This window comes from Herpailurus yagouaroundi, unplaced genomic scaffold (genome assembly GCF_014898765.1).
Source record: "Herpailurus yagouaroundi ecotype Mexico unplaced genomic scaffold, PumYag 29, whole genome shotgun sequence".
Taxonomy (NCBI): Eukaryota; Metazoa; Chordata; class Mammalia; order Carnivora; family Felidae; genus Herpailurus; species Herpailurus yagouaroundi.
Window position 1 is genome coordinate 110,640,634 of NW_024412377.1, and position 72,089 is coordinate 110,712,722.

General features: G+C 43.8%; 2 long non-coding RNA genes and 1 pseudogene across 2 annotated transcripts; 2 read left to right on the forward strand and 1 right to left on the reverse strand.

Moving 5' to 3' along the window:
* Positions 1-9,698: 9,698 nt before the first annotated feature.
* On the reverse strand, positions 9,699-40,359 carry LOC121015440 (uncharacterized). The gene is made up of 3 exons (XR_005783832.1): positions 40,221-40,359; positions 38,184-38,309; positions 9,699-10,248 (listed from the first exon to the last, which is right to left on the reverse strand). It is a non-coding gene; the product is annotated as an uncharacterized LOC121015440 (long non-coding RNA).
* A 118-nt stretch (positions 40,360-40,477) lies between these two features.
* Positions 40,478-48,164, forward strand: LOC121015433 (uncharacterized). Its single transcript, XR_005783831.1, has 3 exons — positions 40,478-40,641; positions 41,093-41,210; positions 46,894-48,164. It is a non-coding gene; the product is annotated as an uncharacterized LOC121015433 (long non-coding RNA).
* Positions 48,165-63,783: 15,619 nt separating this feature from the next.
* LOC121016897 (uncharacterized) lies at positions 63,784-63,878 on the forward strand (annotated as a pseudogene).
* The last annotated feature ends 8,211 nt before the right edge of the window (positions 63,879-72,089 follow it).

The following is a 72,089-nucleotide window of genomic DNA, read 5'->3' on the forward strand; positions in this document are numbered from 1 at the left end:
CATCACTATTGGATTGTTGCTGTTGCCAGGTGATCACAGCAGACAGAGCTAATGACTATATATATATTTCTGTATCTCTTTATATATACTGAAAACCATGCATCACACTGATAGGTCCAGTTCCAAACCAAGACCACAAAGTTTGTTCTAATTTTCTCCCTTTCCATGTTTATAACTCTCTTCTCCAACAAAGAATAATTTGGCTCTCATTACCCTTAATATACTTATACTTATCTGATCAATACTCCCGGATATAACCAAGCAGAATTTCTTTCCATTACCTTTCTCTCCTCAGGTGGACTCTGTCACATACCTAGTCCACTCTCTGCACAGACAGCCTGCAACCCTAACACTGGGCCAGTTCCCTGCATGAGCACACGTTACCTTGCTCAGGCTCCGATACCCTATGCCAAGCTAGTCTTCTACTCTCTACCAGCCTTAGTCCACTCAGGCTCTGCCACCCACTCTGGACTACTGTGGCTTCCCTCCTTCTTTTGGAGTAGATGCCAACTTTGCTCTGTATCGACTGAGTTTAGGACTGAATTATTCAGGGGGCGCCTGCATGGCTCAGTTGGGTAAGCACCCAACCTTGATTTCCGCTCAGGTCATGATCTCACAGTTCATGAGATCTAGCCCCTCATCAGGCTCTGTGCTGACAGTGCAGAGCCTGCTTGGGATTCTCTCTTTCCCTCTCTCTCTGTCCCTTCTCACCTTGTTCTTGCTCTCTCTCTCTCTTTCAAAATAAGTAAACATTAAAAAAAAAAAGACTGATTTGTTTAGAAATAATAGGGGAAGAGGCAGAGGAAGAGCCCCTTTTTTGTTTTTAATACCTTCTGTGACACAGTGAAGACTGTCAATAGGGTAAAGAAACAGAAGGCACTGTTTGAATTCAACAAGACAGTTTGGAGCTTCACATCTTGACCTGTAGTGTGTAGGGAAATTTATTCCCAGATTTATTTATCCCCCAAAGTGTGTTGTCACCAAAAGATACTGATTGCTTCTTTGCTGACAGGGCTATTAGCATTCAAATATTTGATTGCTGTTATTATCAAGATCATTTATTCATATTTTTTCCTTTTTCACACTTCATTCTTTCATCAACAGAGAGGCATTACCTGCTCCATGTCATGGCACTTAGTTCCTTATGTATTTCTGATAGACACTTGAAAGCCTGGTATACATTGATGGATATAATTAGTGCAGCCTTAGGAGTCAGACTTGTGTCCAAATCACTCTAATTTACTGATAGTTTGAATTTTATAACAAGTAAAGATACATACATCTTTAAAATAAGGTGTATATATGCACACACACACACACACACACACACACACACATATACTCATTCACTCATTCACATCTGCCACATGGCAAAGCATTCTCTAAATGCCCATTCCTATCATGCGTACCTTCTTGACAAAGTCTCATGTTTGTGCATGTGTCTGTCTGTCTCTTTGTTCATTGGGTTTCCTTTGAGACCTGAGACCATGAGAAGAACTTCAGGCATGTAAAAACTGATCAGTAACAACAGTTCTGAAAACCAGAAGACCGAACTAATGTCTCAGTGAACTTTAAATAAATGCATCCCCTGTTTTTCTCAGAAGTTTTGGACTCACAATGGTATTATCCCAATGGCATTCTCATCATAGCCAATGTGCTATCCTAGGAGAGGGAAGGGAGAAGCAGCATTCTGTAAATCTGCTTCTTTCTGTGCTCAATTTACCACAAATATATCCTGCCACCTACTCACGTCCTTCCAGGTCCAGGCTCACATGCCTCATTCTCGCTCAACCACTCATTGTTGAGCTGTGTGAATGCTCCGTTCCCTTCATGTTTCAAAGGCCATTCTGAGGGAAAGAGAACTGGAAAACCTGTAAAAAAAAACTTATTGGTCCAGTCTGCCCCAGTTAGCTGGGAAAAAAATCTCTATTTGTTGCTATATAAAAATATTCTGTGGTATCTTGCATTACGCTGTTGTCTTTGGTCCACTTCGGTTGAAACCATGCTTTTTCCTCAGCTATTTTATTGTAATTTTATAGTGTAAAATTCTTCCCCTGATTTCACTGAAGTCTTGGGCAGAGTAAAGTATAGTCTCTCTCTCCTGTGATGAGATGGAAATTGTTATCCTTGCCCCCATGACACCAGAGTAAAATGGGAAAGTGCACGCGTGTAATCATCAGAGTACAGCCCATATAAGAGGTACAGAATTGTTTCCTTTTTAGAGGGTTTAATTAAAATCATTACTTAAAAAATAAGCGTTATGACAACATCATGATTGGGCCATTTTCAAACCGTAAAACACCTATGAGAATTCAGAGTTCCATGAGAAAAGTGTCTCTTCCTAGTTCATACATGTACGTTTGCAGGATTCAAAAGTGTAAAGAAATCTGTTAATCTTCTGGTATTGGCTGCACTGATTATTTTACGGTTGTCTAAAAATGAGAGGCATACCGAAATAATTTAATATTTTGTAATATTTTAGAGGGTCATTATAAGACATTCTCTTTTACTCAGTAAGGATTAAATAACCAAGTCTATGTTTTTTATTGCTGATTTCTACGATTAAAGCAAGTACATATAAACTGAGCTGATTGCAATATAAAGAATTATTCTCTTGGGTCCTACTTGTATTCATTCTCTTTCTACATTTTAAAAACCCATTCATCAATTACTCTGCAGTAGCACCAGGACTTAGCATGCACATATTATCTTCTATTCCATTGCAGTCTTCCAAAATCACGCGTGTGCATGTGGGTATGTATACACCACCCACACTCACAAACACATATACACACATGCAGGCACTCATAATGGCATCCAAACATATTTACCCGTAATTACATTCTAGGCACTTTATCGAACAGATATTTTTGCATTCATTTGTGGAAGCTGAAAAGAATCCATGCTAATGTTTGGAGTCTTAAAGCAAACTGTAATCTTATAAACAGTGAGGTGAACCTCAGAGGCAGTAGTCTTTTGATATGCAGCATAAGTGAAATGCTGCATAATATAAAATGATGGCGCTATTAATCCTACGGCACTGGTGGTGCCCCGCCCCCCCCCCCCCTCGCTATTGATACCAACGCCATTGTCTCTGGCTTTAAACTTCATCAGTATGCAAACGGAGTGTCACTATGATGGGTGGTAACTTGGTTGGATGCACTTTCTACATTTCTGGCAAATGAGTATAATTATTTTCAGAGCTGCGGGCAACTCATGCATGTTTTATCCTCCATCTGGACCAGCACGGTACACAATAGTGATAAAAGATGATTTTCCCCCTTGGATGTTCACAGGCCATCATCGACACAGTCCTGATGAAATGGCCATGTATCCCCTAGCAGTTCTATATCTGCCACAGCTTGACAACAAAATTATTTCCCCATAGTACTAAAACACTTCAAATATTCAAGCCCTCTGTGCATATATTTGTGTTTTGAAGCATTCAGCGTTAACATAATGTGGTAATTTATAAACTGACAAATTAACTATGCAGAAATCACAGAGAGGCCTTATGAGGTCTGCAAAGCAGCAGAAAAGAAAGCAGAAGCTTTTTGCGCTCTGTAATAATAATAATCCTATCAACTGTCGCAGATCGCCCGGCCTCCCATTGTTAGAGCCGCTCACTCTACAGCTTGCTTACTGTAGGTGATTCTGCCTGAGACGCCTCGCCTCCAACCTCGCCAGCCAGAAGGCTGGGCTGGGCCTGGATGTGCCATCCTTCCCTGGGTCTGGGGCTCATGGGGAAAGGGCACCAATAAAAAAAAAAAAATTCAAGTTGCCCATTACTGATCACTTGGAGCCAGAAATGGTTGTGTGGGATGGAATTTGGGGAGGGTGAGATTTGCCTTCAAGACAGGAAGGGAATTTAGGGCTGGCAGAATCAATAACAGCAAAAAAAACTGAGATTATGCATGGGAGAGGGCCGTCAGCCTTCTTTGTTTCATGCTTATAAAATCATTTTAATGATTAAAATCCATCATCTCGCTAGCCCGCTTAGCAAGCGCTGGCGATCCTCACAAACCTACTATTGATCCTCAGACAGACAGCTGAATGGAGGCAGCATTCATCAAAGGACGCAAAAGAGCGCATTTTCACTTTTATTGTATTAGCTCAATTCTCTTTCAGAGGAATTAAAGACTAATTTTGCTAGACCAAGGGGAAAGTCTGTGGATCTTCTGCTGCCCCCATCTGTTTAACGTGTAGATTCTTAGAAGGCAGAATTAATTTTTTAGAGGCAAGAAAGTATTTACAAATTCTTTGTAAAAACACAGAACATTCCTTCATGATATGCCAAACCAGCCTCTCCTTCCTTCCTTCCCCACTACACCCTGCTTTCCACCCCACCTCCCCCAGTCACTGCACACACACACACACACACACACACACACACACACCATCCTTTAAATGGTATGTACCATGCTACGAGGCCTACCAAACATCAGACACTCTTTATCAGCAGTTGTGCCAGGGTCTCCATGGCAACAGTATAATAGATTTGCCCTTATTCAATCCCAGAGGCCACATTGAAGCGCAATGCAAAATTTGCTGGGGCCTGAATTCCTTTCAAGCCATGGCTCATGTGTCAGGAAACAAGTCAATGCACAGACAGCACTGCACATAAAGACGGAAAGGAACCTTTTCTCTCCACTGCTGTTTGCTCACAGTGACATTCAGAAGCTCAGGCCCTTCTAGATCTCATTTCTGTCTTGTTTTCTAGTTATTAATTCACTTCTTTGGGTGGAGAAGAGAGTGGGGGGAGGGGAGCATCATGCTTTGCAATAATAAACCACCAATGAAAGTGCAAAGCAAGCTGCATAAAGACGAAGCTTGCAACCCAGCCTCCAAGGTTATATAGGATTCAATATGGCTGAAGCCCACCACAGCTGCAGACTAAATTCGGGGGCTTGAGGCACCCCGGTACCGAGCAGGGCTGAACAGCCCAGACAACCTCCTCCACCCACGCTGCAGTGGTATTTTGTGATACTCAAGCAACCTTCCCCAGGGAAGGAGAGGCAGGAGAATGGACACATGCCCTTGTCCCAAAGCCAATCTCGGCAGGCAGGAAGAATTCCCGGGAGCTCACACCTGAAGTACACTGTGGCTAAAACAAGCACAGCTTAAAAGTTAAACAATCATTTGTTTCAGGTTTATTTTAATCATTAGCTTTGGGACTTACAAGATGATTACTTTGTGGGTTAATTATTTTCTGTGCTTGGCTTTCCAAACCTAATTGCTCAACTCCATTATTGTACATAGCGATCCATAGCTGGCTCCTAAAATTACCTGTCCAAATATTTTCCCTTTTGATTATCACAGGGAATTTGCTATTTTTCTCCCTGACTTGGAACTTTGCAGAAGTGACTTGCTAAACCAAGATACTGGTTTGATTTTGAACATGGAACTAGAGATTATCATGGGCTTGTGAAAGAATGCAATGGGTGATAGAATTTGAAAGAAGACTCTTAAGGGGCTTTGCCCAGAAGAGACCTGATTAACTTCAGGGCAGTGGTTCTCACACTTTAACGTGCATAAAAAGCACCCGGAATATTGCTGAAACAATTTCTTGAACCCCATTGCCAGACATGACTCAGCAGGTCAGAGGCAGAGCCCAGGAGTGAGCTTTCCTAGAGAAGTCACAGATACCAGTGCTGCTGGTCCAAGGACTGTGCTTCAGAAGACATAGCTCTTGGCCAATCTCCATGAGTAAAAGTTCCTCAACCTCAGGCTTAAAGTTTATTTTGACTGTTTACTGTAACTTTGACTTCAATTCTCTTCTTGAAGGGCATTACTTGTCATCCTAATACGATTACCCCCTTTTCCAGAGCATCAGACACACAGTTGCACCCAGTACATGGGACACAGCGAGAATGGAAGCCATGGGGAAGAAAAAAGCATCAAGAGATCAGGATCCAGTCTCAGGATTAACACAATGCCTGCCACGCATTAGGGCTTGAACAGTATGTTTTTGAATGAGTAAATATGATGGAATTTCAAGGCTTCCATACTTCAGGAAAGGGATTTTAGGTCAAGAATCTGGTGCTCTGTGTTTTATTTATGTTGAAATAAAGTCAAATGTCATACATCTGTTTTTAAAAGTGGCATATGAATTTTTGTGGGGGAGATTAAATAGTACTTTAAATTCTTCTAGGAAGCTGGGGCCATAGGATGAATCACTGTAGAAAGCAAAATCCTTTTATAATTAAAAACATTACTCTCTAACTTATCTAGTTGTATAAGTTTGGTTTTTCTTCAAGTGGGAAACACTGTATTTTTACCTTAAGAATCACCAACTTCACTTTTTACTGAACAAAATAAAAGGGTATATTTCTGCCTGGTGTTTTCAACTTGGAATCATTGTTTCTTTCTTTTCATGTCCTTTTCCTGCTGATTTAACTCTAAAATCTGGCTAATTTTAATGAATAATCAGTTTCAACAACAACAAAACATTGACCAATAATATATGACACTGACTTAAGATGGTCCTGCTCAGTTTGACCAGAGTTTGGTTCCCCCTGCTAAGTGAGCTCTGTTCTAGAAAATGACACCTGGGCAGGAGGAGGGAGGAAGAGGGGAAGTAGACTATGAATTACAGTGACCTGCTTTGTGAATTACCTCATCTATGGCGAATTCATAAGACAGTGGCAGTGTTTTTCACCCTACCTTACAGTATGTCTTCAGTTCTGAGTGTTTTCTTCCCAGAACAAGGCCAAGGGCACTGAAGTGAGCAGCCTCTCAGGCAGGGAGCCTACAGGGCCCTTCCAGCAAGGGAGGTACAGTGGATACAACAAGAGCAGATTTCTCTCCCTCACCCTGCACCTTGCTTCAGTCCTTGCATAGTATCATCCCTCACGGACTGGTGAGAAAGAATAGTCTCTTAACATAAATCCAAATATGCAGAATCGTAGAATTATTAAACTACACCTTCGAGAGAGTGGGTCTCGATGCTTCCTTTTTCCAGAGAAGGGAGATCTCAAGATTGTGCAACTAGTCAGTGGCAGAGATGGGGCATGAGCCCAGTGTCTACACTCTGACAGAAGGCTGAGGACACCTATTCCATGCTGTTCCAGTCTGCTTTGCCCTCCCTGGAAGGGCAGCCCATCACACTGCTTGGAAACAGACGTCCCCTCCCACACTCACCCCCTGTCACAGGCTACCTAGAGGGGAGCATGAATGCGGACTGCTATCAACAACTTTCAATTCAGCAAATATTTATTAAGCACCTGCTGTGTGCCTGGTGCTGCCCTGAGCTCTGACAACACCAGAATGAAAGAACACAGCATTTTATTACAAGGTGGTTACAACCAGGTAAGTCTGTGTTTCATCACTTTACAATAGCCGTCCCCACTGTAATGCTCTGCAAACTGGTGTGTGCCCCAGTACGTCTGGAGCCACAGGCCAAACTGCTTGTTACCTCCTGACATTTCCATTTTCCTTGATTATAATTACACATTTCCTTGATCTTATGACATAGATTTTTTCAAATTCACGTTTTAAGCCTTGGAAATCTGGAAGGACGCTTCTGACACTCTAAGTATGTGTTCCGTGGGTGTTGTCCTCTCTTTTTTTCCCCTCAGGTATGGATTGAGTTTCATCTTAGAATGATACATTAGAATTGAGGAAAGAAAGGAATTTAAATGGTCATTTCGAATGTTCGCTATTTTAGGCTACTTCACAATATATCAGGTTTTGAAAGATACACAAATACCAGACTTCAGCCCAGTCTCTTCTTCGTGGAGGGCACTTTCAGGCTCTCCCCGCGGAGTCCCCGAGTGTGGACTTTGAGCTCCTCTGCCACTGGGGCAGGGGGGGGGCACTTTAGGGGGAGCTGAGAAGCACTGGTTTAGAGGAGGCAGTGTTTGTAAGGGCCAAAGTGAGGGTGGGAAAACATCTGCAGGACAAACACGATGCCGAGCATTCCAACCAGACCCTGGACCCGAAAGCAATGAGACAAACACTTCCAGATGAACTCATCCGTTTTCATGTTACAAACATTCCTCCCCCCAAGGAGAGCTGGTCTATAGCTTCCTACTATATTGTTGTTTTTCTACCTTTGCCCCTCGCCTCACTTCTTTGTGACCAGCACAGACTTTGGACCCTGCCCCTTCTCACTGTCCTGCTCGGCCACCTGTCCAGCCCTGTGTTCGGCAGTAATGACCAGCAGACCGTGCCTTTCTTGCCAAGTGGAGCCGACGCTCTGTGGACCATTGTCTGTGGGGCCACACTGCTGTCCCCATCGCTGCCCCTATAGGACACTCATCAACAGCTGTGAGAGGCTTCCCATCCTGGCCCATAGAAAAGGAAGGCCTGGAAAGGCTTCTTAGAGCATCAGTTCAGAGGTCCCGCAACCAGCCAAACAATACACGATTATTCAACGGCTCCAATTCATTTTCCTCTGCTCCTCCCCCACCGTTACCCTTGAGAGAAAACTAATTTGCAGAAAAATAGCCCCTGCCAGCTAACTTCTCCTCCTAAATGTATGATGACCCCGAACTCTGGTCTCTGTGGGTACTTGTTCTCACAGTAAATGCACAGAGTTCTGAAAAGCCGTCTTCTCCTTTAAAAACCTCCTTCCCCCATCTGAGTCAGGGAGATGCTTTCTTTTCCTTTTATTCTTTGCTTCTCTTTTTAACATGTGTGCTGAAATTGGCACTTTCTCTTTTCAGTTCACTCCCTTCCTAGGATTAATGCAGGCAGCAATGGAGAAATGTGCACAATTTTTCCAGTCTCTGCACTAGGCGAACCCACGGGTGATGGATTAAATGTAACAGGCTTTACCTTACATATCACTATTTAAGTGAAGTTCTGTGCGGCCGGTGATGCATGGTGTCATCCAGGGTGCCCTACACAAGCGGGGGACTGCGGCTGCCTCCACTGTTGTCTGAGTAAATAATGGGGCTAATGGCATTTGGTGCAAATGAGACTCCTATAGAACTCATAGTGCTTGTTGATCTCCTTCGTATTTTTCTTTGTCAAGAGCCTGCTTCAGCAGTGTGGCCTGCCTTGGCTATCTGGGGGAGGAGGGAAGGTCTCGGGGAGTTCAGGATTTTGTAACTAATATTGAACACCAGCAAGAATGGATGCCAAGGTCGGGTTAAGAATAAAGAAAATTGATTTGGAGGTCAGGGTCACGATGTGAAAGGCCCTGAATGCTGCCAAAATATTTTCATTATCGCCGTTTTTGTTATGGAAAAGACCAGGCCTGTGTTAGGAGGCGAAGAGGTGGGAGGTGAGGATGGAGAGAGGGAGCCTGAGAGATACTAGGAGAATCAGAGCTCTAGGATTTACGGGCTGTGGGTCCCCAAGTCTAATTTAACTGGTGCTTGCCTCCCTTGTAGAAGTGCGTGGATGGACAAACACTGATAATGACACTTTTGCCCCACAGAACAGGGCAGTTCTGGACTCTCTCAGTCTCTCTCTCTCTCTCTCTCCTGCGGCAGAGAAGCTGGAGACAAATTCTTGCTGTTGTATTTGCAGGGGTAAGCTATTTCATGCATCACTGTGATTCTACTTTTCGCCCATGCCTCCAACATACCTGCACCACAGGGCTGTATATTTTAACAAAATCCTGTTATTATTGGAGCTCTGACCCGATTTTGTTTCTATATTCTGAAGTAGAAAAGACTCCAGTGGCATGAAATTAGCAACACATTCTGCTAGTGTGTTAATTGTGTGAGAGTTTTTGGCAGGAGAATCTCTTAGCACTACATCGAATTTATTTTTTATTTAAATTTGGTAGTGATTTCATATTGTGTTTAAAGAGAGGTACCATGGCTTAAAACACTTGGGATTTACTGTATGTTCAGAAAGAGAAAAAAAATCTGCCTAATGCAGTGGTGCAGAAGGAATTATGTAATTTTTTCACTTAGCAGGGAAGCTGCTAGCATTGATTTCTAACTCGTTATGAGAAACTGGCATTCCCAGGCAGTGGTTTGGGTAGTCCTTGGACCCCCCTACAGTATCCAAATGCAGTTGTGTATCTGGCCAGTAGCAGATTACCTACTTTGATAAAAGCAAAAACGCATGAAAAAGAGAAAGTCAAAATCTCCCAGGACCGAGTGGCTGTTTGCCTCTAACAGATACCCCTTCCAAATCCCCCCAAAACCAAAGGGACATTGCATGACCACGGCTGTCCTCATAAACATGTAGCCGGGCGAGCAAATCCCAGAGAGGGGAAGCGTGGGCAGACAAGCCAACAGATGTGTCCCACTGAAGATGGACTCCTGCTCTTCGGGGCAGAAGGCAGCTCTGAAAGAGGAAAAAAGCAACTAATGATTACTAAATACTTACTGTCTACCAGCTACTGTATTGGCTGACTTGTCATCTCATTACCCTGGCCATATACCAGATACGTGATTCTCTGCTCCTGGTTTCTTGCCCACCTCCTCTCCCCACACTTCCCTCCTTGCTTATCACCCACCACGCCACTGTTGTCTGAGAGGCTCTGAGCTGCCCCGGCTAGCTATGGGTTCCTCCCTGTCCTTCATTCACTGTGTGGCTCAGTCTAGCAGTTCAAACCAGGATAGGCAAGGGCGCTTCTCCCTGGTACTGTTCTGTAACAAGTCCTTCTCCAGAATAACAAGCATGGCTTGAATTTCATTTGTGGGGTAGAGCAGAAAGACATAGAACAGGACTCCAATCCCAGCTCTTCCTCTTGGCGCCCTTGGGAAGATGACCTACTCCGTGGGCCTAGGTTTCTGCATCTGTGAGAGACAGCCACACTTTGGGCCAAGATTGAACAAGGTGATGGATGTAAAGCTCTCGGCTCCGGGGCTGGTCCATGGTGTCTTTGGGTCCTTTTGCTTCCTGACCCCACAGTCATGGCAGTCACATGTGTTGAACCTACATTAGGAGCCAGGCACCATGCTAAGGTAGGCATCAACAGAGATGTCCCCAGAGGTACCATGGAGTATGTACCACCCCTCATTTAATCGTCACATAACCCGGAAGAGGCTGTATGCCATTCTTCTCGAAACCATACCTTGAAGACCAGAGCCAGGATTTCACCTGATTTGTCTGATTCCAAAGACTCATAACTCAGTGGTTCTCACCCCTGGCAATCTGGAGAGCCTATAAAACACTGACACACAGACGTCCTACCCCAGACCAACCTTTAAAAGTTACACAACGAATCTAATCTGATGGTCAGTGAGCAGTGAAACCACTGTCTTCTTATGTTCCACCACCTATCTGACCTACCACTGGCCATGCCCACAAGCTAAGACTTCTTGAGTAAGAGAGGAATTTTAAATGCTGTCTGCTCCCTAATAATTAGACTAATATTTACCACTTCCAAAGGGTCTACTATAGCATGAGCACTTTAGGTTATCTTTGGTCCTCAGAGCAAACATGCAGGAATGAAATGTCTTCAATTTTCCTGGTTCACAGAATTTATGTAGTAAGTAAGTTCATACCTGGCACAAACAAGCCCTCAATAAATAGAACTGTTAACACCATCATCATCACTATCACCATCATCACCATTACAATCATCATCATCATCATCATCATCATCATCATCATCATCATCTCTTGAATCCTCACAGCAGCCTCCAGACCTGTCCACTCTGTCCCCTAAACATCCTGGGAATCTGTCTGCATCTCACCACCCTACCACCACCCCTTATCCTGAATGCCCATCATCTTTCACCTGGAAAGCTACAGCAGGTTCAAATAGCTACTTGCATCCAAGCTCGTCCTCCTCCAATCCATTTTCTACAAAACATCAGGGTGATCTTTTTAAAAGACAAATATTTAACCTTTCCTGGCTGTAAAATGGTGATAACTGTCAGGCCACTGTGTAAGGATTGGTAGACTGAGCCCTTTATAAAAGTGCCCAGGGGAGGGGAAGCTGAGTGCTGAATCTTCTCCCTGTTCTCCTTGCCAACCCCCTCCCCGCCAACTGGAAACTGCATTGGCCCTGATACCAGGGTGCTTTTTGTGATGCATGCACCCAGAGGTATGTGTGAGAGACAGAATGGTTCGGCTTAGGGAGAGGGGCATGTGATTTTCTAATGCACACCAAGGTTTTGTAGTAACAGCCACTGCCCTCAAGTTGAACCTACTTCACTGAGTTATTATGCTAGACAAATGTGAAAATTTAAATAAAATGGAGGTTCCCTACGGGAGTTGAAATTTGAACCCTGGCTGTCACTCTAAAGCTACTATCCTAACCTCTGTTGTTCCCTGGAATACAGAGAAGGGATGCTCTCACAGGGAGTCTACAGATAGAAAATTCTTTGGGTGGCAGGCTTTTTGGGAGAAGCTTCACAGAGGTGGGAGGTGCAGTCTCTCCTATTAACGCCAAAAGTAGGTCAACCAGAGCCAACCACCTTGTTCTCCTTGCCCATCTCACTTAGTTAAGTCTTCACTTCCTTTGACCTTCAAAAAAAAGTTGTAAAACTTTGGATGAAAACATTTTTCTTAGGAGAAGGGAATTTAGGGGACAAGAGAAGTAGTTATGCTTGGCATCTGACCTCTGTTTCAAGTAGACTCATTCCAGGCTACCTACTTGATAGGTGAGGTGTAGAGATAAAGAAAATGAGATTTTAATGCGATAATCTGTCACTATTCTTCCTTATCAGATCATTGCCTTTGCTGGACCTTGGATTAAATTCTTGGCACAGCATTTTGGAACCAGAACATCCCTTAAAAATAATCTACTCCAATGGTTGGCACCCAAGAGCCCCTTAAGAACGGGGGTCTTCACATGACCTTTCAATATTTCTGAGCTTATATGTGTGGTAAGTTAACACGGACTCACTAAAACATTTTATTTCTTTGCCTTTGGCTAGAACTTTAGTAACTTAATATTTAAAACTGTGGACATCTCATGCTAAGTTCTGGCTAGCAGCTATGACTTCCATTGATAAAAATGAAAATGAAATCACTCTGATCCAAAATCCTACTTGGAGTTCATGGTAGAGTCCTGCTTCCCAGACCAGGGTTTAGTTCCACCATACCAAACTGACATTTTCTTGACATTTAGGTCAGTGATGAATTTTTGTTTGATAATTAGTTTCAAATCATGCAGTTTGAATTTTAATACAATACTTTTTTTGTCAAATTTCATTTTAAAGGAAACTTAAGCTACTGTAAATTGAAAACCAGATCATTTACCATCAATAGAAATAAATACTGCGGAAACAAAGCACTGTGACTGAATTCCAGCTAACTAGAGTTGCTTACCAGGGCTCTTAACATGATGTCTACTCACTCATTATCAAGGAGGGGGCGGGAAAGATGAGGCAATATTGGAGCAGTTAAGGAAAAAGTGGCTCTAACTGTGGCTTTCTCTAGACTTCTTCAGAACACACAAACAGAATTAAAAAGGGACTATTTTTCTCACAAAACCTATTTCATGTTCCAGAGTGCCTGAGTGGCTCAATCAGTAAAGCATATGATTTTGGCTTAGGTCATGATCTCACAGTTGGTGAGTTCGAGCCCCATGTTGGGCTTTGTGGTGACAGCACGTGCTTTGGATTCTCTGTCTCCCTCTCTTTCTGCCCCTCCCTGCTTACACACACACTCGTTCTCTTTCAAAAATAAATAAACATTAAAAAAAAACTATTTTATGTTCCTATTGTTTTCACTCTATGGGAGAAATACCATATTAGAGGTAAAAGAAATCAGAAATGGAGCCCCTGCCCCCATCCACTGTCTTCCCCTTTCCAGTATGATCAGATTCACCCCTTTTTTCTCTCGAATGAACCATCTCTATATTTTCTTCTCCAGGGCTCATTTGCTCCCCTCTTCCAGGGTCCTATGTCTACTCTGCTAGGTCTCAAAGCCATGGAGTTCCCAGCTGGCTGGTGAGGGGGCTATGTGTTTTGGAGACAGAAAAAGAGAGAGTGGTAGAGGCAGAGAACTGCTGGTAGTGGTGGATAGAGCCACTGTTCTTAACCAGATTTGATATTCCTGCTCAATATTCCAGGCTTGTTTAGTTTGCGTCCACATTTCCATTGTGCCACATAAGCGCAACTGAGCCTCAATGCTAACTCTGACACCCTGATGAATCCCTTCTGCCCCTTTCTCCCTTTGGCCCCCTTCCCTGTGACCCTGCTCTTCCATAGCAAACAGGATGCTCTCATCTTATTCTTTATAGCCTTCACTCTGTCCTTCATTCCTAAAGCATTCATAAATGGCAATACTATTTTGGCATTCAATGACGTGGACTAGAGAGATTATTTAATTGCCCAATATTTTCTATCCTGTGCATTACCCTACCTTAGCAAATTTTGGTAATTTAACTATCAGAAGCCAAAGAGAATGTGGTTATATACCATCTTCCTTGTTTCATGAATTTTCTCAATTATTTCCCCCTGCTCTGTGTCCCTTGTGTTTGTTTATGCTCTGAAGTCCCTGACTATCTAGAACTCTTTTATCCAGAAACTCTGTTATCTGAAATGAGGGTATGCTACTGGATGTGTTTTATCTACTTTGAAAACTGTCTAGCTCACATGAACCCTTGCTTGTCCAAATTCATTCAGTACTTGTCTAGATTCTTCAGATCATCAGGGCCTTGGGGAGCCCCACTCCATTTTCTTATTGTTTAACCTCCGCTGCCAGCAACTCCAATTGCTACTTTCTATGGTAGAGACACGTGCAATGTTATCTGAATCCCACAGTTGTTCCAGTAGCTTTGCTTCTGCCTACTTTTTAAGACCCACATTATAAACATAAGAATTAGACTTTTCGAACCTCCTTTGGTATTCTGAGGCAACATAGCCAAAGGGAAAGAATACTTTTCTGCATTTAGGCACCTGTGTTCTTGAATTGGTTTTATAGCTGACTGTGTAACTTAAAACAAGTCCCAAATCACCCAATGTATTACCATTTCTCAATCAGCTATTTGTGGATAATAGTATCTAAACTTCCTTATTAGCTGATGTTCTGTCAATAATAGAGAGCACAGCTTTAGAAAAGTTTAGAGGGCACTATCATTTTTATAATTAATCTAGAGAAAGGGTCCTTAATAATTATTTTCATATCTCATATTTGGCAAAAAAATAATAATAATAAGGTTGAGAAGCGTTAATGGAAAACTGGCATCAGACTGAGGCTTTCTCTGGACAATACAGAAGTGCGTACTGCCAGCAAATGAACACCCTCACTCTGCTTGAATACTTCTCATAATAGAGATCATTACTACTTCTAAAAGTTTCCGTTATTGAACTCTAAGTTAGATATTTCTTTCTTGCATAAGGCAAAAAATACCACTTTGGGAGATTTTCATTGTTTGTCCAAATGTAGTTCAACTTACCAACCATTTACCAAGCACTTCCTATATGCAAAGTCCTGTGTTAGTCATCTAGGATTATAAAGATTAAGTCAGCTTGGTTCCTGCACTCAAAATCTTTGCAAATGCTCTACAAATGAAAGGTTGAATGTAGTATCCAATGCAGTTGGATACTTTAAAGAGAGATACTCCACTACTAGCTAAGATGGAATAATAGAGACTTACTGTTCTATCTGGAACAACCAAAATGATGAACAGAATTTGTGCAACAATAGTTTTTAAAACACTGGATATTAGGCAACAAAATCCAGTGATTCCCAAGAAATGGGAAACAAACAATTGCCCCTACAAAAGTTTGCTGCCTTGAGAGTGTTTTCAGGCCCTTGTGCAGGACTGGGGAATCTAAGCACAGAAGTCCAGTGGACTCACTGGAGAACATGGAAATGATTCCTAGAGACCAAGGCAACTAGAGTTTGCAGAACAGACTACTGAAGAAGGGAGAGCTGTACAGAACAAGAAAGGGCCTTCTATATACAGAGGGCCCCCTTATCTATAGAGGGCCCCTTGAATATTCAGCAGAGTATTGATCAAAGAAAGCACATGAAGAAGCTACCCAATGATGAAGTTATCACCCAGAAAAATTAGAGGAAGCAGAACCATGAATATTGCCTGTTTCCACCAGCCAGACTGAAAAGTCCCATAATTCATGGAGCATTGGGTAGAGTACTCAGAAGGTTCTTTTCTCAGGATTGAAAAATAATCCACCTTAGAATAAACACGGTTCTGGTTCTACCTAACAAATCTTAAAAACAAGACCCAAAAGGAGCAAACTGTTTACAAGCAATTTAACTGTATCCCAGAACAAAGCTCAAGAATATTTATAGGAATACAAAAATAGCCAGTACCGAGCAAAGTAAAATTCACAAAGTATGGCATCCAGTAAAAAAAACTGCCAGTAGATGACATGATATTATACATGGAAAACCCGACAGACTCCACCAAAAGTCTGCTAGAACTGATACATGAATTCAGCAAAGTTGCAGGATACAAAATCAATGTACTGAAATCAGTTGCATTCTTATACACTAACAATGAAGCAACAGAAAGACAAGTAAAGAAACTGATCCCATTCACAATTGCACCAAGAAGCATAAAATACCTAGGAATAAATCTAACCAAAGATGTAAAAGATCTGTATGCTGAAAACTATAGAAAGCTTATGAAGGAAATTGAAGAAGATATAAAGAAATGGAAAGACATTCCCTGCTCATGGATTGGAAAAATAAATATTGTCAAAATGTCAATACTACCCAAAGCTATCTACACATTCAATGCAATCCCAATCAAAATTGTACCAGCATTCTTCTCGAAACTAGAACAAGCAATCCTAAAATTCATATGGAACCACAAAAGGCCCCGAATAGCCAAAGAATTTTGAAGAAGAAGACCAAAGCAGGAGGCATCACAATCCCAGACTTTAGCCTCTACTACAAAGCTATCATCATCAAGACAGCATGGTATTGGCACAAAAACAGACACATAGACCAATGGAATAGAATAGAAACCCCAGAACTAGACCCAAAAACGTATGGCCAACTCATCTTTGACAAAGCAGGAAAGGACATCCAATGGAAAAAAGACAGCCTCTTTATGAAATGGTGCTGGGAGAACTGGACAGCAACATGCAGAAGGTTGAAACTAGACCACTTTCTCACACCATTCACAAAAATAAACTCAAAATGGATAAAGGACCTGAATGTGAGACAGGAAACCATCAAAACCCTAGAGGAGAAAGCAGGAAAAGACCTCTCTGACCTCAGCCGTAGCAATCTCTTACTCGACACATCCCCAAAGGCAAGGGAATTAAAAGCAAAAATGAACTACTGGGACCTTATGAAGATAAAAAGCTTCTGCACAGCAAAGGAAACAACCAACAAAACTAAAAGGCAACCAACGGAATGGGAAAAGATATTTGCAAATGACATATCGGACAGAGGGCTAGTATCCAAAATCTATAAAGAGCTCACCAAACTCCACACCCGAAAAACAAATAACCCAGTGAAGAAATGGGCAGAAAACATGAATAGACACTTCTCTAAAGAAGACATCCGGATGGCCAACAGGCACATGAAAAGATGCTCAACGTCGCTCCTCATCAGGGAAATACAAATCAAAACCATACTCAGATATCACCTCACGCCAGTCAGAGTGGCCAAAATGAACAAATCAGGAGACTATAGATGCTGGAGAGGATGTGGAGAAACGGGAACCCTCTTGCACTGTTGGTGGGAATGCAAATTGGTGCAGCCACTCTGGAAACCAGTGTGGAGATTCCTCAGAAAATTAAAAATAGACCTACCCTATGACCCAGCAATAGCACTGCTAGGAATTTACCCAAGGGATACAGGAGAACTGATGCATAGGGGCACTTGTACCCCAATGTTTACAGCAGCACTCTCAACAATAGCCAAATTATGGAAACAGCCTAAATGTCCATCAACTGATGAATGGATAAAGAAATTGTGGTTTATATACACAATGGAGTACTACATGGCAATGAGAAAGAACGAAATATGGCCCTTTGTAGCAACGTGGATGGAACTGGAGAGTGTGATGCTAAGTGAAATAAGCCATCAGAGAAAGACAGATACCATATGTTTTCACTCTTAGGTGGATCCTGAGAAACTTAACAGAAACCCATGGAGGAGGGGAAGGAAAAAAAAAAAAGAGGTTAGAGTGGGAGAGAGCCAAATCATAAGAGACTCTTGGAAACTGAGAACAAACTGAGGGTTTATGGGGGTGGGAGGGAGGGGAGGGTGGGTGATGGGTGTTGAGGAGGGCACCTTTTGGGATGAGCACTGGGTGTTGTATGGAAACCAATTTGACAATAAATATCATAAAAAAAACTGTCAGTAATGCAAGGAGGCAGGAAAATATGACCAATAATTAGGACAAATAATAACCAATCAAAACCAAACCAGGACTGACACAGATGTTAGAATGAGCAGACAAGGACATTCAAACAACTATTAAAACTGTTTTATAGGTAGTCAACTAGTGAAGTACAAACATGGAAGATATTTAAAAGACCCAAGTTGAACTGCTACTGAGGAAAACTATAATTTCTTTCTTTAATTTTTTTTATTTTTATTTAAAAAATTTTTTCCAATGTTTATTTATTTATTTTAAGAGAGAAAGAAAGCAGGGGAGGGGCAGAGAGAGAAGGAGACAGAATCCCAAGCAGGCTCCACACCATCAGCAGAGTCTGATGTGGGATTCAAACTCACAAACCACGAGATCATGACGTTAGCTGAAATCAAGAATCAGACACTTAACCAACCGAGACAGCCAGGCACCCTGAAAACTATAATTTCTGAAATAAAAATTACACTGAATGGATTTAATGACAGATTGGCTATTGTGAGAAAAAAGAAACCTTTAAGGAACTTTAATAAATAGCAGCAAACCCTCTGTCTAATTACACACAGGGAGAAAAAAAAGAATGAATAAAAGGAGACTCACTGATCTTTGGAACCATTCAAGTAGTCCAATGTTCATGTCATTGGGGACTACAAGGAGAGTTGGTGGGGAATGGAAAAAGAATTGAAGCCCAAGCATCTGGAAACATATAGCAAACTAAACCAGCAAACATCAGAAAGAAATTCTTCAAACCAATGATAAAGAGAAGATCTCAAAAGCAGTCATAGGGGGGCGCCTGGGTGGCACAGTCGGTTAAGCGTCCGACTTCAGCCAGGTCACGATCTCGCGGTCTGTGAGTTCGAGCCCCGCGTCGGGCTCTGGGCTGATGGCTCAGAGCCTGGAGCCTGTTTCAAATTCTGTGTCTCCCTCTCTCTCTGCCCCTGCCCCGTTCATGCTCTGTCTCTCTCTGTCCCAAAAATAAAAATAAATGTTGAAAAAAAAAAATTAAAAAAAAAAAAAAAGCAGTCATAGGAAAACGACATATTATGCACAGAGGAACAACAACAAAAGAATGACAGCCGTTTCTCATCAGAATCAATGCAAGTGAGGTAACAGTGAACAATATCTTTAAAGATGAAAAACTGTCAACCTAGAATTGTGTACCCAGTGAAAATACATTTTAGAAATGAAGACAAAACAAAGACTTTTAAACACACAGAAGAAGAAAGACTTTGTCACCAGTAGATCCACACTACAAGAAATTTAAAGGGAAGTCCTTTAGATAGAAAGACAAATACTGGATCTACACAAAGGAATGAAGAGTTCTGGAAGGGTAAGTATGTAAGACTTTATAAAATTAGCTAAAGCTGTCTAAAAGATAATTGGCTGTTTAAACAAACCAAAAAGTAATATAAAGTTGATTATATACATAAAGGAAATGTATGACAAAATTAGCATGAAGCCTTAGAGGGGAGAAATAGATGTATTCTATTATAATGTTCTTAAGCTATGTGTGAAGTACAATATAACAGAACAACGAGTTTTAACTAAGGTGACAATGAAGGAGATCAAATAGTAGCATAAAAAATACTCAACCTAAAAGAAGGCGGAAATAGAGGAAATAGGAAACAAATAAAGGATGGGAAAAAACAGATCTTGCCATTTACTCCGGACTCAAAGAAAAAAACTATATCCCCTTTCCAGAGTAAAATAGATCCCCTTTATGTGGAAATGCTGCCAAGGCCATATCTGAAACAGGTGCTTCATAAGACAATGCTTGTCCTCCTCAAGGTCTGACCTTGCCCTCCTCTCATTACCAATAACTGGAGTCAAGTCAAGTCAAGTCAAGAAATAGAATGTCTGCTCATTCTACACCAAAAAAGTTGCAAGATCTGACAAATAGGCACTGGCAGAAACCAGCAAGAGACCCATGGAAGTGAATCTTGAGAGGACTGGATAATGGAGACCTGGACATAAAGATGAATGGGAAGAATTCATTGACATGGGAGCATTCTTCCTTGACTCAGGATTTTACAGCCTGGCAAAAACATCAGGACCCAGTCATAACACACTGCTGGCATGACTCTTTGAAGCTTGGATATAACAATGGATTATATTAAATAAGATAGAGTTGTTAGAATGAATTTGGCAGACTATCGAGGAAGAGCCAAGGGGGATTAGAAATGTTAAAATGGATTTATTAGTGAGATCAGAGAAGTCTCCATCTGTCTATATTCCCCAGAAAGTCCCAAAGTACATTACTCTGGCTAAAGCAATAAGAGATGCAGTGATGAAAAAAGCCCTGGTAACTCCAATAGTGGCTGTCCCTGCACACTGGGCTTGGCAGAAGGAAATGGTGCCATAATCTAAACTCCTTAGCATCAATAAGGATGATAGAACGCTGGAATGTTAGACGTCAGGTGGCAATTCTTAAGTGACGTAGAAGGTATATGTGATTACCATATGGGCACAAAGGCTGGAAGATGCTTTGGCCCTCTGACATCTGTGGCAGTGGCTAAAAGGCCAGTGTGTTCCTAGCGAGGAAACAGATTAACAGCCAACTAAGATAGTGCCTGACTTGCAGAACTGCAAAAAGAAAATTGTGAGCTGTCATAAGCACACCACAAAGGAGATCCAATAGGCCCACACACACACCTTGTAGTTATTTCCCCATTCCCCAAGTGCATGATTTGGATAGATAAACAAAGTAGCTGTCAGTATCCTCCTGCTGGTTCCCCGACCTACAAAGTAAGAGCTATTAGGTAGGAAGGGCAAAGTGGAAGCCTCTGAAATTGTCCTTCCCCAACCCCACCAGCCAAGAGAACAAACCCAAGTCAACACTACATCCTAAAGGAGAATTAATACCACCATCAAAGACAAACTACACAGGTATGATATTCTCCATCATGTCCATGTATAATGTACCTGTACGGCCCTTGAAAACATAAACTAACAGATCATGATGACTGATGACTGATGATGGTAGTAGACCACCATAAACTTAACCAACTGGTAGCCCCAATCTAAACTGCTTAGCTATAAATGATATATTTACTAAAACAGATCAACACAGCCTCTGGCACTCCGTATGTTGCTATTGATCTGGTGAACATATTCTTTTCAACCCATCATCAATAACCAGGATCAAAAGCAGTTCTCAATTAAGTGAGAAGGACATCAGTACACATTCGTAGTCTTGCTTAAGGCTATGTAAAGCCTCTTGTGCAATGACAAAGTAGTCTGAAGGGATCTTAATTGCTTTAATATGTGGAATGCTATACTGATGACATCATGCAAATTTAACCTGGTAAATAGAAATAGCAAGTTGTGTGTCAGGAAATTAAACCCCACAAAGATTCCCCAACCTGGCTCATCAGTGACATTTTTAGGAGTCCAGTGATGTGAGGTATGCTGCTACATCATCTTCCATCTTTGAGGTAAAGAACAGGATGTTAGATTTTGTACCTTATCAATTTTCTATTGCAGCACAACAAACCACAACAAAACTTAGTGATGTAAAATAACAACCATGTTATTATGTTCATGGATTCTGAGGGTCAGGAATTTGGACAAGACACCAGGAATGTTTTGTTTCAACTTCTGGATTTCTGCCAGCTTTTCTAAACTGGGGTTCCATGGTAGAATGAAGCCCTGGTGCCCTAAGGCATCCATTTGTATGTCGTGAACTAATTTCTCTCCTGTGCATTTAGAATGATACCAGTTATGTACTGTACTTGGGAGAATGGCAGAAAATAGTCACTCAAATCACTTTCTGTCTTCTCTAGCTCACATGAGGAACCTCAGTTGAGAAAGGCTGGCTGGAGCTTTAGGTGGGGAACTCAAATGGTTGGGAGGGGTGACTCAAACTGGATCAGAATCTTACAAGGTCGTCTTCACCTATAGTTCTACTGCCTGGGCTGGGAGACTTGAAGGCTAAGCTCAGTAAGGACTGTCAACTGGACCACCAACATATGGCCTCACCATGTGGGTTGGATTTCTTCACAGAATGGCAGCTTCAGGGTAGTTGGAAGAGCAAGTGTCCCAATGGACAAGGGAGAAGCTACATAGCCTTTTATGACCCAGCCTCAGAAGTCACAGAGAATACCTTCTGTCGTCCTCTGCTAGTTGAAGCAGTAAAAACCCTTCCCACATTCCAGAAGAAGGGACATGGTCCTTGTCTCTTGATGGCAGGAATGTCAAAGAATTTTGAGGTGTTTAAAAACCACTAAAAATATTCAGAAATTAGAGGCAGCATATACTCCTCCTGGGAATACCACTTGGATTCCTTTATTGGGTGACATGGAAGGCTGCCAGTTTTGAGTGTCAGAGCAAAATCTATAGCAGATCTTGCCATAATACAAATGGCCCTGCCACTCAGGCCACACAACCAGTGGATCTAGTGGTGCCATTTACTGTGAATAAAGATGTTGTATGAGTGTAGTCTCCATCAAGCCCAATAAAAAGAGTTGCAGCACAGATCCTAGAGTTCTAGAGCTAGAATTTCCTTCTGCAGCAGAAAATGAAAAACCATTTGAAAAGCATCTCCTGGACCCTGATAGAGATGGATCTCCTGACCACAGGACATCAAGTGACTGTGCAGCCAGAACTGCCCATTATAAGCTAGGTAGTATTAGACAAAGTTGGACAGGCACAGCAGTAATACGTCATACAATGGAAATGGTTCATTTGAGATTGGCCAGAAGGGATCGGGAGGACAGAAGGAACTTCCATCTGCCTCATATTCCTGTGTTATCCACCTCTCTTTCTCAGTTCACACCCAAGGCCTTATGATTCCCTAAAACCAACAAGTGAGAAAGAACTTGGACCTAGTTCTTAGATGGGTTGTCTTAACAAGTTAGTGCTAGCAATAATTGGACCACCACAAAACTATAGCCCTGTTCAGGGTGGCCCTGAAGGATACTGAAGGTCACTCCTTCCAATGAGCAGAGCTGTGAACAATCCACTTGCTCCTTTCAGTTTATGGGTAGGGAAAAGTAGTCTGAGTTACAGGTATATCTGGACCCATGGGCGGTGGTGAATGGCTTCCTGATTGGGTCAGAAACCTCAAAGGCTTGAAGTTTGAAGACAAAAAAGAAAGCATGGAGAAAATCTTATAGATGGACCTATGCTACTGAGCACACAACACTCGGATCTCTGTCTCAAATCCAGGTGCACCAGAGCACCTCCCCTACAAGTGTGGCACCAAACCACTAGGTGGACAGGATGTCTTGAGGATGCCAGCTAGCCTCTTTCCCTAGCCCCTCCTGGACTTGCATGACAGAGGGGACATGGAGGAGAGATGGAGGGTCTGCATGGTCCCAACAGTATGTGTGCCATCTCACAAAGACTGGTCTAGCAACTGTACTGAATCACTGAAACTGCTGTACCAGTCACCAGAGAGACTGACAAGGAACCCTCCATATGGCACACACTCCTTAAGGAAACCAGCAGTCACTTGGAGGTAGATCTTTTCCATCAGATACCCTCCATCCTGGAGGGAGCATTGGCTCAGCCTTACGGAAATGGATGTGGGTTTGCCTTCCCTGACCCAGCATCTCTGCCAACACCGCCATCCATTTAACCATTCTGATGTATGTGCACACCTAGATGTTTGAGGAGTTATTACCCCAGAGGCAACCCTTGACCACTTGGCACCAGGAGCCAGAAAATGATCCATCCTCACTTCCTCTCCTTAAGAGGATGGTCCTCAAAGGTCCAAGGAGAACAGAGCCAATTTGACCACACTAGGAACCAGATCAATAAAGCACCTTGGGTTCCTTTCTCTCCATCTTGTTTGACATCTCTTACTTCCTCATTCCTGGTGCCAGTGTTTCCCAAATAAACCACCTCCATCATGCTCCTTTCTCAGGTTTTGCTATCTGAGAGAACCTAGGCTAAGAGGCTATCTCAGACCTTTTCACAAAACATGATTTTTCTGTGAAGTGAGGGGTCCATGTGCTGTAATTCAAGCAATCTCTACTCACATGGGCACCAAGGTGCTTTTTTGTTTGTTTTCTTGCTTGCTTGTTTGCTTGCCTGCTTATTTTTAGGCAAGAAAAAAAATCAGAGAACACAAAATATCAGGTTCCTGCTTAGGTTATTATAGATAGCCTATTATAGATAACCTCTATTTGTGGATGCAACGCCCATCACATTGGCCTTCAGGTAGGCTGTGCAGGTGATGCACTGCACAGGGGCCTTGTCTAGGGGGTGGGTGGGTCTTCACTCAGTAGGCAGAGTCCTGGCACAGGCTGCATCTGCCCAGAGGAAGGGTGGCCTGCTCCTAATTCCCAAAAGGAACTGGTGGCTCATTAAGTCATGTACCTGAGAGGAACCTCCACACAAGGAGGCCACATTTCCTACACACCAGATGATCATCCTATAGACCAGTAAAGTGCAGCATCCACCCCATTCCCACCTGTGCTGTTTAGCTCTTGAGAGCCTCACATTTGGTTCAAAGCTAAGAGCATTATTTTTCTTAATTAAGTAAAAACTCAGAACAAAGCTCAGCAGTCCAGAAGTAGTGAGAAAAACATGTTTTTGAAAATAAAACAAAATTATCTAAGGCTAGGCCAGCCCCTCCTATGGACAGATGAGGAAACCGAGTCCAGAACCACTTCTGCATGGCCGGCTACTCTCGCCAGGCCGGGTGTCAGGCTCCAGCCAGGGCATGGCTCGGTAGTGTCTGTGAGCCAGCTCATGTTCTGGTAAAGAACTTCTGCCATTGACTAAACGACCCCTTTCCTGAAAGCAACGTGATGAGGAGGAGTAAAGGAAGAAAACGAAACACCAGTCAACACGGCACAAACTTAAAATTATACATTTTTCACTTGTGCGTGTGGTTTTGAAGGAGCTTCTGCATTTTATGAACACTAAACAATCTCTTGTGACTCTGGTTACTACACGTCTGGAAAACTGTGTACATGTGGTGCATTCTCATTATTTCAATGTATATTGAATGCCAGGCCAAAAACAGGATAAAAGAGATTCATTGAATGGCCATTTGACTGTTGTGCTTCCAACAAGCCAGGGACAATACATTGGGGCCTTTTCACTCGCTGGTGGCACAGCTGTGAGAGTGTTCTGTTGTAAGTGGTAACTGATCATATTTCACTGTAAAATGAAAGATGAAATTAATGAAAGATCTAGTTATAGATCCTCTAAGAAGAAGCCAAGAAAGAGACACAGTAAGATGGTTTCCGAGAAATGAACTAAAGAGCAGGAAGGAAGGTACTGTGGCCCAGGTTTAAAGAATTGGTAAATTCCAGCTAGAGCTCTTTCATTTACCTCCACATTTGGTGCTGGCTCTTCCTCATTACCTTTCCCCAGGGGTTATTCCTTATCCTTCTCAAGTGAACAGATCAGTGATAATGGCAATGCACTTGACATCTTCCATGCAAGGAGGGAGTCTGCCCACATCCTCTCCTTCACCCCAGAGCAGGCAGCTGAACTGGAACACATATTTGCCATGGCTCTCCAGGGTGCACATTTTGGAAACTTAAGACTCACCTGGTGGATCTGGGCCCCCATATTCTCACCACCCTGCTTTCTTTTCTGTCTTAGCTCAAGGAATAGGAAACTGAGAAGCAGCCACTCACTTGCCCCTGTCTGCTGGTTGCATAATGCTTGGGATCTACACACCTGCAGGAAGTGACCCAGGAGGAAGTGACGTTTGAAGGGTGAATGAGATTTCTGCAGACTGTCACCTGCACAGTGGGAAGAGTGTCCCAAAATGTGAGGAACTTGTTTTGCATCTCAGGCAGGCACAGAGTGTGGATCCACTTCAAACCCGAGGAGGTGATTCTACTCCCTCTGCTTCAAAGTAGCAGGGAGGGAAAGAGTGGCCCTTTTGTATAATACTGGAACCCCACTTCTTGGTCAGAGTCCCAACTCTGTTGCTCATCAGCTCTGTGACTCGAAGCAACTACGTTAACATCTCTATCCCTTATCTTCAGTGGGAGCTGAGGACAATAGCAACTAACATTTATTGACTGTTTGCTATGTGCCAAGCCCCAGTTCGGAACTCTTTACTCAGAGTTCATTCATTTATTCCTCATAATGATCCTCTGAACTAGACAGGATTACTGTCCCCATTTTGCAGATGAGAAAACAGAGTGACACAGCTGGGGAATGACAGAGGCAGCATTCAAACCCAATGATCTGGCTCCATTATCCATGCCCTTAGCCACTCAGTAAAGTGGCAAACAACATCACCTCCTTCACAGGGTATGTTGAGAGATGGAAGTGAGTTAATCATGAGGAGTGCTTAGAGCACATAGTGCCAGCCATCTGCTCAATAAATGTATGCTCCCTCTACTCTCATGTTCTGCTCTCATTTGGGGCTAATGGTGAGGATGCTGGAGTCGAAGAGGGAATGGGCATAGAGATGGGACAGCAGAAACCAGCCTGGGAGAGCCAGGGCGATGTGAGTCTACCTTTCCCTAGCAGTTCCCCCTTCCACCCAGGCAAGAGGAGGAATGTACAACTCTCTCTGTGTAACAGCCCACAAAGAATCTCTGTGCTCACTTTGGGCCAGGTGACCTGTGATCCCATCCCCATGCTTCTGAAGCTCTCAGCACAAGCAGGAAAACCAGATCCCTCACCTCGTATGGCCCCAACAGGCTCGTCCTTTCTGTTTTAGTTTTTCTGACTAGGAGACACCCTTTTCTCCAGGGGACTGACATCAGGGTTCTGCTCCCTGTGTTTGCTGTGTGTCCCCCATCGTCAGACCTATTTCCTGCCTTCTCTGCTCTGTTCTGTGCACTAGCAGGCTAAGTGCTGTGAACTGTTCTTGATTTCCTTGCCGGTGGGCTTCCTGTTGGGCTTGGTCAGCAATGGGAGTTGCCAGCAGGAAAGAAAAAGGCAGGAGGAAAGGGATCAGAGTATTTCCTCCCTGCTTCACTGGTGTCTGACAAGACCTGTGACCCTTCTCCACTCCAGCTTCCGCTGAGGGTATCCCTCCTGCACAGCACCAGCCCCTGGGCTCTGGTGACTGTTTCCTCCTCTTGTCCCTTTGCCCTGGGGCGCCTGTGGCTTCCCACTGTTTCTGGTATCTGGGTGCTCCCACCTCTGTTTACACCCCTTACCCATTTCACACCACTGTAAACTGTGCCTTAATTCATGCTCTGCATTTCCCCGTCTGGTTGAACTCAGGGCCCTGCTAAGACCATGGCTGATACACTTACAAGTCAAGGGATCATTTTACCCATGAAGCTCAGAGGCTGTACCTGTTCCATTAATTATTATTCTAAAAGTTAATCTGATTGTAAATGTTGACTAGTGCAACATTAATGTTGACTAACGTTAAAATTTAGAAATGATAGATGAGCATAAGAAAGAAAACAAATACCACATGTATTCTCAGCCCCCAAAGATAATCACTGTTTTACCATGTGCATTTCTCCTAATTGCAAACGGATCATCTTGCATTGGTTACTGGCTTAAATATACGATGAATAATTTTCTTCATCAATAAATATACCTCAACATTAATGAATTTACTTCTAAAACCTCTAATGCAAAATCCCTAATGGCTGTACTGTATCCCGTGTAGGCCACTACTATAGTTTAATCAGCCCTCTGCTAACAAAGATTCAAGTAGGTTCCAATTTTTCCTGATTATAAACACTGCTGCAATAAACATCCTTATACAATATAAAATACTTGAAAATACAACCGATAAACAGTCTTCCTACAGCAAAAGCCTCGCTTTTGCTGTAGCAGCAGGGTCACCCCCTCTCAAGAGATAATAATATCTGCCTTCACTGCCTCCCACTGATGTTGTGAGGTTCAACTGAGAAAATGTATAAGTAAGTTCTTGATATGCTGTAACATGTATGGGGTGACTATTACAGTATGATCTAATTCTATCACAACAGCCCTGCAAGGCAAGCATGGTGGAGATATCCTCCAGGTACATTGTCCTGACAGTTTTGCCAGACATAAAGAACTGAAGGCTTACTTTTAGGCTTTTATACATTTATGTCTCTTTAGCACAACAAAGAATCATGCATAAGAAAAAGCAGCCTTCCAGTACAAGAGTAAACTACCAGCTGGTTGTACATTTGATCTGTTCTGGTGCATGTTAACTCACTGTGTCCCTTCCAGAGGACCGTGTCAAACAATCGAAGGAGTGTGAATCATCTGAGAGGTCCCTGGGGCTCTGAGGTCCCTCACCGCAAATGTTGGCTACCCCAACTCCTAGAGCTGACTAGTCATAAGAACTACTTTCCAGTCCTTCCTTGATAGTCTCTTCCAAAAAACCACTTTAGATAACTGCATGATTAAAAAAAAAAATCAGCAGTAGTTTGGCTTTTTTTTTTTTAATTGAAACTTTTATGTCAGGTGGAGAAGCTACATTGACATCTCACATAAAAACCACCCTGTCACTCAGAAGAAGGCATTCCACTTTGGATGAATTCTTGATTTACCTTCTACAAATCTAAGTTCGTGGATGTTCTCTGCTCTTGCTGAAGCAATACTATTAAAATGTCAAACATAGTTTCCTGGAGCAAGAGACCTACACAGATTTCAATTCTTAATGAAAGGCACCAGACAAGTTTTCAAAATCTGACTTGCGTCATGCTTAATGCTGTTTGTTAACTAGTGTGAAAAGAAAAGGTTTCAGTGCATGAAAGCAGTTATGTTCTATGAAGGTAAATGATGTTCTCAGGCATGATATTCTATATGATTGCTTGTTTTCTATTGTGGTTTCATTTTCCACAAAAGTCCAATAAAGGGGACATAACCCTATTTTATAATGCCATCAACTGCTTTTATTTTAAATCCCCATGAATTAAGAGGGGGCACAAAGCCTTCCCTCTGACTGTTTTCTCAACTACTTGTTCATTTTTATCTCTTCTGGGAAGGGCAGAAAGGAGGATCAGGATATGGTGTTTAATGTGCCAGATATAACTCACCTCAACAGCAGCAGAGGCTCATGGCTTGCTTTCTGTGTGAGTCAAGGAAACACCTGCCACCTGGTCCCACAACCTGATCTAGGGGTCTTGGCAAAGAAAGGTGTGCATGCCTTCCAGAGACGCTGAAATTGCCTTTGTTTCCTTCCTTCCTAATCTTATCTCTGTAGATATTCCACTGTTTCCATGGGTTTATTCATTTCTATCACCACTACTGCCTCATGGTTGTTTTTTTTTTTTTTTTTTTTTTGTGGTTGTGTATTCAACCAAAGAAAATGAGTAAGAAAACAATTATGATAGTGAAAAAAAAAAGATTCAAAACTGCCATATGTGAGACCCATGGGAGTCCCTGATTAATTTTCATTTCATCATTTAGTTCTAAGCTTGGCCTGATTCACTAAATGTGTGAATAAGTATGGTCATGGACTTGATTTCCTTGCAGCTTTGGGGAAAAAAATGAACTAGCCCAAGTCTCTTTCTTACCATGATCAGTTCCTGAAAGGCAAGGGCTGATGCCATGTGCATGTGGCCCCAACACCACAGCAGCAGACCTCTGTCACACAGCAATTCCCAAAGTGGGAATTCTGAAAGATTTTAGAGAGCACTCAGCTAACACTGAAAGCATCAGGTTGGAGATAAAATTATCCATTCCTCTGTTTGTGTCTCCCTTGTCTTTTCTGGGATGCATATCCTCCTACCCATTTTCAGTGCCCAATATACTGATTCTGAAATAATAATCAGTTAGTGAATAGTTACAATGGTTAGGGCATTCTAGGAGCCTAGCATGATAAGAGCACACAAAGTACTTGGAGAAATCCAAAAGTGGGAAGACCACTGCATTCTGGGAACCATTAGGAAAGGCTCCTAGAAGAGCAGAGGCAAGCTAAGCCTTGGACAGGTAGGAAGGTCATGTGGGACTAAGCGATGTGGGCAAAAGAAGGGAAGACATGGCATTTGTGGAGCATAGTTTGACAGAGCTGAAAAGGTAAGTTTGAACAGGTGTGCTAAGGAAGTGGTGAGTCTGATTGGAAAAAGTTTTCACCAAGGGGCACCCACCCCTAAAGGCAGCATGTCTTTAGGAACCAGTTGGTTCAATGAAAGCCCAAGAGATTTCTACCTGATCCTACAGACAATAGAAAGGAGAATGGCACTGGGATAGATATCTTTAAGGACTATTCATGTGACACTAATGACCAAAATGGGGGTCGAGAGGCTCCTACGCACTCCAGCTGAGGGGCCATGAGGCTGAGGAGACAGTGGCCATGACAATGGAGAGGGTAGAAGTGAATGATCAAGGTTGGCCAAGAAGACTTGACAGAACTCAGAGCTTCCCACAGTCCTCTCAGTATATATGTCATGAAAAAAGCCTTTCTCTTTCTCTAAAAGTCTCCCCATTCTATTCCTTTGCTTTGCCCTTAATGGTCTGATCAGCTATGCTGTGCTAAAACGTTAAGGGTAGGGGTGCCTGGGTGGCTTAGTTGGTTAAGCGTCCAACTCTTGGTTTCAGCTCAAGTCATGAACTCGCGGTTCATGGTTCGAGCCTTGCTGCCGCTGCAGGTGCAAATGAAGCCTGCTTGGGATTCTCTCTCTCCTCTTTTTCTGCCCCTCCTCTGTTCACTCCCTCAAAAGAAGAAAGAAAGAAAGAAAGAAAGAAAGAAAGAAAGAAAGAAAGAAAGAAAGAAAGAAAGAAAGAAAGAAAGAAAGAAAGAAAGAAAGAAAGAAAGAGAAAGAAAGAAAGAAAGAAAGAAAGAAAGAAAGGGAACACCTTTAAAATGTTAAGGGCAGATTATGACTTAAAATAAGAGCAAGAAAAAATTGCACAGTGATGAGAAATATTGAGCAGTGAGCACACTGTAAGAAATAACTTGTCAGAGAATTTCTTCAAAATTCTAGTAAAATACAGTTTCGAAAAGTAAGAAAACAAAAAAAAATTGGACAGGGTTGCAAGGAGTTACACAAGAAGCCATTTACTCCAAATTTCTCTTCAAGTTGTGGCATTTGGGTTGTGGCTGATTGCTGTGACACCAAGAGAAAGCACATTGGCTTGGATTAAATATCATTATTCTGCTTTCCAAATTGCCTTGATTGCTCAGGGTCATAGCCCTCCACACATCTGGACTCCAGGAATGAGTCATTTAAAGAGGCACCCCCAAACAGAAGTTTCTGTTCTCTCCCCTTGCTCTATTGCGTGCTGTGTACTTGGACCGCCTGTTAAACAAATCAGGGAAGAAAACAGAAGTATTTAAAGCAGTCATGCAAATTTCCACAGGCATAGGGTCTGAAAGAAATTGGGCCCGGCCAAAATGACCTCAGGCGTCTGCCGAGGAAAAGAATCTTGCTTCTAAGAATGTTCTGCAGCCTTCCACGTCTCCTTCCATGACAGGCATCAGTGGTGTGACAATTAAGTGTGGTGGGTGGGCATTTCTGTGGGCTGGGAGCCTATTTTAACTTCCAACTGTGGGAGTGAGCTTTAACTCTGTGCTAAAATTAGGGGAATCCAGCAACTCCTGTGGTTATTTCAATCAGTTCCCACTTATTGAGTAGCAGCAGCACAGTTAAGTAATAACATGGTAACCTTGCCAAGACATAAATGAAATGCTGAGTGTTGCCCAGTTGGACCTGAAATCACTTCAATGATCTAAGTGGAGAGCCAAACCGACAAAAGGACTGCTGGCACCTCTGAGGTGGGGGGAACTGGGGACATGGAAATAGAGTCCCCACGGCAGCTCCTCCGACGCTTGGGGAAATTTTAAGGGAGCAGGAACCGACTGGCCAGGCAATCCAAATTTCCCTAACAAAATTCCAAGATCCCCAGTGGTCAGGAAACCTTGATTTGACCTCCCCTCTCAGAGACCACACACTGGCTCTGCCAGAGCAGCCCACAGCCAGAGCCAAGGCATCCACGAGACCTTGGCCCTGGTGCTTGAGTTCACACCATAGTAATGAGTGTAATAATGATCTAGATAAGCAGCTTCTCACGGCTGCACTGGGCAGAGTGTTGTTCCGACTGGCTCCACTCTGGGAGGAGGATGCTTCTCTAGCTGAGAGAGAGAAGGGCCGTGATGCCAGCTTCCAGTTCAGAGCAGACGGCCGAGATAAGGAGAAAATGAAAAGGAGGAGGGGGGCAGAACCAGAAGCCTTGAAGAAAGGTTCTATCAAGATGCGTGGAGCACCACGGGGCAGAGAGCCCCTCTCTCCACTGGGCTGAGGGGAGAGACAGAGGGAGAGAGAGGAGGGAGACCCGAGGTGGCAGAGGTCACTGATTACCACAGATGGAGCACCTGAATGCAGCGTTCTTCATTTCACCTTCCCCACCCTTCTGACTGTGGTGGCTATGTTCCTCTGCATGGTTAGGTTGATCCAAGTTCAAGTGCAGCCCACAGTCAAGGGGCAGGGGTTACACAGAAGCAGAACAACCAGGAGGCAGGATCATCGGTAGCCATCACAGAAGTCTGCTACCATGCACACCATTATCATTTAGTCCATCTGCTGAGAAGCAGAATGAACCACAGGAAAGAAAGGAGGAAATCAGCCGACTGTGTTACAGGTCTCACAGTGGTCGTGAACCTTGGCTGCACTCCAGAATTATCTAGGGAGCATCTAAAAACTACTGACACCTGGACCCTACCCCCAGCTATTCTAATTTAATTAGCCACAGGCAGGACCTAGACCTCAGAACGTTTAAACTTCCTTATGCGATTCCAATGAACTGCAGGATTGGCAAACACTGATTTAGTCTTTCCTGCAAAGGTCAGGTAGGGACAAGACTGAACAGAGAGCATGGGCATAGGTTCTGAGCATTTCCAGGTGGAAAGGCCCATTAAAGGTCACCAAAAGAGGACCCCTCATCCCCTACCTGAGGGTTGAGTCAACTCCATACCATCCCTGACAAGGAGAGGTGCCTTGGCATCTGGAAACGTCTTCTCCCCCACTCCATACCCAAGGCCAGGTAGCACGCAGTGGGACACAGCTGCCTGCTTGAAGGTCACCTTGTGTTGAACTGATTTCATTAATATGTTCTTATTCCTATCCTTTGAGTTTCAGTAGAAAGGCAAAAAGAGAATTCCACATAATGTTATAAAAAAAATATGAGAACCAACCATATTATTGGATTGAAAGTTTGGTCCTGTCATACTGTCAAACGACGAGGAAACCTGTTCAGGTCGGAGGGGCAGTTCTTAGTAGTTCCGAAGTTCATCTCTCCTCTCTCTACCCCTAGAAACTCACCTGTCCTACCTCCCATCCCCTGTACACAATGGCATCTTTCTTATTCTGACAAGAGCTTAATGGGTTACTATGCCTTTTAACAAGTGCCTTCACTTCCTTGTCCTGAAGTTGGACCTCTGCAGAAAAGTTAGTAGCTTTTGTTTCATTAATTAATTGTTTTCACTCAATAATTTTTAATGTTCTTTTTAACGTTTCTTTATTTTTGAGACAGAGAGAAGGGCAGAGAGAGGGGAAAACACAGAATCCAAAGCAGGCTCCAGGTTCCAGGCTGTCAGCACGGAGTCCGATGTGGGGCTCGGTCTCATGAACTGTGAGATGGTGACCTGAGCCAAAGTCTGATGCTCAACCGACTGAGCCACCCAGGCATCCCAACAAATCTTTATTAAAAGTCAATTCCATGCCAGGTTCCCAGAGATACTGTGGTGGGGCAAAAGCAGCCACTGTTCTGCCTTCATGGGAGTCCTCACTATATAATCATACACACAGGTCACAACTGTGATCCGTGGTATGCAGGAAAGCACATCCTGGGGCCAGACTTGGTGTGGGTGTGAGGGAAGGTGAGGCTGGAGTTAAGACGGGTGGAAGGGTGTGGAGGAGGCAGTTGTGGGAAAGGTGGAGAACTCAAAGAGTGGTTCAGACATGGGGAAGAAGCATGGGCAAAGGTCCTGGGGAGGGAAGGAATATATATAGAAGAGGAACTGAAAATATTGCTGTGTGGCTAAGGACAAGTGGGAGGGAGCTCAGGAGGGAGTGTGGCTGAGGAAAGGGTAGGAGCCATGTTAAGACATATTATCATTATCACAAGAACAACAGAAGCCCATCAAAATGTGTTTATCAGTCAAGGGCAAATGCAAAGATGTCAGAAAGAGCCTCTAAAGTAGTTACTCTTCTACCCTCAATTTATACCATTACTCTGCATTTGGGTCTTAGAATATGGGTTTCTCCTCTGAGAAAATGGAAAATCCTTTTTACGTAACCAAAGGCCTCTACCATTATTCATTCTACAGCTATTCCCAGGCACCTCAAATGCACTGGGAAGTGCCCCCTGGCCAATGTCCATATAGAGCTTACACCCAGGGGATAGAGACAGACAAGAAACAACAGCCAAGCTGCCAGGAGCCATCCTGGGGCTCCTGATATTCCCACTGCTTCCCTGAACCCAACATCCTCAAACTGGCATTGGTACAAAGTTGAGATTCCCAAATACAACAATAAACAAGACAAAGTCCCTCTTTAATCAGTCTAGTGATAAGAGACAGTTAATACAAAAAGAAATGCATATACATACACAAACCAGGTAGTTATAATTGCTATGAAAAATAAATAAGATAAGGGAGATACCAAATGATGAGGGGATTGACACTTTATATACAATGGCCAAAGAAGGCTTCCCATTAAGTCACATTTCAGCAGGCAGCACACTAGGAAGTTATATGAGGAAATAGCACTCCAGGGAGATGGTATGGCAAGGGCAAAGATCCTGAGGTAGAATTATGCTTAGCATGTTCAAGGAACATAGGGAAGTCAGTGTTAACTAGAGGCGAGCAAGCAGTGAGTGGGGCAGCAAGGGGAGATTGTCCCTAGGGAGTAGAGGGTTCTGGTGTCAGACAGGGAGGCAGGAACCGTGTCACAGAGTCTTCCAGGCCACAGGAAGGAGTTTGGATTCAGTATTGCAGTGGAAAGTCTGCATCTATAATAAAGCCTTGCACAGAGTGGTTAAGTGCTGAGAAAAAACAAACCAGGTTAAGGAGATAGAGACTGGAAGGCTGGAGAAGCTATTTAAAACAATTTGTCAGAGAAGTTCTCTCTGAGGAAGTGACTTTCGGACTGAGTCTTGAACTATGTGAAGCAGCAACCATACAGATTGCTGGGAGAAACCAGTTCCAGGCAGAGAAAATAGCACCAAAGTGGGAATAAGCTTGATACCTCTGGAAAGAGCAAGAGGGTCACCATGGCTGGGGCTTGGTGCGGGAGGAAGGATGGAGGGAGATTAGGCTGGGGAAGCAGGCAAGGGCCAGTTCCAGAGGCCCTTGGAGGCCAGAGTAAGGCCTTCTATTCTAAATGCACGGGAAAGACTTTTGACGATTTCAAATAGAGAAATGGCATGATATTTGTTTTAGTAAGATTCCTCTGACTGCTGTGTTGAGAACAGATGATAGCAAGGACAAGGTAGAAGTGAGGATTTGGGATGAGAGGTGGCTGCAGTAGTTTCGGCCTAGGAGAGCAATGGCTGTGATTAGGTTCTGGATTGAGTTCAAAAGCAGCACTCACTAATGCCTTAGACACAGGGGTGGGGGGACAAAAGAAATCAAGACAGCTCTTGCTTTTGTTTTCTCTTGGTTTGTTGAATGAAGTGAATCAAAACCCAATGGATTTTGCCCTTGAAGAAGAAGAGCATAGATAGAAGCTAGAGCCTGAGGCAGGGGTAGGCTTGGGTGAGGGGCCACAGCCTAAGGACAGCAGAGATATGGAGGAAGACAGACAGGCACCATGAGACTGGGAACAGGGAGCAAGGAAAGGAAGAGGCGGCCTTGGGCACCCTAAAGAGATGGGGTTGGGAAAGATCTGTGGTGGACCGCCTCAGAGTTTTGCTCCCTACGTTTTTACTGTGTGCAAAAATGACTCTGTGTGTGTGTGTGTGTGTGTGTGTGTGTGTGCATGCACGTGCATGTGTGTGTGTGTATAAACCTATGGAATTTAGCCCTTGTATAGATACATATAACAAACACTACCATAAGAACTCTGAACAATTCTTTTGCCCCCAAAAATTCCCTCGTCGTACCCATTAGTTCTATTCTCCATTACTATAGTTTTGTCTCTTTGAAACTGTCACATAAATTGAATCATATAGTATATAATCTTTTCAGAATTGATTCTTCCACTCAGAATGCCTTTCAAATGCCTTTGAGGTTCATCCAAGTTGTTGCTTTTTATTGCTAAGTATTTCATTGTATAGACACACCCCAGTTTGTTTATCCATTCACCTGTTGAAGGACACCTGGATTATTTCCACATATGAAGAACGATGCTACAAACATTCATGAATAGGTTTTTGCAGGAACATAATTTACATCTCTCTAGGGTAAATACCCAGGGATTGCTGGATGGTGGTAAGAGTGTGTTTAACTTTAGACTGTTAATAATGGTGAATTGCACTTGATCATGGTAAAATATTCTTTTATAATATATATTGTTGGATTGGACTTGCTAAGAGTTTTTGTGTCTCTTCATGAGGGACATTGATCTGCAGCCTTCTTTTTTTGTATCATCTTTGTGAGATACGGATTAAAGCAGTGTTTAGAGAGAAATTTGTGGCATTATTAAATGCTTAGAATAATGCTACAAAAGAAGAACGTATTCAAATCAATAATCTGAGCTTCCATCTTAAAGAAGCAGAAAAAGAGAACCAAAATACACCTAAAGCAAGCAGAAAAAAGAGAGTAATAAAAATGAGAACAGAAATCAATGAAATGATAGGATCTATTTGGTATCAGGTTAATGTTGGCCTCCTAAGTTAAGTTGGAAAGGATTCTATCCTCTTTCATTTTCTGGAAGAGACTGTATAGAACTGGTCTAATTTCTTTAAATGTTTGAGAGAAATAACCAGTGAGCCTGGAGATTTCTTCTTCAGAAGATTTTAAACCACAAAATCCTGTGTCTTTAATAGCTCTAGAACTATTCAGGTTATCTATTTTATCTTGGTGAGTTTTGGTGGTTTGGGCTTTTCAAGGAAAATGACACAGTTCTTCAAAGTTGTTGAATTTATGTGCATAGAGTTGTTTGTAGTATTCCCTCATGATCTTTTTTTATTGTCTGTAGGATTTATACAATATCTTCCTTCATTCTTCGTACTGACAATTCATGTCTTCTCTCTCTCTCTCTCTCTCTCTCTCTCTCTCTCTCTCTCTCTCTCTTTGATCTTGCTAGAAGCCTATCAAATTTAATGATATTTGCAAAGAACCAACTTTTGGCTTTTTACAATTTTCTCCATTGTTTTTCTGTTTTCAGTTTCATTGATTTCTGCTCTTTATTGCTTCCTTTGCTCCCATTGCTGCCATTAAGGGATTGCTTGGGGACTGGGGTGTGAGGAACAGAGAAAAGAAAAAAGAAATGATGGTTTTTTGCACTCTGAGAATTAGGACTCTCTTTCCCCAGTCCTTGAGCTGTCCTGGAGCTCTCCCCAGCCAGTTCCCTGGAGGCCACTTCTGGTTTTCCGGCTGCATTGACTTCAGGATGGGGGCAATCAGAGGGAAAAAATGGTAAACTCACCACGATTTCCATGGTACTCCAATTTCTGGTCTTCTTCCCCAATCTACTTGCTATTATTTAGTTTTCAGAGTCTTCATCTATTCTGTGCAGGTTACAGTTGTGGTTGGTCAGAACAAGCAGGTAGAGTGTGTTTCTTCCATCTGATCCAGACTGAAACTTTTCCCACGTTCTTTGAGCTCATTCAGAGAGAATTCGGGACCTCATATATGGGGCCATCATATCTTCTACCCCCATCCCTGCTCCAACTCCACTGGCTTCTCTTGTAGCATTACTGCCTTGACCACCATCTGTCTCTCTGGGTTCCACAGGGATTGTCTGCAGTGGAGGTTAAGGCAACTTGGATGACTGACACATCCAGGACCAGACGCACCCTGGGCAGCCAAGAAACATTTCTTCTTTCAGAGATGAATTCCTACTACATGAGAATTAGTAGTTCATTCCACAGGGGATCCTCAGTGACTTATAAGTCTTGGGGCATCATATTCAGACATCACATTCAGGTTGTCCTGGTTGCCTATGGTTGATTTCATGAAGTTCTCTTCCTGGTCAGACTGATGGTTCATAAGATGACTTAATTGTTCTTATAAACTTATTCAGAAGAAAAATGAGCTTACCTTTTCCTCAGGCTCATGCACACTCCTTGTAGTCCTTTCCCCTGTTCAGGTGATTTGTTTCAAATCTCTAGTGCTCTGCTGAGAAGGGCACCCATGGCATCCTTACAAAGTTGAGTACCAATCTTCCTAGGGTAATTACAGAGAAACGTCCCAGTTGCAATACCCTGGCAGGCTTGATGGAGAGGAAGCTTGACACTAAATGAGAGCCCCATCCTTTCCCTACAGGCCCGCCTGAACCAAAGGAGTGTAGCAATTCCAGGGCCCGTCCTTTTAATATATTGTAAAATTAAAGTCAACCTGGAAATGAGGTAGGTGGGTGGGTGGCTGAAGCTAAATGGTCATTGTGTACCAGGCTGGTTATCCCACCGGTTGTTATACGATAACAGAGGATCAGATAAACACAGGCATAACCTCTGCCTCCATTGATAATGTAAATCATCCCTTGTATCATTTGTCTTTCCTTCAGACTGAATACAAAAGGCATAGAAATGAACAATTCATGCCTAAACACAGGAGAGCTTGAAAGCTAGTGTATGTCAGATGTTTACTCTAGGTCATCATTAAGGGGTTGAGTGGATTTGCTTATAAACACAGGCTATTCTGCCGGGGCCAGGGGAGTGGGAGAGACAAAGTGTTTCTTGTCGTGCGAAGACAGCTCTTTTAAAGACACACTGCAACTTTTCTGCCACACACAGTAAGTTATATAGATAATTCTTTTTATAGGATATGAAATGTTGTCTCCTGAGCAGTGCAAAGCGTAATGTGTTATAGAAACAATGCTCTTTCTCTCCACTTTGTGCAAATGTCATTTTTCATTATCCACTGAGAAAGAGCTCGCTAGAGATCAAAATGAGAGCAGGGCTGCCCTTTCTGCCAATGGTCAGGCGCTTCCTGACACATAGTCAGCAAAGACCTCCATGGGAGCCCTGGGAGTTCTCCCCAGGCGGCTCCCCCAACAGCGAAGTGTGGAGCACAAGCCCCTGAAAGATGTCACATCTTTCCAGGCTGTCCATTTCCGCTGCCCTCATTCTCTGCTCAGGGTTTTGTGGGTGGTGCTGGTGGCTGTTGTTCCCACCCTGTCCAACCAAAGGCAGCTAAAGAAAAAGCGCCAAGACAAACAGAACGAGAGCCTTGGGGACCCAGTAATGGGTACAGAGCGTAGAGTGTGGTAATCATTCTTTTGATTTGTGCTCAGATATGTTTTCTATTTGCTTTCGCACAGAATGCACATTTTCCCTCCGGATTGCAAATAATCTGAACCAGGGTAAAACCATCACAAAGTGGCCTTCAAACATCATGTCTGTATTGGAACTGAATGACTGATCAGACATTTAAATATGGAAACTGGGAATTCGGGTAAATTGCAGAGATACGGTTTTTTAAAACCTGCTCAGAGTTGTTTAAATAATCTTTGCTTTCTTGGGTCTCTCTCTCTCTCTCTCTCTCTCCCTCTTTCAAGAATTCTGCAGTGTTTCCTTCTAATTTTGCTCCCGTTTGCTCCAATTTTAGTGTCGTTCAATGATTTGTTTGCCTCTAGAAATTATTTTTACATCACTCCTAACAGATGGAACAAGAAAGAAGATGAGATTGAATTATCAACATTCCCAATGTCTGGTCCCTCTGCCCTTTTGCCAGGGTCCATTTCCTGAGCTAATCAGCAGCTTCTTACATCGTCATCAGTGCCTACTGTCAAGCCTCTTTGAAGTCAAAGACAAGCAAAGAAATAGGCACACACAGAATGATGGCTGCAGCCCAGTGTCCTGCACACCCCGCCCCCCAGGGGAGCTGGGAAAGGAAAAGCTTCGAGGGGGAGACGGGATGGGGAGTGCCTGCTGTAGAAAGGAGTGTGCTCACACCCTGCTGGCTGAGGCTCCTGTCCGGTGGAGCCCCTGACAGCAGTCAGGCAAAGGAATCCTACAACAGGGTTCTGGTCCCACGTTAATGTCAAGCACTGGGTTTTCTTTTAGTTACTCAAGGATCAAAGGGAAATTATTCAATAAAAAGGAACTTAAAGGGGACTTCTGGGCCGACACAAACCTTAATCAAAAACACTTGTTCAAACGCAGCTTCCTTGACCTGCCTTTTCATATTGTCTTTCCAGTTCTTATACACATTTGTGATTAAAATAAGGATTTTCTCCATCACAATTCAGCGTTCCCCTCCCTCTCAGCTGACCAGGATTTCACAAGGGTGACATGACAGTTTGTTGCTAAGGAACTGAAGATGTATGTCACAATTCAGCATTCTGATGAAGAAGAGTAAATACTTTTCAACAGATTGAACATTGAGTATAAATACGCAGTGTGCGCGCGCGTGTGTGTGAGTGCACGCGTACGTGCAGGATTATAACTGACAACAGAGAGAAGAGAAAGCACAAGAGCGTTCCTGTCTGAAACGAGGATGATCAGCCACCTCCTCTATGAAAGCTGTTCTTTAATAACCCTCAGCTGCCTCGCTTGTAAGAATACCATCATGCATTTGAACTTTTCACTTCGGCTTGTTTTGCTCCCCTCTGTTCCGATGCCTGTTCCCTCGCACTGTCGTGTCAGAGATTTACCACGCTGTGACCTCAGTCACGTTCTCTCTGAAAAGGAGTCAAGCACAAACTTCCCAAGTCTCTAATATTCTAGGTGTTCAGCAGGGAGACTGGAACATGAAATTCCTCCCACTTGAAGTACACCCACATCAGTGTTTCTTGAAAATCTATTTATCTTAGTCACGACCTATGAACATGAATAGAACGTGGCTAATGTTTCCCTGGATCCCATGTGCCTGAACACTGGGAAAAGTTAGAATTTATACAGTCGCGATTCCCAGGGAGAAGTGCAATAACTTCACAGTTTTTTTTTTAAATAGAATTCTTTAAGAAGCAGAACATTTAAAATGTGCCCTTTCTTTTTCTTTTGCAGCATTAAAAAAGATCTCTGCCTCTCAATTTGGTTCGCCTGCTATCATGTTGCTGATTCTGTGATTGTCAGATTAAGAAAAATGGGAAAATCTAACAGCAGATAATGCCACAAATGAATGGTATGCATACAATAATAGATAAGTACACACCATGAATTAAAGAGGAAATGGATACATGTAGCAAAGGAAACAGTGATTCTTTGAAAATTGGAGATAAGAGCTTAATTACTTATATAGAAAACTACAGGAAGATGTGACCTGAATTTGAAGAGAAGTAAACGTCGTGATCAAATCCTTGGGTACTAGGCCAACATTTTGCTTGAATTCTATCCATCTCTCCTGCAGTAGGGGGCCAGTTCGGAGTAATAAGTGTTTACTCTGCCTAATTGAGGAGGTTGGACGCTAATGAGTTTTCTGAACACTGCAGAAAAGAATGCTGCATGTGAAGGGGAAACCAAAAGGTACATGGAAATGAAAAAAAAAATGCCCTGGGAACATGTGAAAGTTCATTGAGGTGGGCTGGGAGAAGTCCAAACAAAACGGGTTTTAGAAAGAGGTGATGTGGTTAAAAACCACTCACTCACCCTGGCTAGAACACAACTATAAACAGAATTTGACCCTGACCTCCCATAAATGATCCAGGCATTGTTGATAAGCAGACAAACTCAGAGGGTGTCACTTGATTCTGTTCATTATTTATGCTACATGGGACTTCCTTCTGTGCTCCTTGCAGTTTTCTCCCAACCACCCCAAAAGTTACATTCTACACATAATTTGAGAATAAAAAATAGGAAGCACCTCTAAATTGAAATGCCTAATCAGAAATGTGTAATTGAAGACAAACCTTTGATTAGTACCAATATAAATTTGGTTTAAGGTGAGTAGGGCTACTGCATCTCAAGATGAGAACATTTAGGAGCCTTAACATATGCTGAATCCCTTGCTGAGGGGCAAGACAAGAAAAAAAAGAAAAAAGAAAAAAAGGAATAGACTCTGCCCTTGGGAAGTTAGGACATGACAGCAAAATCGTACCAAAGAGGCACACAGGACTGCATAAGCAAAAGGTTCCAAGGGTGGCCTTGGCTAAATATACTCCCTCAGAGAGGGAGATACTTGTCCTGATATCTAAAACAGAGGTGGAGGGGATGGAAGAAGGTGTCCTTGGGCTAGAGAATCATGCAACGAAAGACGAGGAGGCTGAAGTAGCCCTGAGATGACTTAGAATATTCTGGTTATCCGTTGCTGTGCAACAAACTATCCCAAAATTTAGTAGTCTAAAACAAACCTTCTATTTTGCTTATAATAGTTGTGTCTCAATAATTCATGAAGAGCTCTGCTGCCTGGTTTATATCTGATCTACATGGTGTCCGCTGGGGCTAGATGGTCCATCTTCAAGATGGCTTCTGCACTCTTAGGTTTGGCACTTTTAGTCCTTGGCCTGCCTCTCTCCCTACCATCTCCCTCACTTCAACTTGGGCTCCTCACAGCATGACAATCCTTAGGGTAATAGGATTTCTTACAACAGTAGCTCAGGGTTCCAAGAGAGTATTCCCAGGGGCACAGCCAGAAGTTCCAAGGTTTCTTATGACCTAACCTTGGAACATCCAGACATCACTTCTACCACATTCTATTGATCAAGCAGGTCACAAAAGCAGTTCATATTGAAGGGAATGGGATTGGACTTCATCTTTCTATTCTTTTTTTAATGTTTATCTTTATTATTTTTGAGACAAAGAAAGACAGGGCATGAGTAGGGGAGAGGCAGAGAGAGAGGGAGACACAGAATTGGAAGCAGGCTCCAGGCTCTGAGCTGTCAGCACAGAGCCCGACGCGGGGCTCGAACTCGTCAACCGTAAGATCATGAGCTGAGCCCAAGTCAGACACTCAACCGACTGAGCCACCCAGGAGCCCCTAGACTTTATCTTTCAATGGGAAGAATTACAACAAATCTGTAGCCAACTTTACCACAGAAAGTAATAAATAAAGCAGAATGATTTAAATAAATGGTCAATGCCAGAGAGCAGGAGCAATTGTCAGAGCAAGAGGCAGAGAATGAGTATAGAGGGGTTTGTAGGTAAGAGATTTGAACATTCAAATAATATCACCTTTTCGTCCTGGCATATCCTCTCTTGTGGAATGACATGCATCTAAACAAAAGAGAGCACCATGATTTTCTAGAGTTCCCAGGTATTGGGACTAGATGAGCGAAGCAAATTGAAATTCCCCACTTGAATCTCTCCAACAGGATACTTTCTGGTCAGGGCAGAACAGAACTCAAGTATCTCTCCAACAGATACTTTCTGGTTGTGAAGAACAGAAACTCATTCAAGCCACTTTAAGGACTATTCAGCACCTCAGGCAAGCATAAGAGCATCCCAGGACAAGAGAGAGGGATGGTGGGCCACAAGAAATTTTCTAGGTCGGTCACTACAAACCTGAGAGCCCGGATTACCCTATCTGTCCCTGGTGGTGGTCTGAGGTCTCTCATCTCTGTGCCAGCTTTGATCTCTTGCTTGTCTTCACAGTCGAGCTTTCCCTGCTGACTCAACAGAGAACACAAAACCAAAAATGGCTGCTCCAGGCCTGCATGGCCTTTGATTCCAACCAACCAACATTATCTGATTACAGACTGTTTAATCTATGAAATTGAATTTGGAGGGTCTCTGGTTAGTTTAGACTAGTCTATGGATTGGCTCCCTTTGAGTTAAATAGCTACTCTTCGTTCAATCAAGTATGGCTGGAGAACAGTTCAGATGTTTAATAAGAAAGTAACATAAAAGCACAGTCACCTATGAAGTCTGCCCCTACGATCAGTAAGGGCACAGGTGGGGAGCCAGTCAAGAGAAAAAGTGTAAGAAGGCTAAGTAACAAGTAAGGAGAATCATGTGGAAAAGAGGCCAGCCCAGAGCTGGGAACTGGGATAAGGACAGAAGAGCTTGGTCCCCAAGCCATTCATGCATATCCCAAACCCTTCCCTGACGGAGGCAGACCCATTGCCTATTGAATTTGCCCTGGCAGCCTTGATGTATGAAGCAGCAAAGTAATGGACAGTAATGGATAGTATCGAAGAAGGGCCTTTCTTCCCTGGCTCTCATAGAGGATGTTAATGCTTATAATAGTATTGGGAGTATCAGCCCTCTCCTCCCAGATTATTCTCCAGTACACATACCTACACCATAAGGGAAAGATTGATAGTATAAGCATTGGCTCTTTAATTTTGTCAATAGAAATTATTAATTAAAAAACTGAGTAGGAAAACAAATCCCAGTTGCAGAAAAGTATTAATGGTACTTCATACTGTCATAGAAAAATGCAAATCAGGATATTCCTTTTCCCTAATTAGCAGACAAAATCCAGGATAAAGTTTAAGTTGATAAGAGCTCTTTCAACACTGGAGAAGGGTATTGACCTTCCTGTGGTAAAGGTAAGTATGAAGTACATTAAAATAACCATTGTCTCAGTAATCAAGTTTACCTCTACAATAACGTTGGACTATGACACTCCTTCAGAAATGCTGTCTGCTCAAAATTCTCCAAACAGAAGCCCTGAATGGAATTCTGCTAAGGCAGGAGAATTGTGGCTGGGTAGTCAAAATCAATTTGTCCCTGTGATTGACACGAGGGCCTGTATGGCAGCCAAGCTCTCTCAAACCATCTGTGCTCTGATTATGATCAATAGGTATTCACGATATGCCCGGGAAATGTGCTGTTTGATTACTTTTACATGGGAGAGAAGACAAAACACCTCAGCCTAGAGTCTTTTAATGTGGATGTAGAAGCTGGGTGATGAATTATTAGAATATAGAGTTTGCACTGATAAACTTTTGAACTTTCATTGAACTTGTAGATTAAGAATAGGCAGTTTTTCCAAGAGGAAAATTCACCAGACAACCAACAATTTTTCTTTCACATATTTAAGGGAGATGTTCGATCTGGTAAGGAAATAATAGTAATTTATGTCTTTGATAATTGAGAAGGATTATAGTTCTATACACAGAAAAAGCAACCACCACCCGGGCCCTGTGAGTCACAAAGCCATAAAAGAAGAAGCTTCCAGGTTAAAAGCAGATGAAACCTCCGGATTTGGAGCATGATGTTCTCCTAGAGGGAGCTGAGAAAGGGAAAAGAAATCCCCATCTACTTGTAAAATTAGGGCCCCCTCTCTGCCCTCCTTCCAAACAATGATAATGATGCTTTTCAAATTCAACTTGAGCTTCCACACTAACAGAAACACGTGTGCGCACGCGCGTGCACACACACATACATTCACACACAGAACCATTTCTCTGTGTGCATAGCTCTCTTGCATATACCATAATGCACAAACATAACAGACCCACACTGACCCTCAGTGGGAGACAACCGTCTACATATAAGCAATGAAGCTGCCTCCTTCAATATGCTGGGACCCATCATTCTCCAAATATCATTTGTCCTGTAATCTGTAGGAACAGCCTGGAGTAGATGAAAGGTTAAGAAGGAAGATTGCTGACCAGCTGGAAACATGTGTTTGTTACATTCAACTCACTACAAGAAATTATTTTACTGATAAAATAGTGTTAGCTGAGATCAGGTTCCTAAGAGATGGGAATTACTAATTTTGCTACCATGACACTGAACAGCTTGTATTAAAAATACACATCGGCTCGTGGCTCTTTGGCTTGGTTGGTACAATGCACCAAAGGCCTCAAGTAAACGCTGGCCACTCTTTAGTTCAGTTTCCCTTATTAATAATAGATCCTATCACCTTCCTTCCCTGATCTCTTCACTGTAATGTTTTGCTTCCATGGAATTCAGTTTGAGGCAATCCTACCACTACTATTAGCATGCATCTTGCTAGATGCTCAAAAATGAGAAGGACACAATCTTATCACAAGTTGCTAATAGCTGATGTTTATAAAGAACCATGGGTGTTATAATGCAAGGCTGGGAAACAGCCAACAAGAGTGAGATATACAGTCTTAAAGAGCAGTCTAAGGATGGAGCCAACAGCTCCATTTGGGAGGATTCAAAGTGCCTATTTCATTTGCAAGGAACAGAGATTTATGCAGGTTTTCTCAAGTCATGAGGGTTAGGTGTTATTTTAAAAACCCAAGACCTTGCATGGAAAAGTCGTCAAGAACTTAGACAGGCCTGGGTACTCATTATTCTATCTCTTTGTCTGAGGGCATCTCTACCATGTCTGCTGGTCTGGTCTGTCCTCCTATCTCTACTGACTTGGCTTACTCAAAGTTTTTATTTCCCCATAACTATGGTTTGCACATGACTGCTCACGACCTTGACTCTATCTCCTGGTGTTTAGTTTTAGCAAGCACTGCTAACTGTCTTATTTGAATTTCTAAAAAGCAGAGAGGGAACTTAGTTGCCTCTACTCAGATTTCATGTGGCCATACTCTGGGTTTATTGGCCAGCCACTAGATGCACCAATCTATGCTCATTACCCAACCATAGGCCAATTCTCTATGGCCAAAAGCACCCAGTGAGGGGGTACAAATAAAGCTTCCCCTTCAGCAAGGACAGTTTAATTAGTAAAAGGCTTGGCAAGCATTCTAAAGGCTGATCTGCCTAGTCCATGGGATAACTAGGAAAGTTTCCATGGAAGAGGTTACATTTGAGATGATCATAAAAGGATCCTGTAAAAGGACAGGCAAAGGTGGAGTAAACATGGAGGTAATTCCATATGCAAAAACCCAAAATAGGAAAGTAGGGAGTATATTTGTGGGTATTTTGTTTTGGCTAGGTAGGGCAATGCTCCTCAAATGTTCTGTGCATGTGAATCACCTAAGAATCTTTTTAAAATGCAGATTCCTACTAACTCTGAGGTAGGACCTGAGATGCTGCCTCTCTAAGTTCCCAGAGGATGCTGACGTGCTGGTACACACTTTGGATAGCAGGCCTAGAAGAAAGAATATGTCAAAGCTTTGAATACCAGGCTAAGAAATTGGTACCCGCTCTACTTCAGCGAGTAATAAGCAGCTCTGGAGGATGTGAGACCGAAGAATGATATAACCAGAGTGGTGTTAAAAGACAATTGATTCGGCAATGCTTTGTGGGATAAATCAGAAGAGAACTGGAAGATCAGCTATTTAACAATTGTAAAGACCAGGAAAGAGGTAATAAGGACTAAAATAGGACACCTGCTCTGGAAGGGGAAAGGAAAGGATACATAAGATAATATATATAGCCAGTTGAACATGCCCTTCTCAACATCCTTACCAAGTCTTGCCTTACTTAACAAGACGAGTCACTTCCTCAGGCATCATCTGGTGACATCTTTCTATGTCCTTTCCAGGGTGTCTGCTTTTCATTTCAGATCACATCTAAAGATACACACTCTCTTTTACCTCTAACCCTTAATTTCATTCCCCTGCCTGACCACATTTTTTATCGTGTGCAACTTGCCGCATGATTTAACTATATTATAACCATGTGACTATGTTATTTAGCTATTATTTCATTGTGTACCAGTAACCAGATTCAGTAACTATATTTGTTCTGCTGAGGAGTTTTGTAGAAAGCATATCTGAAGGGCACTAGGCAATGAGGTAAAGTCTATTACTGCCTTATCACCATCAAGAAAATGATCTGTTTGTTTGCACTTCACTGGAGTGTATAGCCCGAGAAATTGAAAGAGAGTTTGGGGAGGGCCTGAGTGAAGTCCAGAGATGGAGATGGATGGATACTCTAAACAGTATGCTTTGGCTCAAGATCCCCAAAAACAGCTGTTACAGTATGCAATAGGGAACTAGCCAAATGATGTATTGACAGAGAAGAAGAGATAAGGTGACAAGCCTTATATTAGAATTCAGAACCTCTGTTATTATGCAGCTTACCCCGTCCCTACTATACATTTAAAATCAAGGGAAAGATAAACTTGATGTTAAATACAAATCCTGACTGAAATTTTCTTAAGGCTAAAAGCTTCATAATATCCTGAGATTATGGCTATAAAGAAGAAATCTGTGCTTACCTATTGGATTGTTCATGCCATTTTCAGGTCGAATTCTGAATGCTGAACTTTGGTTTTCTGGTTGAACACTTGAGGTCCTTGTGCATTAAATAATTTACACACCAAGCAGGACTTTAAATTCCTTCCTTTTCCTACTGGGCTGGGATTTTGTGCACACATGTAGACTTAGATCTTAAAAACCAAACAGTTGTTGCTGATCAGAAACCAAAACAAAACAATTTCTCCTGGAAAGAAAGAAAGAAAGAAAGAAAAAGAAGAAAGAAAGAAAGAAAGAAAGAAAGAAAGAAAGAAAGAAAGAGAAAGAGGGAAAGAGAAAGAGGGAATGGAAGGAAGGAAGGAAAGAAGGAAGGAAGGGAGGAAGGAAGGGAGGGAAGAGGAAGGGAGGGTGGGAGGGAAGGAAGGAAGAGAAGGAAGGAAGGAAGGAAGGAAGGAAGGAAGGGAGGAAGGAAGGGAGGAGGGGAGAAAGGGACGAAGGGACGAAGGGAGGAAGGGAGGAAGGGAGGAAGTTAGTTTAGTTAGTTAGTTAGTTAGTTAGTTAGTTAGTTAGTTGTCCAGGAGATTAGAGCTATTTTGATTGCACAAGAACACAATCAGAGTCAGGAACACAATGGAGGAAATATTCCCAAAGGAAATCAAGATTAAGATGCACACTTTGGCCTCCTCCTACAAATGCCAACTTCCCAAGCCCACAGGTCATTTTGTTTGACAATGTCACATCGATTCACATTTCACAATGTGCTCTTAACTTTAGAATCTTAATGTGCCGGTTAGAATTAGCTGTATCTTTCAAGAAGAGCCTGATCTTGACCATGCCCATTTCTGGAAAGACTTCTTACTTGGTTGGAGGCATCGGCAAGATGCCTTGTCATTCTGGACTGTGCGGTGAGCTAGTAAGCTGCTATCTTATTTTCAAGCATACACATTCGCACAAATATACATACACACAAGCATTGTACATGTACATGTATACAAATAAGTATTACATGAACTGAATAGAGACATGTTATATACATAAAACTGAATATGTGGTATGTCATGTCCTCATAAAACATTGGGAAGGCATACTTTGAAGAGGACATGGAATTCTGGGGAAAAAACCCATGTTCCATAACAACTGTAGTAATTATTTCACTATGCATATATATATCAAATCATCATGTTGTACACCTTAAATATACATAATTTTTACTTAAAAAGTAAACTATTAAAAAATAAATAAGGAAGTGAGACTTCCTATATTCAGTGGAGGTGACGGTTATGGGTCAAACTCTCTGACCCCATTATCAGAAGTAAAACGAGGTTCCGGCCACTAGCAAGCAGCAGGGATGGAAGAGGAAAAGGCTTCAGAAGACTGGTGTGAACCTGTGGGGGTCACTGGGAAGTGGAAGAAAAAAGACATGCTGGACGCACTTCCTTTCCTCAGTTCTACTCAGTGCTGGGGCTTAGGGCTGTGGACACGTTTCTGAGCATCCTGGTGGCGGCTGTGGGTGAGGGGGAGTAGAGAAAGGAGTCAGCCTCCCATGCTAACAACTCACGCTGTCTCAAAGGCAATATTTCCAGAGGAAAATACCCCAGATGCCACAAATCCTGCTTCCTACTTCTCTCTGTGCCAGCTCCTTGCCCAGTCCCAATTGGCCAAAAAGAAGAACCTCCATCACTATAAGTAACATCCCTTCCCAGAGAGGTAATGGTCTTTAGCCACACAGTCATAAAAGCTGCAACAAAGAAATCCAGCCTCTTTGGCTGCAGACTGCCATAGGCTCTTCCCTCCCGGCCTCGTGAGCAGAGTTTCACATAGTGTTTGTGACTGTCCAGCAGGTTCTACTTCCAAGCTTGCAGGATGGCTACTGGGTTCAAACCTTATCTGCCGCTTCCATGCCAAGGTCACATCCTGCCACCCTCTGCAATGTCACCCTCCAGGTGATTGTCACAGAGCCTACTCCTTGGTCCCAGCATCACTCAAAGGCACCCAAGGTACAGGATAGCTGAGGTTTCAGGGCCCAAGTGCAGATGCAAATTAGAGTATTTTTAATGTTACGAGAATGGTAGCAAATACTCCTTGAGGACAAGGGTTGCAATTAATCTGCAAATGTGTAATAAGAATCCCTGAAAAAAAAGTTACTGTAAAAGAACAATGATGATGAAAACACATGTACGTGAGTAGGTGGCTTCTTGGAGAGCTGGGGGTGTTTGGGGGCCACTCTTCCCCAAAAGATGTGAGGGAGTTGGTGAAAAAAAGATTTGGAGAGCACCGCACAATGTTCCCCACCAGGAGGAGGAGCCCAGGAAGAGGGGGAGGAAAGATACCCTCGGAGGAAAGGAGAGGGGACCAGCACAAAAATGGCTGCCCTGCAAACACTTGACTGCAGAGACAGCCGTTATTTCCAGAAGTCAGCATTGGATAGAATCTGGCTTTCCTTACCCCTCCAGAGACCAAAGGAAGGTGATATGGAGATACCTGGCTGGGCCAGTGTGGAGAATGCTGTTCACTGGCTTCTTCAACCTCCATTCCGAGCTTCTCCAGGGCACCATCCCATACTGGAGACACCGGAAAACAAAAAACAAAGTTCCCTGTCCTTCTCTGCAGGTAGACGTCCAGGTAGGATTAGGTTCTGCCAATTAGATGCACTGGCACAAGACTTCTATTTAGAGCTCAGTTAGGTGGGGTGAGAGGCAAGGCATGGAGGTTTTTTGTTTTTTTTTTTTAATGTTTATTTATTTTTGAAAGAGAGAGAGAGACAGTGCAAGCAGGGGAGAGGCAGAGAGAAAGGGAGGCACAGAATCCAAAGCAGGCTCCAGGCTCTGAGCTGTCAGCACAGAGCCTGATGTGGGCTTTAAACCCATGAACCCTGAGATCATGACCTGAGCCTAAGTCAGACACTTAACTGACTGAGCCACCGGGGCACCCTAAGGTACGGAGTCTTGACTTGGCTGGCCCAGGTCACGGCAGAGGCTGTGGGAAGGTGGGAGTACAGCCTTCCCGCCAGAATACACAGTAATTCTTGGAGCTGAAATTGTTTCTAGGGGCTCTGACTCCAGCCTGCTTCCCTAGCCCTTCAAAGCGTTTGTAGGCCACTGAATACCTGATTATTTATGCCCTCCTGTTTCAACTAACTAGAGTGATTTCCCTTGTCTGAATTGGCACAGGCAGTGGCAGATCTCACGTGCCTGACACCCAAAGCGGATCATGTTTTTTAATGCCCTCCTCCAGGTGACAAAATTGTTTTCAGCGATAATCCTGTAATAATCAGTAATTACTATTATTCTCATTATTTATTAAACATTGTTTTAAAACAATCCCTTAGAATAAACTTCAATTTTGAAAATGCTATTCAAAATCAAATATGTCGTGTATGAAACAATTTGCATTTACGAAATCTTAAACCCCAAAACACCAAGTGGTCATGTGCAAGGACAGAACTGAATTAACTCAGGCTTTGTTTCTTGGCTTTGCAATCACTGTGCTATCATTGTTTACCTGTCATCTAAATATAGGAATACCTAGTACTGGGGGGGCTGGAGACACAAGCTATGCCTCAAGCCAGCTCGAACCATCCTGGACTATTCTTCTTGGGAGTTCTTCTGATTAACTTTCAGGTGGGATATAATATTTATTAAAAGACAAGTAATAAAATATGCTAATTTGAAGCATATACACACACACACACACTTCTATGACTGTATATAATTAAAATTCAACAGTCGCTACAGCAATTGTTTAGAACGTGGACCAAGAAAAGATTTTGGGGAAGGAGTATTTTATCACTGACATTGTTTAGAATTGCCGGCATGGGGATAATAAAAAGCAGACTGACTTACAGTCGATTTTATTATTGGCTTTAAATTCTCAGCAGACACTGCAGTCCCACACCACACGCAGCAGCCAGGAGGTCTGCTCGCCCTGCCCGTGCCACTGCCCCTGTCCTGAGGTGAGCAGGTGCAGCGAGCCTGCAAGAGCCTGCTCCCAAGCTTGAGGGTTCAGAAGGGACGTGCGGCATAAGCGGAAGTGGTGAAGGGTGAGCCTGAGACACCAGGGCCTTCACCACCTCGGCCAGGGGACTCAGCCAGAGAACCTCACAACTCTCCAAATCCCCAAATATTGCTAACGCATAAAGTTCCCCTCACAGATTGCCTTTGGTGAGGAGGGCTGGAGAGCCCCAAGCTCTGTTGAAACACTGATGCCAGATTCTCAGTAGTGAAGTGACTCACCCACCCGCATGTAACGGAAATGTGTGCTTCAGCGTGATTAAAAATCACTTCATGTCATGAGCCCTTAAGGGCACACACAAATAGCTGAATCTATAAATGTTAACTCTACCAATGCCAAAGTTCCACTTCTAGCTAAAAGCCTGACTTGATTTGCCAGGCAGACGATCTGTACACCAGTGTGTTCTGGGGGGTCAGGGAAAGCAAAGGCCTCCAGCAGAGGCACGGCCATCGGTCAAGGCCACGACCCAGGCACTGTCTTTCAAGAAAGCACCTTCTCTCTCTTCCCCTCCAAATTGTCACCACCCTCCGAGATATCGAAAGTGCTCTGAGGGCAGAGATGGAACTTCTGTCCGGTGACCCTCATGGTCCCCAGCGGTACAAGTCTGATGAAAGGCTGATTTCCTAGCTCCAGGGAGAGGCAAGCTTGTGTTTCTGCCCTTAGATGAGGGACTTTTAACACAAAGGTGAAGGCTCACGGAGGAGGAAAGATGACAGTACAAGCTGATATTAATGCATGCTCCCAAGACCCCATGGGAATTAAGGGGAGACTATCTCTCAGGACAGAGGACAGCAGTTACCACCCCAGAAGGCCCCTGTGCACTGGCAAGAAAAGATGCAGGCAGGCATCGCCTGTGCGCATGGATGCATGGAAGATTATGACCTTTCTCCTCTGGGCAGCAGCAGGCCAGACGTCCATCTGCAGGTGCTGGAGATACCGCCACAGCAAGAGAGGCTGCATGCCACTAGCACCCCTGCCCGTAGAACCAGAGGGTGTTGTTTTACCATTAGAGCTGGCAAGAGAGGCAGGGCCATCCAGCCACGTGGCTAGCGCCCAGGTGTTTGGGAGGAGGTCTGCCCTGGCTCATGCATTTCAAACGCTGCACTGGCATCTAAGCTCAGATTGCTGTATTATGTCAAGTAATGTCAGCCAGCCTTATATCTAAGAACTACAGGCCTTAATTACTCCAGGGAACAGTCTGGTGGCTAAACAAAGAAAGGCTTGTTACAAAGGCCCCTTTGTTGAAAGTGCCTTTGCCTAGATTGCTCCAGGCACGCCTTATAACCAGCCACCAGCCCAGCGCTAGGAAGCAGTACGAGTCAAGTAACCTTCGTGGGTTTCAGAAGACCTAGACTCAAGGCTCACATTTCCTGTCTTGTGTGATCTCGTAGAAGCCACAGATCCATTTCAAGCCCCGGTTTTCTTACCCATACACGGCGGTTATCAGGGTAAACTTGACCCATGTTATCCAGGCCCGAGTGCTAAGTGCCTCAGGGTTGGTGCAGGGGCCCAACACCCCGGCTCATATCCCAACACTACTGGGCAGTATTTATGCCCTCCACAGGCAGGCAAAATTGAATGGTCTTTTAATTATGTCCCTCCCTGACCATCTCCCCCCACACCTATAATAAACACATAGAATAAATAAGGGAATGTGTTTGTAGTGGATACTTTTTCTTTTTCCTATCCAGAATCCACCCCTCCTGGAGGATGGGGGGAGTGTCAGAAACCCACCTCCTACTAGGACAGCCGAGGAAGGATGTGGGATTCCCTCCTCTCACTCGTAAGAAACAGAGAGGCAGGCAGGTGATCTGCCAGGCCAGGCCCAAGCTCACATCCTAAACTCGGAATCTTGAGGGAGGGGGTGAGAAAGAGGTCTGCGGAAGATAAAGATTCTTCCTGATGTGGGTAGAGTCAAGAGACCATGGCACTGAAGCTGTGTCCAGGAGGAATGGGACTGCAGCCTCCTAGCACACTGTTCTGGGAGGGGACTTGGGCTGTACTCTTGGTGCCCCAACCCTTCATTCCTGCTGCTTTTCTGAGCTTGGTTCTCCAGCCTCCCATCTATCCTATAAGCTACTGGATGGAGAGCCTTCTGATACATTCCTTTTCTGCTTATGTTTACCAGATTTGGGCTCTGTTGCTTGTAACCAAGAGTCCTGCCTGGTACTGTGAGATATGGCCAAGGAGGAAAACATCCAAAATACAGAAAAAAGTGTTTTTAATCGCCCACACAAATACATTCATCACATTATTTAAAACTGTGAAAATTGGAAAGAGAGCTCATCCCCGACTGTAGTGAGCTGGTCAAATAAATTGACTCATTCAATTGGAAAAGCAAGCAATTATCAGGATAAGGGCACAAAGATGATATAATAATAAGGAAAGTGCTCATGAGGATTGATTGACAAATGAAAACATGGTAAGAAATTTTATGTAAGAGATAGCTGACCCTCCTCCCCATAGAATGTAAGGTCCCCGGGGTTAGGATGTTTTATCTACCTTGCTGGGGGTCCTATCTCAAGGCACTGGCAACAGTAGGCACTCAACTTACACTTAAGGATTGAATGAATGAATGAACAATAAACTATCTACAAAGGGGAGGGGTGGGAAAAAACACCATCAAATGCTTTAGTGACTGTTGTAGGTTAGTCAGATTTTTAAAAGCTGTTACTTTTTCTGTATCCAGCACTTTCCTTCGTGTGGTTTTGTTATCCTGAGAAGCAAAGATTTATTTTTCTTGGTTTAAATGGCTGGTAGGTGACCCAACTTCCCCTAATATTTATGTCCCCTCTTGAAAAGCCTAAGTTGCCACCAAGCAGGGTGATAAGGGCAAAGGGACATTTGCTCCCCTTGCCAAAAGGAAATGCTTAGCTGAAGCAGTCCATTGGGAGCTGGCCCTGTAGCCAAGTAAACATCACCTTCCTGCAGCAGAGAGCACCCTGGACCCTCCGAGCGCTGCCCAGGCCAAGTCAAAGTCCTCCCACCCCACCCCCCACCCCCGCTCCATTCCCCCTGGGCTGCCATCTCTCTCCCGTTCTCTCCTCACCACCAGGCTTTGTCACTAGTCTCTGCACACCACAGGATCTAAACAATAGCAGATTCCGCAGCCAGAGGGAGTTCAAAGGGGTCGACAGCCCAGTCAGATTTGGCATTCGGCTGAGGCTGCCACCAGCTTAGCTGGTGGGATCCCTTCCCACCTCGGAATGACTAAGCAGGGATGTGGAGGAGTCAGCACTCCGCACAAGTCAGGAGGTGGACTTCAGGCAGCCCTGAACTCTGGCAGCAAGAAGGAAGAGGGGCTATGGATCAGCCAGGTGAATGTGAGGACACGGAATCTGCTACAGACACCTGGGCAGGGCTGGCTGGAGGCACCTACTAAGATCACCATCTTAAGGCCACTGCTGGCTTGTATTCATTATGACAGTCATATTTTCTCTCCCTCTTTCCTTCCCTCCCTCCCCCCTCCCCGTGCAATCTGCTTCATGATAAAATGAATAAAGCCATGCAAAGAAAAATGCTGGACAAAGAAAAAAGACACACATGAAAGCACACACCCTACACAGGCTCAACTTCGCCTCCTACATGCCTTCTCCAGAAATTCTTTTCTGCAGCTGCCACTTCCCCATCTTTTTTTAAAAACTTTTTTTAAGTTTATTTATTTATTTTGAGAGAGAGAGAGAGAGAGCAGGGGAGGAGCAGAGAGAGAGGGATTGAGAGAGAGAGAGTGACAGAGAGAGAGAGAATCCCAAGCAGGCTCCATGCTGTCAGCACAGAGTCCAATACAGAGCTCAAACTTACCAACCATGAGATCATGACCTGAGCCGAAACTGAGTCAGACGCTTAACCAAATGAGCCACCCGGGCACCCCTGTCACTTCCTAATCTTATATAAAGACATGTTGCATCCAGGTTTGATCTGACCCAAGACCACAAGCCCCAGGCTCTGGGGTACACCCTGAAGGCATCTCCCCCATTACGAACACGTGCTGTCATTTCACAAGTGTGGTACTAGCTAGGTGGCAGCCCTACTCAGGGCTCTGGGTCCCACTCTGCAGGCTCTCTCCCCTAAGTGCCGAAGGCACCAGGAACTGCTGGACAGTGCCCTCTCCTTGGAGCTCTGGCTCTCAGTTGTGTGGTACCCCCTCTAAGCTGCTGAGGTAGTAAGCCATCAGGCAGCTTCTCTCCACCCGAGGTCTATGTGACAGCTCTACAGTTGCTCTAGAAGCTTCTTCAAGCTTCTAGGTGCTAACAACCCAGCCCCTTGCCTCTGTTTCCCCAGTCCTTTTGGTGGTAGGTGCTTCCTGCAGTTATCTCTGAGATACCTCAGGGTTCCTTTTTTTGCCACTTCAGCCTGCTAATACCAATATAACTAAGTGCCTTTATTAAATTCTCTCTGTCAAAACAACTATGGTCATCAACTCCTTCCCTCAATAATGTTCATATGATCAAAAGACTTTCTGGACTGGTATTAACAGTTTTGGTTTCCTTGGTTAGTTTTATTGAATGAAATTTAAATTAAAATTCATTGTTTTTTTCCAATTATGCTTTAATTTTATAATTACTTTAACACACTATGGTGGTTTTTGTTTTCTTGAGTGGAATCCTATACTGGTATTGGAGAAAAGCTATTAGGAAAAAAATATGTCAGAATGAACCTGCTAGTAAAGACGCTTTTCTGGGTAGTTTGTTGGAGAGCCCATCTCTTCCTCACTTGAGGTGAAGAAATTTTTCATCCATCATGTTCAAATGACAATCCTCAAGAAACTGTGTTCAAAAATTAATTGGAAGTTAGCACCCACTAAGCGGTCCAACTTATTGACCATTTCTTATTTCTGATGGGGCTTTAGGTGAAGAGACACTGTAGAGAAATATGTGTCCTTTAAAAAGCTGGGGATTCCAGAACTCTTCAAGAAGAGGTACTTTGCAAGGGAATGAAAACCCAACTTGAAAAAAGAATCCTGCAGAAAGATATACAAAACATTTTAGCAACCTAACTGTTCATAAAGACCAAAGGGAGGCCACCATACTGTAAGTCGGGGGGTGGCTGGGGGGGGGGGAACTATTAAAATCACAGGTGGTTGCAATAACCACACATCCATTCGGTGCTGAATTTTCAATCCCTATCTCCTTACTTTGGGAGCAATTAGTCTCGGGTGAAAAACTGCACTTGCAGCTAATTGCACCTGCAATTACCTACTTCCGGGTGCAATTAGCCACTTGAACCTAATTCTGAGTGTGCAAGTGTTTTATTTCGCATGTGAGGAGGTGATTCCAGCTACAGTTAGTTGTGCCCTCAGTCTTTGCACCTGCAACTAATTGTGACTAATAAAACAAGTCTTCATGCAAGTCAGGTTGAAGGCACATATGGTGGACCCTGCTTGGGGAACCAAGGATTGGATTGGTTAGGCTGACAGAGATACAAGTGTACTGAAGGGAACTGAGGGACAAATTATGAGAACTCGTTACTCTGTGGATCTATGACCACATTATCCATGTCCCTTTGCTACATATTCCTCCTGAACCTTGGAATATGAAGTCCGCGGAGGAGTGGGCTGGCTTACCAAAGATAACACAGCAATTCTTTGAATGACATTCAGAAACACCCATAAGACATAGGTCAGGTCAGAAATGCACTTCAGCCAATTCTCCATTATTTAGGTTAACTCTGAACAGGTTGTTCAAAACACTTGGGTTAACAGAAATTTACTGAAATCCTACTATGTGCTAAGTCATATAACTAATCCAGGGATTAACAGGGATGGCTCCTGCCTTCCTTTTCATGTCAGTGCCACAAGTATTTATTGAATACCTACTATCTGCTTGGCACGTCATAGTGCCTGTGAGCTTATTGGGAAAATCCACGTATTCTTACAAATGTCTGTTTATCAAGCCCTCTTGGAATCCACATTCAAGTGGGAAAGACAGATGTTAAACAACTATGTACATAATCAATGACTTCATTAATGGCTGTGGGAGTGCCTGATTGGAGGCTTCCCTGAGCTGAGTTCAAGTTAGGCTTGTCCAGAGAATTGATGCTTGAGCTGAGATTTGAAAGATGACTAGGAGTTACCTGGTCGAGGGGTTAGGGAGGGAGGCTCCCAGCTGGAGGGATGAAACTGCAAAAGCTCTGAGGCAGGAAGGAACATGTCAACACCGAGATGTGGAAAGAAGGCCAGAGTGGGTAGAGCAGAGCAAGAAGATGGATGGATGAGGTTTATGTGATTAGAGAGAGTAGGTTCTTCAAAGTAGCCCAAAATGCACCCCAGCAGAGAATGGATGATAGTCTCTGCTAGAAAGGACTGCCCTGTGTGGCCTCTCTATATTAGCCTGTAGGGACTCTTGATGTCAGATTTATTTTTTTGCCCCTCTTCCTCTAATCTGACCAATACCAACCTGAATCCTGAAAGAGCCCCCAAGGGAATGAGGTAGAGGGAAGGAAAATAGAGAATCAACCCCTCTTTCTCAACTGCACAACCCTGAACTTAGGGTAACTCCGAGTTGAAGGTGAGACTGAAGGTTTACATTAGACTGGACTGGACTTCTAATACTTGAAAATAAACCTCATTTTCAAAATCGAGGCTAGTCTAATAGTTGAAAGGGATCCAGAAAACAATGCAATCTGCATGAAATGTCTCTAAAGGAGGGGGAAATAGGGACCCACCTGAGCATGGGAAGCTTAAACGAAAGAGACATACAGCCTCTTTGTGATTATACTCCATTGAAGTCTGAGAAGGCAAGGAAGGTTCCACAAAGATAAGAAGAACTGTAGGATTTGGCACACCTCGGTGGCTCAGTCAGTTGGGCATCTGACTCTTGATTTCGACTCAGGTCATGATCTCACAGTTCTTAAGTTTGAGCCCCACGTCAGGCTCTGCACTGACAGCATGGAACCTGTTTGGGATTCACTGTCTTTCTGTCTGTCTCTCTCTCTCTCTTTGCCTCTCTCTCTCAAAAATAAATAAACCTTAAGAAGGATGGTAGGATTTGATAGAGAGGAGCATTCAGGCATTGCAAGAGAATGAGACGGAGAACACAGGAGACAAAATCTGTTTTCTGCTGAGTGGGAAGCCTCAAGAAGTCAGGCCTGGCTAGAGTGGATGGTCTGAGGTATGAACGGCAGGGGTGGATTAACATGGGGTGAAATCAGACAGAAGGAAGCCAGAAAGGCCAGGCAATAGGAGTTAGGAGTCTCTAACATCAAAAGCGACTTCTCCTCCAGACTCTTAACAGGCAGTGAAATGACTGAGTTTGAGCCTAAAGTTGGGGGTTCATCTACGTGAGTTCCCTACCAGAGCTGATTAGGATATTTCTCCCCTCCTCTGTGTATTGTCTGGTGGGATGGAGAGAAACCATCATTGTAAGGACATTGTGAGGACAAACTCAGCCCTTTGCCAGCACTCCTGGCCATGAAGGAACATGCGCTGTGCAGGACTTTAGGGATATAGGGAATGCATTCCCTCTTTTCCTCCTTCCTTTCTTGTGGGCAAGACTGTTTATCAATTCAGCTACTCCTCCTTCAGCTGACAGCAAGATCATGTCTTCCAGCCTCCCTTATACTTAGAGTCATGAACCTGGATTCCAGTCAAGTGGCCAGTGTATCCCTGGCCACTAAAACATTTAATCCAGACTTCTACTTATTCTCCCCTCCCAAGTCATGAGGCTGCAAAGAAAGGACTTCAAGATGATGGAGACACATGATACCAAGAATCTGCTTCCCTGCAGAGAGAGGCACCATCAGACGCAAATCAGGCCATGACATAGGCAGGGAAATCCTGTTTGGTTAAGGCAGTGAGACGTGGAGTTATTCATGACTGCAGCATACCCTAGTCTACCTTAACATGGCTATCCACCCCAATCTTGGGGCTCCCCCTCACTTCCCTCCACTCTACACATGGCCCACAACACCCCTGGTCTCATTATTTCCATGCAGCAGAATATTCACAGCTCCAGAGGTGGGGGAAGAAGACCCATGAAGAAAAAACTTAGGCCTTTCTCTTCCCTGAGCACACTATTGCAGTGCCACACAATGGCCTTAGCGGGCCCCTCTTCCTGGAATGCTGCTCCTTCAGATGTTCACTCCAGTGGCTTCTCAGCTGAAGTGACCCTTTCTCAGAGAGGTGCGGGGCCACCTGCCAACAACCTACCATCACAATACTCTGCTGCTTTCAGGGCACTTACCAATCTATGAAATGATTTTCTTTGTTTATTGTCTTTCTCCTAGGACGTCATCTCCATGAGCATGAGGTCTAGGTTTTGTTGCCATTTCTTTAGTGAGAGGACATGCCCACACCTACTCAATAAATACATGTGGAATGAATGACTGAATGAATGAATGAATGAAGAAATGAATGACAGGGTATAAAGATTCATACCTCCAGGTTATCTAGTCTTGCCTCCTTTACAAATCAGAAAACTGAGCCCTCTTTCCTAAAAGGAGGAACCAGAAGAGCATCCGACACACCTCTACCAGGCTAGCTGTTTCTGGAGTGCTGAACTTGGACACGATTTATTCAAATGAAAACTCTGGGGGAATTGTTTCAGAGGGATCCATAAAACAAATGTCATTTTCATCTGGAGAATTCACCCAACCTTCTAACCAATTTCAAATATAGTTCTTTAATGCAGATTTGACAAATTGGAAATCTCTTACACAGAGCCATTTATCATCGAATGTGTGCCTACCCCGCACCACAGTTTAAGTTATAGCTTTTAATGGGATAAAACATTTCTATAAAATCATCGAAATACCTTAAACCAAAGCTGCCTATGAGAAATTGATGAGCTTCAAGCATTGACTCAGCCCCTGAAACCATCAACCTTGCCATTGGCACCAGGGGCACTTCTAATAAAAGCAGCTAAGGAGGTATAATGAATACCTAATGAACCATTTTGTATGTCTATGTGGTTTCTCGAATTGGAAATAAATCAATGAGCCTTACAAAATGCATATTTCAGTGGTGTATTCATAAACAACAATCTTGTTTTTCTATCATGACTCAAGTGTCATTCTTTTTATAACACAACTGAAGATTTAATCATTTACTTTATATATACATAACCCAGAGTGCACGGGGGGGGGGGGGGGGAGGGGGGCAACCTCATGCTGTTTTGGTTCTTAAATGTCCTGGTGTGTGGAAGCTCTGAGGATCCTGAAGGTAAAACAGAAGCACCCACGATCTAGTAGTGAACAGAGGATGTGTAAATGATAACTAGTAAACGACACGGAAACTTCCATGAATCAATACCAGGAGATAACCTACGCTGAGCACTGGCGGCAAAGCGAAGGAAAACAGATGTCAGTGAATCCTGTGCTGCAGGCACTGGCCATCCTGGCCGGCTCAGCCAGGGGCAGCAGGGCTCACTGGACCGGAACAAGCTTCTCCAGCAGTCCAGCCCGGATGTGTGGTACACTCCCCTGTCGGCTCCCCACCACAACCTTACCAGAGGGTTCAGCTTGGTTGTCCCACCAACTTCCTCAGCTGGAAACGGGTGACCCGCTTCCCCTCCCCTTGGCATGGGCTCAAACCCTATGACCCAAAGCTGCCTTTCTATCTCAGCAACTTCCCTTCCAGAGGCCAAATATAACCATTCCTTTCCCAGCTCACGAAAATTCCAGTCAGACGGCTGTGCACAGTGACAGCCGGCCAAAGAGCGTCTCACCAGCCCAGCCAACAGCCAAAAATAACGGCCACTCGGTTAGTATAGGCTGGGTATTTTTTTCCTGTGGCTGGGACTTTGTTTGGAGTTATTTTTTGTTTTGGTTTTGGATTTTGTTTTATTTTGTGTTTGTCTTTTGGAAGTAAACAGACCAACCAAAGACACTACATCAACATTCCACAGTAGTCTCATGCGTTTAGTGTCTGTCACAATAGGTTATGACAAAAAGTATTCATCTCTTAAACTTCTCCAGTCACCTACACAAAAAGGAGAGTCTAGCAAGTGCATCTCCTCCCGACTCTGTTCAGAAGTGCCTGCCGCACGGCCACAGTCATGGTGAGACTCAACCACCAGGCTGTGTCTTCTCCTCAGTCTAGCTGGAGTGACTGGAAGAGTCTCATCTATGGGGTTGTTTCCATGTTTAGACCCATGATGCACTTGAGCTGCAGACAGGCAATGGGCCCTAGAGCTGTCAGTTCAGGGCTCTCCACAAACACTAAAATGCCTTAAATTATTAATCTACTTCTTTAAAAGTACACAGTGTTTAACAACAACCAAGTCCACTTCTGATCTGCTTCCTGACACACAAGGCTCTTGTCAACCAGGTTTTTTTGTTTTGTTTTGTTTTGTTTTGTTTTTGCAGGCCAACAGAGACATCTTGTTAAATCTTACCTAGGGGGTAACACTAAATTAAAGCATGCTAAAGAGATCCAGGCTGGGAAAGGTTATTGTCCCCTCCGTGTCCTATTTCCAAGTGCAATGAATAATAAGCAATTGGGCAAAACTGTAACCTTCAATTGTTGGAACACCTTTGTACTCTTGTTCTTCAAAGGCAGAATGTTTTCTGGCATTACGTTTCCATGTGAGAAAAAAAAAACACACTCTCAGTTTCTATATGTGGGTGCATATCACACAGATAATCTTGTTGCTTGTCATGTTGTATGCTGTCTTAAGATCAATTAATAATTTAGACATTTAATGTATGTATCAGCTCTCCTGTGTGTACATGTGTGTATGCGTACATGTACACGTCCTATGTGCTTGTGTCAAAAATGTCTTCTATATTAATGGAAAGCAAGCAATCTCTTGGGTGTTTCTCCACCATGAAATTAACTTTACATCTTATCATCAAATGAGTGGGAAGTGATAACTGGTCCCTGTTCTTTACAGAAAACTAAGTGCTAGTATACACCAGAAAAGGAATGATACTAAACATTTCACATTGCATATTTTCTGAAATTGCTCCCCTCTTTTTTTCTAAGGAAAACCTTTATTACTCTAGGGCTGCATAGACTGTAGAGGAAATATGGCTCCTGAGTTTCAACTTTTTCTATTTAGGTTGCCTTTCCCTTGCTTCCTCCCTGGAATATTCATCATGCTTGTCATCGAGAACTGCTTCTGAGCACCTCGCAGTGCCAAGAGTGGTACCAGGTGTGTGTGCTTGGCAGTCCTCACCTCCACTGCTGTCCACAGGCTCCAACTTGGATTTAAGCACGGTCATCATTCACACCCTCGTGGCGGCAACATCTTGGGGTGCTACCAGCATGATGACAAGCAGCAAGAATGAGCACCGGGGCAGCAGCTGTTGTGGGAAAGTTGTGTGTCTGCACCCGGCTCGTGCTTGCTTGCTGCTCCTGACACCTCTCTCCACCCACCTTCCTTGCTGCAAAGGCTTTTGTGCCTCATCGATGCCATGAGAGAATCACCAGAATGATAGAATCTTAGGGAAAGGGATCTCAAAAACATCTAGTTCGACCCTCTCATTTTAAAAATGAAGAAATGGAGCCCTGATGGGTTAAGTTCCTTGGCCAAGCTCACGCAGGTGGTTACTGGCAGAGCAATGCCTCAAGTCCAGTAACTGAGCCCATTTCCCAATGCTCTTTCTACCACACCAGTGGCCTTCCGCCATTTGTTAGCACAATCCCCAGCATGAAATAAATTCTATATCATGACCCGCAGTATCTACAAATATATGCAACCAACACAAAAGTCTCACAAAACAATACTGACCTTTACTATATGTGATACATTTTGGTGTTTTCTATCGTGGTATATTCATTTTAAAATATTCTGGAGAGTGCTCGGCAGCATGTATACTAAAACCGGAACAATACAGACAAGATTAACATGGTCCCTCCACAAGGATAACATGCAAATTTTTCCCATATCTTTTGTACATTTACCAAATGTTCCTTTTCTTTCCAGGGATAATATTTATAGGTATACAGTCAAACGATTCACATTTTTTTCTAATTAGATATTTTTACTGAATATCTAGGAAGGTAGGGCTTGAACTAAATACGGAAAGGGGTCTCTTTCAGCTCTAACCTGCCAGGTGCCTGGTTGTGGAATGATCTTATTGTCTGATTGGCCCTTAATTCTGAAAGGCAGAATGATCTAGTGTAGAGAACACCGGGCCTAGCCCTGGCTCCACCGTCTTCCTAGTGTGTGACTTTAGGTGAGTTTTCTCTGTGTTCCATTCTCATCTGTGAGATGGAGTTGCGACTAATTGACAGAGTTCTGAGAAGTAAACAAAATAATGCAAATGAATGCAATAAAAAGCTCTATACACAAGACTTGTTGGAACAGCAATGGTCTTAAATTCTCACATTTCTGAGAAATATGGTGTCTCAAGATGTTTCTGGATTCTCATCAAAACACCTGCATAATGTATTATGAATACATTTGGTATCATAAAAGAAAAACTCTACCCTGGAACTGACCCATTTTTAAATGCATTTGCAGGTGTTTGGAGAGGGGCTGACCCTAAATCTTGAAGATATTTGGCCTCAGAAAAGTAGAATTCATTGAGACCAAAGATGATTCCTCGCTCTTGAAAGGGAAAGGTGATGAGTCACAAGCTGAAAAATGTATTCAAGAAAGGTTGCTGCTAGTGAGGATGAAGAGGGAGAACTGAATGAGCATATGGCAAATGTTCAGATACAACAGCCATGCTGCAGTCTGGCGGGACAACTGAGGTACAGTGAATGAAAAGGAAGCGTTCCCGATGCAACTGGGGACTGCTACAGCTGGTTTTGAAGAAGGCATCTTGCTAAGGAGGTGGCTGGGCTTGGCTTCCATGTGTTTCACCTTTGGACTCACTAAATCCAATGAATGAAGATTTCAAAAACCAATGCAGAAATTATTCTTGAAAACATTCAAACTGTCTGCAAGAACCTTGCCAAGAACACCAGAAGGGCCCTTGACAGCTGAGAACATTAGGCAAAACCATTCCGAAGTTGGTTGTGATGCTTCGCTCCGAGATTTTGCGGCTAGGGCCGGAAAGGCACTGTTGGCACTATTAAGGTACTAAGGGCTGCTTCCCTGCTGTGTGAAACCGAGCACAAGTGATCTCGAAGACCCCGAAGAGGAGGAGGAGCCTGGCATGAGCACGGTGGGTGAAGGTGGCATGGAGGTAGCATGTTCTGATGCCTCAGATCGCGCATGATCACCACTAATGAACTGTTACCAGAAGTTCAAAGCATGATTCTCACCAATAAGGTCAGAGAAACTGAAAACTAAAGAACAGGTTATGGGTTTCAGTTGACAAGGTACAGGATGGTTTATGGCTGTCACTGTGCATGTCCATAGATAACATATTTTGTGGTTTTGAACGAAAAAGACATTTGTATATTCCTTTTTTTAAAATGCCACCTATGATTTCAAAGTTTATTCTGCAACCCACCAAACAGGCCCCTGCCCCACCCCCCCTGGTGGAGAAGGCCAAGCCTTGACCAGTGCGGGCAGGGTTCCTTCCAGCCTGCTCCCCTCCCCTCCTCCAACACCTACTCCCACTGCACGCCTGATTCTAATCCTCTGGAACTCTGTTCCATGATAAGCAACCTCCTCAGTATTAGCCTAGGGGTAGGGAACTTTCTTTTCCTGCTTCCTTTGGAGCCTGGGCACTGCTCCTTCCTCTCCACTCTTCCCAGACTCCCAGATCTGTCCTCCTTTCTCCTCAAAGAGACCTTTACTCATTTTCCTTCAAGTCAATCCCTCCTTCCCTCCCTGTGCCACTTGGTTGCCCACCACTACCCCCCACAGACCTTCTAAAGGCACCTTAGTGGCTTACCATCTTTTTTTCTATCCTGCAATCTGCCATCAAGTCAGGCACGTTAATGTCCAAGTGGACAGTACATCCACTGCACCGGCCCCCACTCCCCTTCCTTCCCTCCCTGCCCTGTTTTACAAGGTGGTTTTTGAATCACCCGCCTTGTTCCACCCGAGGCAGTTTCAGTCCTCCTCCGGCTCTCTGATCTCATCTTCCTCTCCTGAGACCTCGTTCCCTTAAATCCACTAACTCTGACTTTGCATCAGCTGGAGCTCTGCCATCCCCCATTCTCTCCACATTCCCCATCTTCTCGGCTCCCTCAAGGTTTTGCTTCCTTCTCCTTCCAGCCCAGACTCCAGGACCCAGAGCTTCAGCCACTCTTTTGGCAGTACTCTAACCCATGACCTGTCAGTTCATTTCATGATACACATCCAACGTGAAACAAGAAACATAACTGACCACCTATCTCTGACATTCCTGCCTTCCTCACTCCCTTTCCTCCTTCCTTCCTTCCTTCCTTCCTTCCTTCCTTCCTTCCTTCCTTCCTTCTTTCCTTTCTTCCTTCCTTCCTTCCTTCCTTCCTTCCTTCCTTCCTTCCTTCATAAATTGCATAAAGTTTACTACTGGACTGACCTTCCTTCATTTTAGAACATTCCACAAAAATAGAAAGGCATATATGACAAGATTTCGAATGACCAGTATAGTAAGAGCTTTGGTATTCTCGGCTCATTCCGGGTGGGTTGTCTCACACAGTCCCTGGAGGTTTGCACACCCCAGTCTGAGAACCACAGTCCTAAGCCCTGTCACTTTTTTCCCTCAGTCACATTCACCCTGCAAACCAAACCTGAATCCATCTAGCCAAGAGGCTCCCTTTCTATACCAGGTGGCTGCATGAAGCTGGGGAACCGGCTGAGCCCCAGGTGACCTCTCCAGACTTAGCCTTTCCCCTCAGGGCAACATCGCTGATAGCCTCTGGGAGCACAGTCAAGCCAACTGGAAAGAAAACTTCCTTCATCTTTGTATCACCAGTGCCCAGCACAGCGCCTGGCACTTGCCTGTGACCCAGTAGTGTTTGTTGTGCTGAACTGTGTACACATGTGTCACACCCACCACCCCGCCTGCATCGTGGTAAAGGCATGAGGAGCACGTGGAGAAAGCCCAGTGGGTCAGGAGGTCCCCGCTGAGCGTGTGCTCAGTTCTGAAGCGGTGTGAGGAACACTTGCTCTCACAGCACCTGTCGCACACCGACCCGCCCAACAGACTGGCCTTCAGAAGCCAGACACTGCGCAGCTGACCCCAGCCTGACTTAGGCCATGTGCGCCTGAGACAGCTTAATCAAAGCCCATGCCTCACCTTCCCTATTCTGGGAGGGGGTGGGGGTGCTGTGGAGGGAGGCATTAGGGCCCCTCCAGACAGTCTTCTCTTTCCCCAGATGCTTGGAGCAGCCTGGGCTCAGGGTCCTACTGCACCCCCATCTCCTTCAGACTTCCCCTCACAGAAGGATTCCTCGGCTGTCAGAAGGAAGAGGTGGACAGGGGAGTGACGAATTTTGATTGCGGTGGATGCAATAAGGAGGACAGGGCAAACACTTAGCAGACGTGCTGGGGAGAGCTAAGGAGATGTGCTTGTGACCAAACACTCCTCTGGTGAGGGGATCTTTCACATCTGTCCATTCCCTGCCCCCTGCCTGCCACCTGTCACCTGGAGACGCATCCCCAGGTAAGCTGGGCCTTTAGAAGGACACATAACAACTATGGCACTTTCTCAGAGGGGTGAAGATGATTCGGGCAAAATTCTCTCCCCTCCTGTCAGTTCTTCAATCTTCTCTTTGTACCCCCCTACCTAGACCAATATTTTATAACCAGGGGTCCACGGACTGACCCCTACATCAGAGTCACAGGCCTATTAGCAATGCAGACTCCTGGGCCTCAGACAGATGGCATCAGAAACTCTGAAACCAGAGCCAGAGAATCTGCATTGTTTTGCCCATAAAAGTTTGAGAACCACTGAAAACAGTTACTTCTCTATTTTTCCCAACTGTGCATCCTTAATCCTTAATTCCCTCTCATCTTGCCACCATCCCCCCTCTGCCACTCCACATCTCAGGCCATCATGATAAAGCCCAGGGAGACACAAATGGAAGGACCTAGGCAGGAATAAGAGCCCCCTGGGCTCTCACCCTCCTGTGTTGACCATGAGCTCTTCCCTTACTGTACTTTATTTTAATTAACCTAGGACATCTCACGTGGTTCTTAGGGGCCCTGCTTAACTTAATTTGGCCCACTTGCCCAAAATGAATACTGGGCCAGCCGGGAACTTAGTACACTGGACTCAAAGTTGCCAGGGGGAAACTAAGGAAATCAGGGACCTGAGGTCTGGCCTAATGTTGATCTATTTTGGGCCAAAGCCACGTCTACTGATAGGTCTCTACTAATAGGTTTGCCAAGATGGAAATCTTAATCAATGCTAAACAAGGGTTATAAATAATGGGGATGTTTGCCATCCACTTACCTCCCGGGGATGGGTCGTGAGCTAGAGATGGCGATGACCACGGAACACTCTAAACCTGAAGAAAATTCTCTGAACCATTCTTCCACTTACAGAGTTTTTGAGGCACTGGTCCCCGTGCGGCTCTGACAAGTGAGCTATTTTCGTACATGAACAGGTAGAGCTATTGTTATCTCTGCTCTGAATCAAGGACTAAAAGGAAAGGTGAGAGGGAGAAGGAGGGCATGAGAGACAAGAAACGGAGGGGAGGTGCAGCAGTGCGGGGGGGGGGGGGGCGTACACCGGAAACCAAAAGGAAAGGAACCAGGCGCTCTTCCCAGGGCTGGAGTAACCAATGGGTCACTGTGTGGATCCAAGGCACCACGTGGCTCCTCAGCAACCACAGTGAGAGGCCCTCCCTCTGGTCTCACAGGATTCTGGAGGGACTCAGCATGCTGTCAAAGGGCTTCGCAAATGAAGGGATATCCATACAGAGCGTCAGCTCTCTACCTGCAACAAGGGAGCTAGTGCCCCTTTCCGACACCCCCACCCAAAGACTCGAGACACCACAGGCCATAAGGAAGCTCAAGTAATAGACACGTTTCCATCGGTGCATGCATTTCCACCGCTCTCCTGCCAGATTACCTAGGAATCTCAACGAGAGTGCTATCTTAGCAAGAAACTGAAAATGAGAACAGAATAAGCCCAAGGACGTGCTGCATGCCTATGGTAACACACCCCACCGCGGGTCAGCGCTCCACATATGTTCTAATGTCTTGACACATACTTGTTTTGAGACCAGCAGGACCTCTGCCACAGCTTCCCATGTTCTGCCTCGTCAGCATGAAAGATCTGCTGCCATAGACTTGTTCGGCTCTCCCCCCCCCCCCCCCCCCGGGGGGCTCTCCTCCTCTGAGTCTGACTGAGAAGCTTACACCATCGCTGTATGAAGACACTTCCTTCAGTTCTCATTTCTGACTCACCCCCTTGGGCTTCCGGGGTCCACTGATCCGCAGGCCGGCAAGGTGTGCTCGCCTCCAGGACCTGACCACTGGAGGGCGCCAGAGAGCAAGGAGGGCCCATGGTTTCCCGGGGAAGCGGCACACCCAGCTCCCTCCTCCAGGCCAGACACCGTGAGGCTTCTTAACAGTTTCTAGATCCGCCAGAAACAAACACCTCACCTTCACCGTACGCTTCCTTGGTAAACTCTTATTTTCTTCTTTATCAAGTTTGGGTGGAAAACAAAACAATTAATTTAGAAAGCAGCACACAAGAACCTAAACATTATTTATGTCTCTAATTACCTCATTCTAGTGGGTATTTTAGTCCCTGTCTGGTCAGGACATTAATTATCTTCATAACTACAGCAAAAGTTAAATAATAAGCACCCAAGGCTACAGCACTACTGTAATGTGCAAGCTTAAATGAACTTATAAATTTTATTAATGGATGCTTTATACAACTCCATATATTATAAATCAAACAAGAAACCTATTTCTATCTTTTAAGGGTGCGGTGGAAAAGCTTTAACGTTATTGAGGATAATTTTTATTAAGTTTAAAACTCCCTTTTTTTCAGTAATGAGACTGTTATGAGGATAATTTAATCTAGTTTGTCATGAGGCACCCTGGCTTGTTAAATAAGTTAATAAATGACTATGCATTAATCAAAGTGACAAAGCTATGAAGAGCTGGGGATGGGAGACAATTCTGGTGATAGTATTAATTAGTATTTAATTAGAAACTTAGGGCCCATAAATAAAAAAAAAATCATGGTAGAGACATTTATGCAAATTGCTTGGAGCTTTGCAGCGGAGTTAGCTTCGCTTTAAAGAAACATGATTTTTTTTCCTAGCAGACTACTGTACATAGTAGCACTGTGGCCACATCACGTGGCTTCAACCAGCTCTTCTTTTGTTTCCAATTTGTTCCAATTACAGGCCTGTAAATTCAAATCATTCTTTGGACCATCTTGATTGAAATGTAGAATTTCCGCCATTTCTGCGGGGAGTTCTTTTTCTTTTTAAATGAAAAGGGAGAGACGTTGGAGAGAAATAGTTTCAGATTCTTTTTCTGCCGTTATAATTAAGATGTGTGCCACCATCTTCCACAAACAATTGTGGAGTCCATTTGGTACGCAAACAATGCCTCCTTTTTTAACCCCGGTGAGCTGGAACAGGGTTTTGTTATGTGCTATCACACTGAAGGCTGCATGGACTCAACTGCCAACATTTTTCTTATAATCATATAGCACTTCTCCCTTTTCTCTCCATCACATGCTCTGATAGATGGGCAATTTTTGAGGGCCCCAAAAGATAATAACCATTTGGTTCGGAACGTCACTGCTCTCCTAAGGTACATGTCCCCTTTTTCAGACTTTATTATTTGTTGCATTTATTCAAGAAAGGTTATCCACGGTAAAACTGCTTTTTCTATTCAACAGTCTATCTCTGTCATGGTTCATTTATGTGTGAGCATGACGGACTGAAACCCGTATTATCCACAGCTGACAAGTGTCAGGCCGACAGTTCAATCAGCCCTTCCTTAAGATGATGCCCAGGGCCCCGTGTTTGAAGTAGGACAATAAAGCAGGCAACACAGTCAGGGTCAAACTGATCCAATCCCTGTATATAAAGGGGATTCTGCCTAATAACACAGTGCGATTTTTTTCCCCTCTCCAAACACATTAGTCCTTAAACAGTGAGTTGGCCCTTAAGAAAATCTGTGACTGACATGAAAATGCCGGAGTTTTAACGTGGCTGGTTTATCCATAACCTCATGGGGCCGCTTCTTTGTGCAGACTGGTTTTGTCAAAGTCAGAAAAATAATGTATTCAGTGTCTGATCATTTTTAGGGAGTTATTTGAATGGGATTTTAAGTCAGACATCCTGATGTTGACACAGGGATCATTTTCTTGTCCTTTTGTTTTACATGTGTGGAACAGATCATTTGCATCGGCTAATAAAATTAAATCTCTGAAACGCGTACAAAAGCAAGCTCCTTTCAGCAACTCTCCCCAATTCCTCTCAAGCAGAGTTGCTGGGTTGTTTCTTTATATTAGGCCTCTCTAGAACACAGACAGAATGCAAACATATCTTCAAAACCATGCTCCTTCGGCCCAGGGAACACTTTGACTCAAACATCTATGAAAGCGTCTCACTACGAATCCTAAAAACTAACAGCACAGCCAAAGTCGATAAAATGCTAACAGTCTGCAGTCGGCTCCTCAGAGGGACAGGGTACTTGCTGCCTTTGCTGGTCTCCAGGCTTCACAGATGATGGCAGGCAAGGGAAGGTTGCTCACCTATTTGGAAGGAGCCAGAACACTGAACGCCCTGCACAGGAAGGAAGCCAAAGCCCCCCTTACAGCATCATTAAACTTTCAAGCCAGAAGGCACCACAGAGAACATCAAATGCAACTTTCAGACTTTATGGATGAGGGAGGCTCAGGGACATTCTGTGACTTCCAATGTCAAAGAGCTTATAAGTAGTGGAAGGACAAAGTTAACAACAACAACAAAATCCTCTATATTTGCTTCTCTTTATTTGGTGTCGCTGGGTAGGGCCAACCTAGTGTAGGACAGTCTGATAAAAAGCAGAATTCAGAAATCAGACAGTGATTTGTCAGAAATCAGTCAGAAGTCAGATCCAACTCTGTCGAGCCCCTTTTCGACAATTCTAGAAGTTCTAAGTAACATGTTCTCTGTGTGTTATTTATTTTCTGGGACACTGCTCTCAGTCCATCCATTTACCCACACTTGCTGCCCTGCTCTGGCCCTGCTGATCACATCACCCAGCTTCACTTGGAAGGTTAGCCTCTCTAAACCTTGGTGATTAGAAACCATG